A 72,089-nucleotide genomic window follows, 5' to 3' on the forward strand; every position below is an offset into this window, starting at 1 on the left:
AAAATGAGCATATCTTGAAGAGAGAATACACTAGCTGCTTCCAAATGAAATATGTATGATGGTGAGTGGTTCCATATCATATATTCAAAAGGTAGCCATCTGCTCCTTTAGGAGCTTTAGATATAGGCTTTATAAAACCTTTAACTTTTCCCGCATTCAGAAACAAAGTTTTTCAAACTGTGCTTTTCTTGAAAGTCAACACTCAAATTTCATCCAAAAGGAAAAGGTTTGATGGTGGGCCGAAAATTTATCAAGTATATGCCCATTTGCCAGAAACCGCATTCAGAGCTTGTGAAATACATATATGACGATTTCAAGCTTTTGCACTCTAAGATTCTTAGAAGTTAAAAATGAGCATATCTTGAAGAGAGAATACACTAGCTGCTTCCAAATGAAATATGTATGATGGTGAGTGGTTCCATATCATATATTCAAAAGGTAGCCATCTGCTCCTTTAGGAGCTTTAGATATAGGCTTTATAAAACCTTTAACTTTTCCCGCATTCAGAAACAAAGTTTTTCAAACTGTGCATTTCTTGAAAGTCAACACTCAAATTTCATCCAAAAGGAAAAGGTTGGATGGTGGGCCGAAAATTTATCAAGTATATGCCCATTTGCCAGAAACCGCATTCAGAGCTTTTGAAATACATATATGACGATTTCAAGATTTTGCACTCTAAGATTCTTAGAAGTTGAAAATGAGCATATCTTGAAGAGAGAATACACTAGCTGCTTCCAAATGAAATATGTATGATGGTGAGTGGTTCCATATCATATATTCAAAAGGTAGCCATCTGCTCCTTTAGGAGCTTTAGATATAGGCTTTATAAAACCTTTAACTTTTCCCGCATTCAGAAACAAAGTTTTTCAAACTGTGCATTTCTTGAAAGTCAACACTCAAATTTCATCCAAAAGAAAAAGGTTTGATGGTGGGCCAAAAATTTATCAAGTATATGCCCATTTGCCAGAAACCGCATTCAGAGCCTGTGAAATACATATATGACGATTTCAAGCTTTTGCACTCTAAGATTCTTAGAAGTTAAAAATGAGCATATCTTGAAGAGAGAATACACTAGCTGCTTCCAAATGAAATATGTATGATGGTGAGTGGTTCCATATCATATATTCAAAAGGTAGCCATCTGCTCCTTTAGGAGCTTTAGATATAGGCTTTATAAAACCTTTAACTTTTCCCGCATTCAGAAACAAAGTTTTTCAAACTGTGCATTTCTTGAAAGTCAACACTCAAATTTCATCCAAAAGGAAAAGGTTGGATGGTGGGCCGAAAATTTATCAAGTATATGCCCATTTGCCAGAAACCGCATTCAGAGCTTTTGAAATACATATATGACGATTTCAAGCTTTTGCACTCTAAGATTCTTAGAAGTTGAAAATGAGCATATCTTGAAGAGAGAATACACTAGCTGCTTCCAAATGAAATATGTATGATGGTGAGTGGTTCCATATCATATTTTCAAAAGGTAGCCATCTGCTCCTTTAGGAGCTTTAGATATAGGCTTTATAAAACCTTTAACTTTTCCCGCATTCAGAAACAAAGTTTTTCAAACTGTGCATTTCTTGAAAGTCAACACTCAAATTTCATCCAAAAGAAAAAGGTTTGATGGTGGGCCAAAAATGTATCAAGTATATGCCCATTTGCCAGAAACCGCATTCAGAGCCTGTGAAATACATATATGACGATTTCAAGCTTTTGCACTCTAAGATTCTTAGTAGTTGAAAATGAGCATATCTTGAAGAGAGAATTCACTAGCTGCTTCCAAATGAAATATGTATGATGGTGAGTGGTTCCATATCATATATTCAAAAGGTAGCCATCTGCTCCTTTAGGAGCTTTAGATATAGGCTTTATAAAACCTTTAACTTTTCCCGCATTCAGAAACAAAGTTTTTCAAACTGTGCATTTCTTGAAAGTCAACACTCAAATTTCATCCAAAAGGAAAAGGTTTGATGGTGGGCCGAAAATTTATCAAGTATATGCCCATTTGCCAGAAACCGCATTCAGAGCCTGTGAAATACATATATGACGATTTCAAGCTTTTGCACTCTAAGATTCTTAGAAGTTGAAAATGAGCATATCTTGAAGAGAGAATACACTAGCTGCTTCCAAATGAAATATGTATGATGGTGAGTGGTTCCATATCATATATTCAAAAGGTAGCCATCTGCTCCTTTAGGAGCTTTAGATATAGGCTTTATAAAACCTTTAACTTTTCCCGCATTCAGAAACAAAGTTTTTCAAACTGTGCATTTCTTGAAAGTCAACACTCAAATTTCATCCAAAAAGGAAAAGGTTTGATTATGGGCCGAAAATTTATCAAGTATATGCCCATTTGCCTGAAACCGCATTCAGAGCCTGTGAAATACATATATGACGATTTCAAGATTTTGCACTCTAAGATTCTTAGAAGTTGAAAATGAGCATATCTTGAAGAGAGAATACACTAGCTGCTTCCAAATGAAATATGTATGATGGTGAGTGGTTCCATATCATATATTCAAAAGGTAGCCATCTGCTCCTTTAGGAGCTTTAGATGTAGGCTTTTTAAAACCTTTAACTTTTCCCGCATTCAGAAACAAAGTTTTTCAAACTGTGCATTTCTTGAAAGTCAACACTCAAATTTCATCCAAAAGGAAAATGTTTGATAGTGGGCCGATAATCTATCAGGGGTATGCCCATTTGCCAGAAACCGCATTCAGAGCTTGTGAAATACATATATGACGATTTCAAGCTTTTGCACTCTAAGATTCTTAGAAGTTGAAAATGAGCATATCTTGAAGAGAGAATACACTAGCTGCTTCCAAATGAAATATGTATAATGGTGAGTGGTTCCATATCATATATTCAAAAGGTAGCCATCTGCTCCTTTAGGAGCTTTAGATATAGGCTTTATAAAACCTTTAACTTTTCCCGCATTCAGAAACAAAGTTTTTCAAACTGTGCATTTCTTGAAAGTCAACACTCAAATTTCATCCAAAAGGAAAATGTTTGATGGTGGGCCGATAATCTATCAGGGGTATGCCCATTTGCCAGAAACCGCATTCAGAGCTTGTGAAATACATATATGACGATTTCAAGCTTTTGCACTCTAAGTTTGTTAGTAGTTGAAAATGAGCATATCTTGAAGATAGAATACACTAGCTGCTTCCAAATGAAATATGTATGATGGTGAGTGGTTCCATATCATATATTCAAAAGGTAGCCATCTGCTCCTTTAGGAGCTTTAGATATAGGCTTTATAAAACCTTTAACTTTTCCCGCATTCAGAAACAAAGTTTTTCAAACAGTGCATTTCTTGAAAGTCAACACTCAAATTTCATCCAAAAGGAAAATGTTTGATGGTGGGCCGATAATCTATCAGGGGTATGCCCATTTGCCAGAAACCGCATTCAGAGCTTGTGAAATACATATATGACGATTTCAAGCTTTGGCACACTAAGTTTGTTAGTAGTTGAAAATGAGCATATCTTGAAGATAGAATACACTAGCTGCTTCCAAATGAAATATGTATGATGGTGAGTGGTTCCATATCATATATTCAAAAGGTAGCCATCTGCTCCTTTAGGAGCTTTAGATATTGGCTTCATAAAACCTTTAACTTTTCCCGCATTCAGAAACAAAGTTTTTCAAACTGTGCATTTCTTGAAAGTCAACACTCAAATTTCATCCAAAAGGAAAAGGTTTGATGGTGGGCCGAAAATTTATCAAGTATATGCCCATTTGCCAGAAACCGCATTCAGAGCCTGTGAAATACATATATGACGATTTCAAGCTTTTGCACTCTAAGATTCTTAGAAGTTGAAAATGAGCATATCTTGAAGAGAGAATACACTAGCTGCTTCCAAATGAAATATGTATGATGGTGAGTGGTTCCATATCATATATTCAAAAGGTAGCCATCTGCTCCTTTAGGAGCTTTAGATATTGGCTTTATAAAACCTTTAACTTTTCCCGCATTCAGAAACAAAGTTTTTCAAACTGTGCATTTCTTGAAAGTCAACACTCAAATTTCATCCAAAAGGAAAAGGTTTGATGGTGGGCCAAAAATTTATCAAGTATATGCCCATTTGCCAGAAACCGCATTCAGAGCCTGTGAAATACATATATGACGATTTCAAGCTTTTGCACTCTAAGATTCTTAGAAGTTGAAAATGAGCATATCTTGAAGAGAGAATACACTAGCTGCTTCCAAATGAAATATGTATGATGGTGAGTGGTTCCATATCATATATTCAAAAGGTAGCCATCTGCTCCTTTAGGAGCTTTAGATATAGGCTTTATAAAACCTTTAACTTTTCCCGCATTCAGAAACAAAGTTTTTCAAACTGTGCATTTCTTGAAAGTCAACACTCAAATTTCATCCAAAAGAAAAAGGTTTGATGGTGGGCCGAAAATTTATCAAGTATATGCCCATTTGCCAGAAACCGCATTCAGAGCCTGTGAAATACATATATGACGATTTCAAGCTTTTGCACTCTAAGATTCTTAGTAGTTGAAAATGAGCATATCTTGAAGAGAGAATACACTAGCTGCTTCCAAATGAAATATGTATGATGGTGAGTGGTTCCATATCATATATTCAAAAGGTAGCCATCTGCTCCTTTAGGAGCTTTAGATATTGGCTTTATAAAACCTTTAACTTTTCCCGCATTCAGAAACAAAGTTTTTCAAACTGTGCATTTCTTGAAAGTCAACACTCAAATTTCATCCAAAAGGAAAAGGTTTGATGGTGGGCCAAAAATTTATCAAGTATATGCCCATTTGCCAGAAACCGCATTCAGAGCCTGTGAAATACATATATGACGATTTCAAGCTTTTGCACTCTAAGATTCTTAGAAGTTGAAAATGAGCATATCTTGAAGAGAGAATACACTAGCTGCTTCCAAATGAAATATGTATGATGGTGAGTGGTTCCATATCATATATTCAAAAGGTAGCCATCTGCTCCTTTAGGAGCTTTAGATATAGGCTTTATAAAACCTTTAACTTTTCCCGCATTCAGAAACAAAGTTTTTCAAACTGTGCATTTCTTGAAAGTCAACACTCAAATTTCATCCAAAAGAAAAAGGTTTGATGGTGGGCCGAAAATTTATCAAGTATATGCCCATTTGCCAGAAACCGCATTCAGAGCCTGTGAAATACATATATGACGATTTCAAGCTTTTGCACTCTAAGATTCTTAGTAGTTGAAAATGAGCATATCTTGAAGAGAGAATACACTAGCTGCTTCCAAATGAAATATGTATGATGGTGAGTGGTTCCATATCATATATTCAAAAGGTAGCCATCTGCTCCTTTAGGAGCTTTAGATATAGGCTTTATAAATCCTTTAACTTTTCCCGCATTCAGAAACAAAGTTTTTCAAACTGTGCATTTCTTGAAAGTCAACACTCAAATTTCATCCAAAAGGAAAAGGTTTGATGGTGGGCCAAAAATTTATCAAGTATATGCCCATTTGCCAGAAACCGCATTCAGAGCCTGTGAAATACATATATGACGATTTCAAGCTTTTGCACTCTAAGATTCTTAGAAGTTGAAAATGAGCATATCTTGAAGAGAGAATACACTAGCTGCTTCCAAATGAAATATGTATGATGGTGAGTGGTTCCATATCATATATTCAAAAGGTAGCCATCTGCTCCTTTAGGAGCTTTAGATATAGGCTTTATAAAACCTTTAACTTTTCCCGCATTCAGAAACAAAGTTTTTCAAACTGTGCATTTCTTGAAAGTCAACACTCAAATTTCATCCAAAAGAAAAAGGTTTGATGGTGGGCCGAAAATTTATCAAGTATATGCCCATTTGCCAGAAACCGCATTCAGAGCCTGTGAAATACATATATGACGATTTCAAGCTTTTGCACTCTAAGATTCTTAGTAGTTGAAAATGAGCATATCTTGAAGAGAGAATACACTAGCTGCTTCCAAATGAAATATGTATGATGGTGAGTGGTTCCATATCATATATTCAAAAGGTAGCCATCTGCTCCTTTAGGAGCTTTAGATATTGGCTTTATAAAACCTTTAACTTTTCCCGCATTCAGAAACAAAGTTTTTCAAACTGTGCATTTCTTGAAAGTCAACACTCAAATTTCATCCAAAAGAAAAAGGTTTGATGGTGGGCCGAAAATTTATCAAGTATATGCCCATTTGCCAGAAACCGCATTCAGAGCCTGTGAAATACATATATGACGATTTCAAGCTTTTGCACTCTAAGATTCTTAGTAGTTGAAAATGAGCATATCTTGAAGAGAGAATACACTAGCTGCTTCCAAATGAAATATGTATGATGGTGAGTGGTTCCATATCATATATTCAAAAGGTAGCCATCTGCTCCTTTAGGAGCTTTAGATATAGGCTTTATAAAACCTTTAACTTTTCCCGCATTCAGAAACAAAGTTTTTCAAACTGTGCATTTCTTGAAAGTCAACACTCAAATTTCATCCAAAAGAAAAAGGTTTGATGGTGGGCCAAAAATTATCAAGTATATGCCCATTTGCCAGAAACCGCATTCAGAGCCTGTGAAATACATATATGACGATTTCAAGCTTTTGCACTCTAAGATTCTTAGAAGTTGAAAATGAGCATATCTTGAAGAGAGAATACACTAGCTGCTTCCAAATGAAATATGTATGATGGTGAGTGGTTCCATATCATATATTCAAAAGGTAGCCATCTGCTCCTTTAGGAGCTTTAGATATAGGCTTTATAAAACCTTTAACTTTTCCCGCATTCAGAAACAAAGTTTTTCAAACTGTGCATTTCTTGAAAGTCAACACTCAAATTTCATCCAAAAGGAAAAGGTTTGATGGTGGGCCAAAAATTTATCAAGTATATGCCCATTTGCCAGAAACCGCATTCAGAGCCTGTGAAATACATATATGACGATTTCAAGCTTTTGCACTCTAAGATTCTTAGAAGTTGAAAATGAGCATATCTTGAAGAGAGAATACACTAGCTGCTTCCAAATGAAATATGTATGATGGTGAGTGGTTCCATATCATATATTCAAAAGGTAGCCATCTGCTCCTTTAGGAGCTTTAGATATAGGCTTTATAAAACCTTTAACTTTTCCCGCATTCAGAAACAAAGTTTTTCAAACTGTGCATTTCTTGAAAGTCAACACTCAAATTTCATCCAAAAGAAAAAGGTTTGATGGTGGGCCGAAAATTTATCAAGTATATGCCCATTTGCCAGAAACCGCATTCAGAGCCTGTGAAATACATATATGACGATTTCAAGCTTTTGCACTCTAAGATTCTTAGTAGTTGAAAATGAGCATATCTTGAAGAGAGAATACACTAGCTGCTTCCAAATGAAATATGTATGATGGTGAGTGGTTCCATATCATATATTCAAAAGGTAGCCATCTGCTCCTTTAGGAGCTTTAGATATAGGCTTTATAAAACCTTTAACTTTTCCCGCATTCAGAAACAAAGTTTTTCAAACTGTGCATTTCTTGAAAGTCAACACTCAAATTTCATCCAAAAGAAAAAGGTTTGATGGTGGGCCAAAAATTTATCAAGTATATGCCCATTTGCCAGAAACCGCATTCAGAGCCTGTGAAATACATATATGACGATTTCAAGCTTTTGCACTCTAAGATTCTTAGAAGTTGAAAATGAGCATATCTTGAAGAGAGAATACACTAGCTGCTTCCAAATGAAATATGTATGATGGTGAGTGGTTCCATATCATATATTCAAAAGGTAGCCATCTGCTCCTTTAGGAGCTTTAGATATAGGCTTTATAAAACCTTTAACTTTTCCCGCATTCAGAAACAAAGTTTTTCAAACTGTGCATTTCTTGAAAGTCAACACTCAAATTTCATCCAAAAGGAAAATGTTTGATGGTGGGCCGATAATCTATCAGGGGTATGCCCATTTGCCAGAAACCGCATTCAGAGCTTGTGAAATACATATATGACGATTTCAAGCTTTTGCACTCTAAGATTCTTAGAAGTTGAAAATGAGCATATCTTGAAGAGAGAATACACTAGCTGCTTCCAAATGAAATATGTATGATGGTGAGTGGTTCCATATCATATATTCAAAAGGTAGCCATCTGCTCCTTTAGGAGCTTTAGATATAGGCTTTATAAAACCTTTAACTTTTCCCGCATTCAGAAACAAAGTTTTTCAAACTGTGCATTTCTTGAAAGTCAACACTCAAATTTCATCCAAAAGAAAAAGGTTTGATGGTGGGCCAAAAATTTATCAAGTATATGCCCATTTGCCAGAAACCGCATTCAGAGCCTGTGAAATACATATATGACGATTTCAAGCTTTTGCACTCTAAGATTCTTAGAAGTTGAAAATGAGCATATCTTGAAGAGAGAATACACTAGCTGCTTCCAAATGAAATATGTATGATGGTGAGTGGTTCCATATCATATATTCAAAAGGTAGCCATCTGCTCCTTTAGGAGCTTTAGATATAGGCTTTATAAAACCTTTAACTTTTCCCGCATTCAGAAACAAAGTTTTTCAAACTGTGCATTTCTTGAAAGTCAACACTCAAATTTCATCCAAAAGGAAAATGTTTGATGGTGGGCCGATAATCTATCAGGGGTATGCCCATTTGCCAGAAACCGCATTCAGAGCTTGTGAAATACATATATGACGATTTCAAGCTTTTGCACTCTAAGATTCTTAGAAGTTGAAAATGAGCATATCTTGAAGAGAGAATAGACTAGCTGCTTCCAAATGAAATATGTATAATGGTGAGTGGTTAAATGGTAAATGGCAGGCATTTATATAGCGCCTTTATCCAAAGCGCTGTACAATTGATGCTTCTCCATTGACCCATTCATACACACACTCACACACCGACGGCGATTGGCTGCCATGCAAGGCCCCGACCAGCTCGTCAGGAGCATTTGGGGGTTAGGTGTCTTGCTCAGGGACACTTCGACACAGCCCGGGCGGGGGATCGAACCGGCAACCCTCCGACTGCCAGACGACTGCTCTTACTGCCTGAGCCATGTCGCCCCCCTATCCATATCATATATTCAAAACGTAGCCATCTGCTCCTTTAGGAGCTTTAGATATAGGCTTTATAAAACCTTTAACTTTTCCCGCATTCAGAAACAAAGTTTTTCAAACTGTGCATTTCTTGAAAGTCAACACTCAAATTTCATCCAAAAGGAAAATGTTTGATGGTGGGCCGATAATCTATCAGGGGTATGCCCATTTGCCAGAAACCGCATTCAGAGCTTGTGAAATACATATATGACGATTTCAAGCTTTGGCACTCTAAGTTTGTTTGTAGTTGAAAATGAGCATATCTTGAAGATAGAATACACTAGCTGCTTCCAAATGAAATATGTATGATGGTGAGTGGTTCCATATCATATATTCAAAAGGTAGCCATCTGCTCCTTTAGGAGCTTTAGATATAGGCTTTATAAAACCTTTAACTTTTCCCGCATTCAGAAACAAAGTTTTTCAAACTGTGCATTTCTTGAAAGTCAACACTCAAATTTCATCCAAAAGAAAAAGGTTTGATGGTGGGCCAAAAATTTATCAAGTATATGCCCATTTGCCAGAAACCGCATTCAGAGCCTGTGAAATACATATATGACGATTTCAAGCTTTTGCACTCTAAGATTCTTAGAAGTTGAAAATGAGCATATCTTGAAGAGAGAATACACTAGCTGCTTCCAAATGAAATATGTATGATGGTGAGTGGTTCCATATCATATATTCAAAAGGTAGCCATCTGCTCCTTTAGGAGCTTTAGATATAGGCTTTATAAAACCTTTAACTTTTCCCGCATTCAGAAACAAAGTTTTTCAAACTGTGCATTTCTTGAAAGTCAACACTCAAATTTCATCCAAAAGGAAAATGTTTGATGGTGGGCCGATAATCTATCAGGGGTATGCCCATTTGCCAGAAACCGCATTCAGAGCTTGTGAAATACATATATGACGATTTCAAGCTTTTGCACTCTAAGATTCTTAGAAGTTGAAAATGAGCATATCTTGAAGAGAGAATAGACTAGCTGCTTCCAAATGAAATATGTATAATGGTGAGTGGTTAAATGGTAAATGGCAGGCATTTATATAGCGCCTTTATCCAAAGCGCTGTACAATTGATGCTTCTCCATTGACCCATTCATACACACACTCACACACCGACGGCGATTGGCTGCCATGCAAGGCCCCGACCAGCTCGTCAGGAGCATTTGGGGGTTAGGTGTCTTGCTCAGGGACACTTCGACACAGCCCGGGCGGGGGATCGAACCGGCAACCCTCCGACTGCCAGACGACTGCTCTTACTGCCTGAGCCATGTCGCCCCCCTATCCATATCATATATTCAAAACGTAGCCATCTGCTCCTTTAGGAGCTTTAGATATAGGCTTTATAAAACCTTTAACTTTTCCCGCATTCAGAAACAAAGTTTTTCAAACTGTGCATTTCTTGAAAGTCAACACTCAAATTTCATCCAAAAGGAAAATGTTTGATGGTGGGCCGATAATCTATCAGGGGTATGCCCATTTGCCAGAAACCGCATTCAGAGCTTGTGAAATACATATATGACGATTTCAAGCTTTGGCACTCTAAGTTTGTTTGTAGTTGAAAATGAGCATATCTTGAAGATAGAATACACTAGCTGCTTCCAAATGAAATATGTATGATGGTGAGTGGTTCCATATCATATATTCAAAAGGTAGCCATCTGCTCCTTTAGGAGCTTTAGATATAGGCTTTATAAAACCTTTAACTTTTCCCGCATTCAGAAACAAAGTTTTTCAAACTGTGCATTTCTTGAAAGTCAACACTCAAATTTCATCCAAAAGAAAAAGGTTTGATGGTGGGCCAAAAATTTATCAAGTATATGCCCATTTGCCAGAAACCGCATTCAGAGCCTGTGAAATACATATATGACGATTTCAAGCTTTTGCACTCTAAGATTCTTAGAAGTTGAAAATGAGCATATCTTGAAGAGAGAATACACTAGCTGCTTCCAAATGAAATATGTATGATGGTGAGTGGTTCCATATCATATATTCAAAAGGTAGCCATCTGCTCCTTTAGGAGCTTTAGATATAGGCTTTATAAAACCTTTAACTTTTCCCGCATTCAGAAACAAAGTTTTTCAAACTGTGCATTTCTTGAAAGTCAACACTCAAATTTCATCCAAAAGGAAAATGTTTGATGGTGGGCCGATAATCTATCAGGGGTATGCCCATTTGCCAGAAACCGCATTCAGAGCTTGTGAAATACATATATGACGATTTCAAGCTTTTGCACTCTAAGATTCTTAGAAGTTGAAAATGAGCATATCTTGAAGAGAGAATAGACTAGCTGCTTCCAAATGAAATATGTATAATGGTGAGTGGTTAAATGGTAAATGGCAGGCATTTATATAGCGCCTTTATCCAAAGCGCTGTACAATTGATGCTTCTCCATTGACCCATTCATACACACACTCACACACCGACGGCGATTGGCTGCCATGCAAGGCCCCGACCAGCTCGTCAGGAGCATTTGGGGGTTAGGTGTCTTGCTCAGGGACACTTCGACACAGCCCGGGCGGGGGATCGAACCGGCAACCCTCCGACTGCCAGACGACTGCTCTTACTGCCTGAGCCATGTCGCCCCCCTATCCATATCATATATTCAAAACGTAGCCATCTGCTCCTTTAGGAGCTTTAGATATAGGCTTTATAAAACCTTTAACTTTTCCCGCATTCAGAAACAAAGTTTTTCAAACTGTGCATTTCTTGAAAGTCAACACTCAAATTTCATCCAAAAGGAAAATGTTTGATGGTGGGCCGATAATCTATCAGGGGTATGCCCATTTGCCAGAAACCGCATTCAGAGCTTGTGAAATACATATATGACGATTTCAAGCTTTGGCACTCTAAGTTTGTTTGTAGTTGAAAATGAGCATATCTTGAAGATAGAATACACTAGCTGCTTCCAAATGAAATATGTATGATGGTGAGTGGTTCCATATCATATATTCAAAAGGTAGCCATCTGCTCCTTTAGGAGCTTTAGATATAGGCTTTATAAAACCTTTAACTTTTCCCGCATTCAGAAACAAAGTTTTTCAAACTGTGCATTTCTTGAAAGTCAACACTCAAATTTCATCCAAAAGAAAAAGGTTTGATGGTGGGCCAAAAATTTATCAAGTATATGCCCATTTGCCAGAAACCGCATTCAGAGCCTGTGAAATACATATATGACGATTTCAAGCTTTTGCACTCTAAGATTCTTAGAAGTTGAAAATGAGCATATCTTGAAGAGAGAATACACTAGCTGCTTCCAAATGAAATATGTATGATGGTGAGTGGTTCCATATCATATATTCAAAAGGTAGCCATCTGCTCCTTTAGGAGCTTTAGATATAGGCTTTATAAAACCTTTAACTTTTCCCGCATTCAGAAACAAAGTTTTTCAAACTGTGCATTTCTTGAAAGTCAACACTCAAATTTCATCCAAAAGGAAAATGTTTGATGGTGGGCCGATAATCTATCAGGGGTATGCCCATTTGCCAGAAACCGCATTCAGAGCTTGTGAAATACATATATGACGATTTCAAGCTTTTGCACTCTAAGATTCTTAGAAGTTGAAAATGAGCATATCTTGAAGAGAGAATAGACTAGCTGCTTCCAAATGAAATATGTATAATGGTGAGTGGTTCCATATCATATATTCAAAACGTAGCCATCTGCTCCTTTAGGAGCTTTAGATATAGGCTTTATAAAACCTTTAACTTTTCCCGCATTCAGAAACAAAGTTTTTCAAACTGTGCATTTCTTGAAAGTCAACACTCAAATTTCATCCAAAAGGAAAATGTTTGATGGTGGGCCGATAATCTATCAGGGGTATGCCCATTTGCCAGAAACCGCATTCAGAGCTTGTGAAATACATATATGACGATTTCAAGCTTTGGCACTCTAAGTTTGTTAGTAGTTGAAAATGAGCATATCTTGAAGATAGAATACACTAGCTGCTTCCAAATGAAATATGTATGATGGTGAGTGGTTCCATATCATATATTCAAAAGGTAGCCATCTGCTCCTTTAGGAGCTTTAGATATAGGCTTTATAAAACCTTTAACTTTTCCCGCATTCAGAAACAAAGTTTTTCAAACAGTGCATTTCTTGAAAGTCAACACTCAAATTTCATCCAAAAGGAAAATGTTTGATGGTGGGCCGATAATCTATCAGGGGTATGCCCATTTGCCAGAAACCGCATTCAGAGCTTGTGAAATACATATATGACGATTTCAAGCTTTGGCACACTAAGTTTGTTAGTAGTTGAAAATGAGCATATCTTGAAGATAGAATACACTAGCTGCTTCCAAATGAAATATGTATGATGGTGAGTGGTTCCATATCATATATTCAAAAGGTAGCCATCTGCTCCTTTAGGAGCTTTAGATATTGGCTTCATAAAACCTTTAACTTTTCCCGCATTCAGAAACAAAGTTTTTCAAACTGTGCTTTTCTTGAAAGTCAACACTCAAATTTCATCCAAAAGGAAAAGGTTTGATGGTGGGCCGAAAATTTATCAAGTATATGCCCATTTGCCAGAAACCGCATTCAGAGCTTGTGAAATACATATATGACGATTTCAAGCTTTTGCACTCTAAGATTCTTAGAAGTTAAAAATGAGCATATCTTGAAGAGAGAATACACTAGCTGCTTCCAAATGAAATATGTATGATGGTGAGTGGTTCCATATCATATATTCAAAAGGTAGCCATCTGCTCCTTTAGGAGCTTTAGATATAGGCTTTATAAAACCTTTAACTTTTCCCGCATTCAGAAACAAAGTTTTTCAAACTGTGCATTTCTTGAAAGTCAACACTCAAATTTCATCCAAAAGAAAAAGGTTTGATGGTGGGCCGAAAATTTATCAAGTATATGCCCATTTGCCAGAAACCGCATTCAGAGCCTGTGAAATACATATATGACGATTTCAAGCTTTTGCACTCTAAGATTCTTAGAAGTTGAAAATGAGCATATCTTAAAGAGAGAATACACTAGCTGCTTCCAAATGAAATATGTATGATGGTGAGTGGTTCCATATCATATATTCAAAAGGTAGCCATCTGCTCCTTTAGGAGCTTTAGATATTGGCTTTATAAAACCTTTAACTTTTCCCGCATTCAGAAACAAAGTTTTTCAAACTGTGCATTTCTTGAAAGTCAACACTCAAATTTCATCCAAAAGGAAAAGGTTTGATGGTGGGCCGAAAATTTATCAAGTATATGCCCATTTGCCAGAAACCGCATTCAGAGCTTGTGAAATACATATATGACGATTTCAAGCTTTTGCACTCTAAGATTCTTAGAAGTTAAAAATGAGCATATCTTGAAGAGAGAATACACTAGCTGCTTCCAAATGAAATATGTATGATGGTGAGTGGTTCCATATCATATATTCAAAAGGTAGCCATCTGCTCCTTTAGGAGCTTTAGATATAGGCTTTATAAAACCTTTAACTTTTCCCGCATTCAGAAACAAAGTTTTTCAAACTGTGCATTTCTTGAAAGTCAACACTCAAATTTCATCCAAAAGGAAAAGGTTTGATGGTGGGCCGAAAATTTATCAAGTATATGCCCATTTGTCAGAAACCACATTCAGAGCTTGTGAAATACATATATGACGATTTCAAGCTTTTGCACTCTAAGATTCTTAGAAGTTGAAAATGAGCATATCTTGAAGAGAGAATACACTAGCTGCTTCCAAATGAAATATGTATGATGGTGAGTGGTTCCATATCATATATTCAAAAGGTAGCCATCTGCTCCTTTAGGAGCTTTAGATATAGGCTTTATAAAACCTTTAACTTTTCCCGCATTCAGAAACAAAGTTTTTCAAACTGTGCATTTCTTGAAAGTCAACACTCAAATTTCATCCAAAAGGAAAAGGTTTGATGGTGGGCCGAAAATTTATCAAGTATATGCCCATTTGTCAGAAACCACATTCAGAGCTTGTGAAATACATATATGACGATTTCAAGCTTTTGCACTCTAAGATTCTTAGAAGTTGAAAATGAGCATATCTTGAAGAGAGAATACACTAGCTGCTTCCAAATGAAATATGTATGATGGTGAGTGGTTCCATATCATATATTCAAAAGGTAGCCATCTGCTCCTTTAGGAGCTTTAGATATAGGCTTTATAAAACCTTTAACTTTTCCCGCATTCAGAAACAAAGTTTTTCAAACTGTGCATTTCTTGAAAGTCAACACTCAAATTTCATCCAAAAGAAAAAGCTTTGATGGTGGGCCGAAAATTTATCAAGTATATGCCCATTTGCCAGAAACCGCATTCAGAGCCTGTGAAATACATATATGACGATTTCAAGCTTTTGCACTCTAAGATTCTTAGTAGTTGAAAATGAGCATATCTTGAAGAGAGAATACACTAGCTGCTTCCAAATGAAATATGTATGATGGTGAGTGGTTCCATATCATATATTCAAAAGGTAGCCATCTGCTCCTTTAGGAGCTTTAGATATAGGCTTTATAAAACCTTTAACTTTTCCCGCATTCAGAAACAAAGTTTTTCAAACTGTGCATTTCTTGAAAGTCAACACTCAAATTTCATCCAAAAGGAAAAGGTTTGATGGTGGGCCAAAAATTTATCAAGTATATGCCCATTTGCCAGAAACCGCATTCAGAGCCTGTGAAATACATATATGACGATTTCAAGCTTTTGCACTCTAAGATTCTTAGAAGTTGAAAATGAGCATATCTTGAAGAGAGAATACACTAGCTGCTTCCAAATGAAATATGTATGATGGTGAGTGGTTCCATATCATATATTCAAAAGGTAGCCATCTGCTCCTTTAGGAGCTTTAGATATAGGCTTTATAAAACCTTTAACTTTTCCCGCATTCAGAAACAAAGTTTTTCAAACTGTGCTTTTCTTGAAAGTCAACACTCAAATTTCATCCAAAAGAAAAAGCTTTGATGGTGGGCCGAAAATTTATCAAGTATATGCCCATTTGCCAGAAACCGCATTCAGAGCCTGTGAAATACATATATGACGATTTCAAGCTTTTGCACTCTAAGATTCTTAGTAGTTGAAAATGAGCATATCTTGAAGAGAGAATACACTAGCTGCTTCCAAATGAAATATGTATGATGGTGAGTGGTTCCATATCATATATTCAAAAGGTAGCCATCTGCTCCTTTAGGAGCTTTAGATATAGGCTTTATAAAACCTTTAACTTTTCCCGCATTCAGAAACAAAGTTTTTCAAACAGTGCATTTCTTGAAAGTCAACACTCAAATTTCATCCAAAAGGAAATTGTTTGATGGTGGGCCGATAATCTATCAGGGGTATGCCCATTTGCCAGAAACCGCATTCAGAGCTTGTGAAAGACATATATGACGATTTCAAGCTTTGGCACACTAAGTTTGTTAGTAGTTGAAAATGAGCATATCTTGAAGATAGAATACACTAGCTGCTTCCAAATGAAATATGTATGATGGTGAGTGGTTCCATATCATATATTCAAAAGGTAGCCATCTGCTCCTTTAGGAGCTTTAGATATTGGCTTCATAAAACCTTTAACTTTTCCCGCATTCAGAAACAAAGTTTTTCAAACTGTGCATTTCTTGAAAGTCAACACTCAAATTTCATCCAAAAGGAAAAGGTTTGATGGTGGGCCGAAAATTTATCAAGTATATGCCCATTTGCCAGAAACCGCATTCAGAGCCTGTGAAATACATATATGACGATTTCAAGCTTTTGCACTCTAAGATTCTTAGAAGTTGAAAATGAGCATATCTTGAAGAGAGAATACACTAGCTGCTTCCAAATGAAATATGTATGATGGTGAGTGGTTCCATATCATATATTCAAAAGGTAGCCATCTGCTCCTTTAGGAGCTTTAGATATAGGCTTTATAAAACCTTTAACTTTTCCCGCATTCAGAAACAAAGTTTTTCAAACTGTGCTTTTCTTGAAAGTCAACACTCAAATTTCATCCAAAAGGAAAAGGTTTGATGGTGGGCCGAAAATTTATCAAGTATATGCCCATTTGCCAGAAACCGCATTCAGAGCTTGTGAAATACATATATGACGATTTCAAGCTTTTGCACTCTAAGATTCTTAGAAGTTGAAAATGAGCATATCTTGAAGAGAGAATACACTAGCTGCTTCCAAATGAAATATGTATGATGGTGAGTGGTTCCATATCATATATTCAAAAGGTAGCCATCTGCTCCTTTAGGAGCTTTAGATATAGGCTTTATAAAACCTTTAACTTTTCCCGCATTCAGAAACAAAGTTTTTCAAACTGTGCTTTTCTTGAAAGTCAACACTCAAATTTCATCCAAAAGGAAAAGGTTTGATGGTGGGCCGAAAATTTATCAAGTATATGCCCATTTGCCAGAAACCGCATTCAGAGCTTGTGAAATACATATATGACGATTTCAAGCTTTTGCACTCTAAGATTCTTAGAAGTTGAAAATGAGCATATCTTGAAGAGAGAATACACTAGCTGCTTCCAAATGAAATATGTATGATGGTGAGTGGTTCCATATCATATATTCAAAAGGTAGCCATCTGCTCCTTTAGGAGCTTTAGATATAGGCTTTATAAAACCTTTAACTTTTCCCGCATTCAGAAACAAAGTTTTTCAAACTGTGCATTTCTTGAAAGTCAACACTCAAATTTCATCCAAAAGGAAAAGGTTTGATGGTGGGCCGATAATCTATCAGGGGTATGCCCATTTGCCAGAAACCGCATTCAGAGCTTGTGAAATACATATATGACGATTTCAAGCTTTTGCACTCTAAGATTCTTAGAAGTTGAAAATGAGCATATCTTGAAGTGAGAATACACTAGCTGCTTCCAAATGAAATATGTATGATGGTGAGTGGTTCCATATCATATATTCAAAAGGTAGCCATCTGTTCCTTTAGGAGCTTTAGATATAGGCTTTATAAAACCTTTAACTTTTCCCGCATTCAGAAACAAAGTTTTTCAAACTGTGCTTTTCTTGAAAGTCAACACTCAAATTTCATCCAAAAGGAAAATGTTTGATGGTAGGCTGATAATCTATCAGGGGTATGCCCATTTGCCAGAAACCGCATTCAGAGCTTGTGAAATACATATATGACGATTTCAAGCTTTTGCACTCTAAGATTCTTAGAAGTTGAAAATGAGCATATCTTGAAGAGAGAATACACTAGCTGCTTCCAAATGAAATATGTATGATGGTGAGTGGTTCCATATCATATATTCAAAAGGTAGCCATCTGCTCCTTTAGGAGCTTTAGATATAGGCTTTATAAAACCTTTAACTTTTCCCGCATTCAGAAACAAAGTTTTTCAAACTGTGCATTTCTTGAAAGTCAACACTCAAATTTCATCCAAAAGAAAAATGTTTGATGGTGGGCCGATAATCTATCAGGGGTATGCCCATTTGCCAGAAACCGCATTCAGAGCTTGTGAAATACATATATGACGATTTCAAGCTTTGGCACACTAAGTTTGTTAGTAGTTGAAAATGAGCATATCTTGAAGATAGAATACACTAGCTGCTTCCAAATGAAATATGTATGATGGTGAGTGGTTCCATATCATATATTCAAAAGGTAGCCATCTGCTCCTTTAGGAGCTTTAGATATTGGCTTTATAAAAACTTTAACTTTTCCCGCATTCAGAAACAAAGTTTTTCAAACTGTGCATTTCTTGAAAGTCAACACTCAAATTTCATCCAAAAGGAAAAGGTTTGATGGTGGGCCGAAAATTTATCAAGTATATGCCCATTTGCCAGAAACCGCATTCAGAGCCTGTGAAATACATATATGACGATTTCAAGCTTTTGCACTCTAAGATTCTTAGAAGTTGAAAATGAGCATATCTTGAAGAGAGAATACACTAGCTGCTTCCAAATGAAATATGTATGATGGTGAGTGGTTCCATATCATATATTCAAAAGGTAGCCATCTGCTCCTTTAGGAGCTTTAGATATTGGCTTTATAAAACCTTTAACTTTTCCCGCATTCAGAAACAAAGTTTTTCAAACTGTGCATTTCTTGAAAGTCAACACTCAAATTTCATCCAAAAGGAAAAGGTTTGATGGTGGGCCAAAAATTTATCAAGTATATGCCCATTTGCCAGAAACCGCATTCAGAGCCTGTGAAATACATATATGACGATTTCAAGCTTTTGCACTCTAAGATTCTTAGAAGTTGAAAATGAGCATATCTTGAAGAGAGAATACACTAGCTGCTTCCAAATGAAATATGTATGATGGTGAGTGGTTCCATATCATATATTCAAAAGGTAGCCATCTGCTCCTTTAGGAGCTTTAGATATAGGCTTTATAAAACCTTTAACTTTTCCCGCATTCAGAAACAAAGTTTTTCAAACTGTGCATTTCTTGAAAGTCAACACTCAAATTTCATCCAAAAGGAAAATGTTTGATGGAGGGCCGATAATCTATCAGGGGTATGCCCATTTGCCAGAAACCGCATTCAGAGCTTGTGAAATACATATATGACGATTTCAAGCTTTTGCACTCTAAGATTCTTAGAAGTTGAAAATGAGCATATCTTGAAGAAAGAATACACTAGCTGCTTCCAAATGAAATATGTATGATGGTGAGTGGTTCCATATCATATATTCAAAAGGTAGCCATCTGCTCCTTTAGGAGCTTTAGATATAGGCTTTATAAAACCTTTAACTTTTCCCGCATTCAGAAACAAAGTTTTTCAAACTGTGCTTTTCTTGAAAGTCAACACTCAAATTTCATCCAAAAGGAAAAGGTTTGATGGTGGGCCGAAAATTTATCAAGTATATGCCCATTTGCCAGAAACCGCATTCAGAGCTTGTGAAATACATGTATGACGATTTCAAGCTTTTGCACTCTAAGATTCTTAGAAGTTGAAAATGAGCATATCTTGAAGAGAGAATACACTAGCTGCTTCCAAATGAAATATGTATGATGGTGAGTGGTTCCATATCATATATTCAAAAGGTAGCCATCTGCTCCTTTAGGAGCTTTAGATATAGGCTTTATAAAACCTTTAACTTTTCCCGCATTCAGAAACAAAGTTTTTCAAACTGTGCATTTCTTGAAAGTCAACACTCAAATTTCATCCAAAAGGAAAATGTTTGATGGTGGGCCGATAATCTATCAGGGGTATGCCCATTTGCCAGAAACCGCATTCAGAGCTTGTGAAATACATATATGACGATTTCAAGCTTTTGCACTCTAAGATTCTTAGAAGTTGAAAATGAGCATATCTTGAAGAGAGAATACACTAGCTGCTTCCAAATGAAATATGTATGATGGTGAGTGGTTCCATATCATATATTCAAAAGGTAGCCATCTGCTCCTTTAGGAGCTTTAGATATAGGCTTTATAAAACCTTTAACTTTTCCCGCATTCAGAAACAAAGTTTTTCAAACTGTGCATTTCTTGAAAGTCAACACTCAAATTTCATCCAAAAGGAAAAGGTTTGATGGTGGGCCGAAAATTTATCAAGTATATGCCCATTTGCCAGAAACCGCATTCAGAGCCTGTGAAATACATATATGACGATTTCAAGCTTTTGCACTCTAAGATTCTTAGAAGTTGAAAATGAGCATATCTTGAAGAGAGAATACACTAGCTGCCTCCAAATGAAATAGGTATGATGGTGAGTGGTTCCATATCATATATTCAAAAGGTAGCCATCTGCTCCTTTAGGAGCTTTAGATATAGGCTTTATAAAACCTTTAACTTTTCCCGCATTCAGAAACAAAGTTTTTCAAACTGTGCTTTTCTTGAAAGTCAACACTCAAATTTCATCCAAAAGGAAAAGGTTTGATGGTGGGCCGAAAATTTATCAAGTATATGCCCATTTGCCAGAAACCGCATTCAGAGCTTGTGAAATACATATATGACGATTTCAAGCTTTTGCACTCTAAGATTCTTAGAAGTTAAAAATGAGCATATCTTGAAGAGAGAATACACTAGCTGCTTCCAAATGAAATATGTATGATGGTGAGTGGTTCCATATCATATATTCAAAAGGTAGCCATCTGCTCCTTTAGGAGCTTTAGATATAGGCTTTATAAAACCTTTAACTTTTCCCGCATTCAGAAACAAAGTTTTTCAAACTGTGCATTTCTTGAAAGTCAACACTCAAATTTCATCCAAAAGGAAAAGGTTTGATGGTGGGCCGAAAATTTATCAAGTATGTGCCCATTTGCCAGAAACCGCATTCAGAGCCTGTGAAATACATATATGACGATTTCAAGCTTTTGCACTCTAAGATTCTTAGAAGTTGAAAATTAGCATATCTTGAAGAGAGAATACACTAGCTGCTTCCAAATGAAATATGTATGATGGTGAGTGGTTCCATATCATATATTCAAAAGGTAGCCATCTGCTCCTTTAGGAGCTTTAGATATAGGCTTTATAAAACCTTTAACTTTTCCCGCATTCAGAAACAAAGTTTTTCAAACTGTGCATTTCTTGAAAGTCAACACTCAAATTTCATCCAAAAAGGAAAAGGTTTGATGGTGGGCCGAAAATTTATCAAGTATATGCCCATTTGCCTGAAACCGCATTCAGAGCCTGTGAAATACATATATGACGATTTCAAGCTTTTGCACTCTAAGATTCTTAGAAGTTGAAAATGAGCATATCTTGAAGAGAGAATACACTAGCTGCTTCCAAATGAAATATGTATGATGGTGAGTGGTTCCATATCATATATTCAAAAGGTAGCCATCTGCTCCTTTAGGAGCTTTAGATATAGGCTTTATAAAACCTTTAACTTTTCCCGCATTCAGAAACAAAGTTTTTCAAACTGTGCATTTCTTGAAAGTCAACACTCAAATTTCATCCAAAAGGAAAATGTTTGATGGTGGGCCGATAATCTATCAGGGGTATGCCCATTTGCCAGAAACCGCATTCAGAGCTTGTGAAATACATATATGACGATTTCAAGCTTTGGCACACTAAGTTTGTTAGTAGTTGAAAATGAGCATATCTTGAAGATAGAATACACTAGCTGCTTCCAAATGAAATATGTATGATGGTGAGTGGTTCCATATCATATATTCAAAAGGTAGCCATCTGCTCCTTTAGGAGCTTTAGATATTGGCTTTATAAAAACTTTAACTTTTCCCGCATTCAGAAACAAAGTTTTTCAAACTGTGCATTTCTTGAAAGTCAACACTCAAATTTCATCCAAAAGGAAAAGGTTTGATGGTGGGCCGAAAATTTATCAAGTATATGCCCATTTGCCAGAAACCGCATTCAGAGCCTGTGAAATACATATATGACGATTTCAAGCTTTTGCACTCTAAGATTCTTAGAAGTTGAAAATGAGCATATCTTGAAGAGAGAATACACTAGCTGCTTCCAAATGAAATATGTATGATGGTGAGTGGTTCCATATCATATATTCAAAAGGTAGCCATCTGCTCCTTTAGGAGCTTTAGATATTGGCTTTATAAAACCTTTAACTTTTCCCGCATTCAGAAACAAAGTTTTTCAAACTGTGCATTTCTTGAAAGTCAACACTCAAATTTCATCCAAAAGGAAAAGGTTTGATGGTGGGCCAAAAATTTATCAAGTATATGCCCATTTGCCAGAAACCGCATTCAGAGCCTGTGAAATACATATATGACGATTTCAAGCTTTTGCACTCTAAGATTCTTAGAAGTTGAAAATGAGCATATCTTGAAGAGAGAATACACTAGCTGCTTCCAAATGAAATATGTATGATGGTGAGTGGTTCCATATCATATATTCAAAAGGTAGCCATCTGCTCCTTTAGGAGCTTTAGATATAGGCTTTATAAAACCTTTAACTTTTCCCGCATTCAGAAACAAAGTTTTTCAAACTGTGCATTTCTTGAAAGTCAACACTCAAATTTCATCCAAAAGGAAAATGTTTGATGGAGGGCCGATAATCTATCAGGGGTATGCCCATTTGCCAGAAACCGCATTCAGAGCTTGTGAAATACATATATGACGATTTCAAGCTTTTGCACTCTAAGATTCTTAGAAGTTGAAAATGAGCATATCTTGAAGAAAGAATACACTAGCTGCTTCCAAATGAAATATGTATGATGGTGAGTGGTTCCATATCATATATTCAAAAGGTAGCCATCTGCTCCTTTAGGAGCTTTAGATATAGGCTTTATAAAACCTTTAACTTTTCCCGCATTCAGAAACAAAGTTTTTCAAACTGTGCTTTTCTTGAAAGTCAACACTCAAATTTCATCCAAAAGGAAAAGGTTTGATGGTGGGCCGAAAATTTATCAAGTATATGCCCATTTGCCAGAAACCGCATTCAGAGCTTGTGAAATACATGTATGACGATTTCAAGCTTTTGCACTCTAAGATTCTTAGAAGTTGAAAATGAGCATATCTTGAAGAGAGAATACACTAGCTGCTTCCAAATGAAATATGTATGATGGTGAGTGGTTCCATATCATATATTCAAAAGGTAGCCATCTGCTCCTTTAGGAGCTTTAGATATAGGCTTTATAAAACCTTTAACTTTTCCCGCATTCAGAAACAAAGTTTTTCAAACTGTGCATTTCTTGAAAGTCAACACTCAAATTTCATCCAAAAGGAAAATGTTTGATGGTGGGCCGATAATCTATCAGGGGTATGCCCATTTGCCAGAAACCGCATTCAGAGCTTGTGAAATACATATATGACGATTTCAAGCTTTTGCACTCTAAGATTCTTAGAAGTTGAAAATGAGCATATCTTGAAGAGAGAATACACTAGCTGCTTCCAAATGAAATATGTATGATGGTGAGTGGTTCCATATCATATATTCAAAAGGTAGCCATCTGCTCCTTTAGGAGCTTTAGATATAGGCTTTATAAAACCTTTAACTTTTCCCGCATTCAGAAACAAAGTTTTTCAAACTGTGCATTTCTTGAAAGTCAACACTCAAATTTCATCCAAAAGGAAAAGGTTTGATGGTGGGCCGAAAATTTATCAAGTATATGCCCATTTGCCAGAAACCGCATTCAGAGCCTGTGAAATACATATATGACGATTTCAAGCTTTTGCACTCTAAGATTCTTAGAAGTTGAAAATGAGCATATCTTGAAGAGAGAATACACTAGCTGCCTCCAAATGAAATATGTATGATGGTGAGTGGTTCCATATCATATATTCAAAAGGTAGCCATCTGCTCCTTTAGGAGCTTTAGATATAGGCTTTATAAAACCTTTAACTTTTCCCGCATTCAGAAACAAAGTTTTTCAAACTGTGCTTTTCTTGAAAGTCAACACTCAAATTTCATCCAAAAGGAAAAGGTTTGATGGTGGGCCGAAAATTTATCAAGTATATGCCCATTTGCCAGAAACCGCATTCAGAGCTTGTGAAATACATATATGACGATTTCAAGCTTTTGCACTCTAAGATTCTTAGAAGTTAAAAATGAGCATATCTTGAAGAGAGAATACACTAGCTGCTTCCAAATGAAATATGTATGATGGTGAGTGGTTCCATATCATATATTCAAAAGGTAGCCATCTGCTCCTTTAGGAGCTTTAGATATAGGCTTTATAAAACCTTTAACTTTTCCCGCATTCAGAAACAAAGTTTTTCAAACTGTGCATTTCTTGAAAGTCAACACTCAAATTTCATCCAAAAGGAAAAGGTTTGATGGTGGGCCGAAAATTTATCAAGTATATGCCCATTTGCCAGAAACCGCATTCAGAGCCTGTGAAATACATATATGACGATTTCAAGCTTTTGCACTCTAAGATTCTTAGAAGTTGAAAATTAGCATATCTTGAAGAGAGAATACACTAGCTGCTTCCAAATGAAATATGTATGATGGTGAGTGGTTCCATATCATATATTCAAAAGGTAGCCATCTGCTCCTTTAGGAGCTTTAGATATAGGCTTTATAAAACCTTTAACTTTTCCCGCATTCAGAAACAAAGTTTTTCAAACTGTGCATTTCTTGAAAGTCAACACTCAAATTTCATCCAAAAGGAAAAGGTTTGATGGTGGGCCGAAAATTTATCAAGTATATGCCCATTTGCCAGAAACCGCATTCAGAGCCTGTGAAATACATATATGACGATTTCAAGCTTTTGCACTCTAAGATTCTTAGAAGTTGAAAATGAGCATATCTTGAAGAGAGAATACACTAGCTGCCTCCAAATGAAATATGTATGATGGTGAGTGGTTCCATATCATATATTCAAAAGGTAGCCATCTGCTCCTTTAGGAGCTTTAGATATAGGCTTTATAAAACCTTTAACTTTTCCCGCATTCAGAAACAAAGTTTTTCAAACTGTGCTTTTCTTGAAAGTCAACACTCAAATTTCATCCAAAAGGAAAAGGTTTGATGGTGGGCCGAAAATTTATCAAGTATATGCCCATTTGCCAGAAACCGCATTCAGAGCTTGTGAAATACATATATGACGATTTCAAGCTTTTGCACTCTAAGATTCTTAGAAGTTAAAAATGAGCATATCTTGAAGAGAGAATACACTAGCTGCTTCCAAATGAAATATGTATGATGGTGAGTGGTTCCATATCATATATTCAAAAGGTAGCCATCTGCTCCTTTAGGAGCTTTAGATATAGGCTTTATAAAACCTTTAACTTTTCCCGCATTCAGAAACAAAGTTTTTCAAACTGTGCATTTCTTGAAAGTCAACACTCAAATTTCATCCAAAAGGAAAAGGTTTGATGGTGGGCCGAAAATTTATCAAGTATATGCCCATTTGCCAGAAACCGCATTCAGAGCCTGTGAAATACATATATGACGATTTCAAGCTTTTGCACTCTAAGATTCTTAGAAGTTGAAAATTAGCATATCTTGAAGAGAGAATACACTAGCTGCTTCCAAATGAAATATGTATGATGGTGAGTGGTTCCATATCATATATTCAAAAGGTAGCCATCTGCTCCTTTAGGAGCTTTAGATATAGGCTTTATAAAACCTTTAACTTTTCCCGCATTCAGAAACAAAGTTTTTCAAACTGTGCATTTCTTGAAAGTCAACACTCAAATTTCATCCAAAAAGGAAAAGGTTTGATGGTGGGCCAAAAATTTATCAAGTATATGCCCATTTGCCAGAAACCGCATTCAGAGCCTGTGAAATACATATATGACGATTTCAAGCTTTTGCACTCTAAGATTCTTAGAAGTTGAAAATGAGCATATCTTGAAGAGAGAATACACTAGCTGCTTCCAAATGAAATATGTATGATGGTGAGTGGTTCCATATCATATATTCAAAAGGTAGCCATCTGCTCCTTTAGGAGCTTTAGATATAGGCTTTATAAAACCTTTAACTTTTCCCGCATTCAGAAACAAAGTTTTTCAAACTGTGCATTTCTTGAAAGTCAACACTCAAATTTCATCCAAAAGGAAAATGTTTGATGGAGGGCCGATAATCTATCAGGGGTATGCCCATTTGCCAGAAACCGCATTCAGAGCTTGTGAAATACATATATGACGATTTCAAGCTTTTGCACTCTAAGATTCTTAGAAGTTGAAAATGAGCATATCTTGAAGAAAGAATACACTAGCTGCTTCCAAATGAAATATGTATGATGGTGAGTGGTTCCATATCATATATTCAAAAGGTAGCCATCTGCTCCTTTAGGAGCTTTAGATATAGGCTTTATAAAACCTTTAACTTTTCCCGCATTCAGAAACAAAGTTTTTCAAACTGTGCATTTCTTGAAAGTCAACACTCAAATTTCATCCAAAAGGAAAAGGTTTGATGGTGGGCCGAAAATTTATCAAGTATATGCCCATTTGCCAGAAACCGCATTCAGAGCCTGTGAAATACATATATGACGATTTCAAGCTTTTGCACTCTAAGATTCTTAGAAGTTGAAAATTAGCATATCTTGAAGAGAGAATACACTAGCTGCTTCCAAATGAAATATGTATGATGGTGAGTGGTTCCATATCATATATTCAAAAGGTAGCCATCTGCTCCTTTAGGAGCTTTAGATATAGGCTTTATAAAACCTTTAACTTTTCCCGCATTCAGAAACAAAGTTTTTCAAACTGTGCATTTCTTGAAAGTCAACACTCAAATTTCATCCAAAAAGGAAAAGGTTTGATGGTGGGCCGAAAATTTATCAAGTATATGCCCATTTGCCAGAAACCGCATTCAGAGCCTGTGAAATACATATATGACGATTTCAAGCTTTTGCACTCTAAGATTCTTAGAAGTTGAAAATGAGCATATCTTGAAGAGAGAATACACTAGCTGCTTCCAAATGAAATATGTATGATGGTGAGTGGTTCCATATCATATATTCAAAAGGTAGCCATCTGCTCCTTTAGGAGCTTTAGATATAGGCTTTATAAAACCTTTAACTTTTCCCGCATTCAGAAACAAAGTTTTTCAAACTGTGCATTTCTTGAAAGTCAACACTCAAATTTCATCCAAAAGGAAAATGTTTGATGGTGGGCCGATAATCTATCAGGGGTATGCCCATTTGCCAGAAACCGCATTCAGAGCTTGTGAAATACATATATGACGATTTCAAGCTTTTGCACTCTAAGATTCTTAGAAGTTGAAAATGAGCATATCTTGAAGAGAGAATACACTAGCTGCTTCCAAATGAAATATGTATGATGGTGAGTGGTTCCATATCATATATTCAAAAGGTAGCCATCTGCTCCTTTAGGAGCTTTAGATATAGGCTTTATAAAACCTTTAACTTTTCCCGCATTCAGAAACAAAGTTTTTCAAACTGTGCATTTCTTGAAAGTCAACACTCAAATTTCATCCAAAAGGAAAAGGTTTGATGGTGGGCCGAAAATTTATCAAGTATATGCCCATTTGCCAGAAACCGCATTCAGAGCCTGTGAAATACATATATGACGATTTCAAGCTTTTGCACTCTAAGATTCTTAGAAGTTGAAAATGAGCATATCTTGAAGAGAGAATACACTAGCTGCCTCCAAATGAAATATGTATGATGGTGAGTGGTTCCATATCATATATTCAAAAGGTAGCCATCTGCTCCTTTAGGAGCTTTAGATATAGGCTTTATAAAACCTTTAACTTTTCCCGCATTCAGAAACAAAGTTTTTCAAACTGTGCTTTTCTTGAAAGTCAACACTCAAATTTCATCCAAAAGGAAAAGGTTTGATGGTGGGCCGAAAATTTATCAAGTATATGCCAATTTGCCAGAAACCGCATTCAGAGCTTGTGAAATACATATATGACGATTTCAAGCTTTTGCACTCTAAGATTCTTAGAAGTTAAAAATGAGCATATCTTGGAGAGAGAATACACTAGCTGCTTCCAAATGAAATATGTATGATGGTGAGTGGTTCCATATCATATATTCAAAAGGTAGCCATCTGCTCCTTTAGGAGCTTTAGATATAGGCTTTATAAAACCTTTAACTTTTCCCGCATTCAGAAACAAAGTTTTTCAAACTGTGCATTTCTTGAAAGTCAACACTCAAATTTCATCCAAAAGGAAAAGGTTTGATGGTGGGCCGAAAATTTATCAAGTATATGCCCATTTGCCAGAAACCGCATTCAGAGCCTGTGAAATACATATATGACGATTTCAAGCTTTTGCACTCTAAGATTCTTAGAAGTTGAAAATTAGCATATCTTGAAGAGAGAATACACTAGCTGCTTCCAAATGAAATATGTATGATGGTGAGTGGTTCCATATCATATATTCAAAAGGTAGCCATCTGCTCCTTTAGGAGCTTTAGATATAGGCTTTATAAAACCTTTAACTTTTCCCGCATTCAGAAACAAAGTTTTTCAAACTGTGCATTTCTTGAAAGTCAACACTCAAATTTCATCCAAAAAGGAAAAGGTTTGATGGTGGGCCGAAAATTTATCAAGTATATGCCCATTTGCCTGAAACCGCATTCAGAGCCTGTGAAATACATATATGACGATTTCAAGCTTTTGCACTCTAAGATTCTTAGAAGTTGAAAATGAGCATATCTTGAAGAGAGAATACACTAGCTGCTTCCAAATGAAATATGTATGATGGTGAGTGGTTCCATATCATATATTCAAAAGGTAGCCATCTGCTCCTTTAGGAGCTTTAGATATAGGCTTTATAAAACCTTTAACTTTTCCCGCATTCAGAAACAAAGTTTTTCAAACTGTGCATTTCTTGAAAGTCAACACTCAAATTTCATCCAAAAGGAAAATGTTTGATGGTGGGCCGATAATCTATCAGGGGTATGCCCATTTGCCAGAAACCGCATTCAGAGCTTGTGAAATACATATATGACGATTTCAAGCTTTTGCACTCTAAGATTCTTAGAAGTTGAAAATGAGCATATCTTGAAGAGAGAATACACTAGCTGCTTCCAAATGAAATATGTATGATGGTGAGTGGTTCCATATCATATATTCAAAAGGTAGCCATCTGCTCCTTTAGGAGCTTTAGATATAGGCTTTATAAAACCTTTAACTTTTCCCGCATTCAGAAACAAAGTTTTTCAAACTGTGCATTTCTTGAAAGTCAACACTCAAATTTCATCCAAAAAGGAAAAGGTTTGATGGTGGGCCGAAAATTTATCAAGTATATGCCCATTTGCCTGAAACCGCATTCAGAGCCTGTGAAATACATATATGACGATTTCAAGCTTTTGCACTCTAAGATTCTTAGAAGTTGAAAATGAGCATATCTTGAAGAGAGAATACACTAGCTGCTTCCAAATGAAATATGTATGATGGTGAGTGGTTCCATATCATATATTCAAAAGGTAGCCATCTGCTCCTTTAGGAGCTTTAGATATAGGCTTTATAAAACCTTTAACTTTTCCCGCATTCAGAAACAAAGTTTTTCAAACTGTGCATTTCTTGAAAGTCAACACTCAAATTTCATCCAAAAAGGAAAAGGTTTGATGGTGGGCCGAAAATTTATCAAGTATATGCCCATTTGCCTGAAACCGCATTCAGAGCCTGTGAAATACATATATGACGATTTCAAGCTTTTGCACTCTAAGATTCTTAGAAGTTGAAAATGAGCATATCTTGAAGAGAGAATACACTAGCTGCTTCCAAATGAAATATGTATGATGGTGAGTGGTTCCATATCATATATTCAAAAGGTAGCCATCTGCTCCTTTAGGAGCTTTAGATATAGGCTTTATAAAACCTTTAACTTTTCCCGCATTCAGAAACAAAGTTTTTCAAACTGTGCATTTCTTGAAAGTCAACACTCAAATTTCATCCAAAAGGAAAATGTTTGATGGTGGGCCGATAATCTATCAGGGGTATGCCCATTTGCCAGAAACCGCATTCAGAGCTTGTGAAATACATATATGACGATTTCAAGCTTTTGCACTCTAAGATTCTTAGAAGTTGAAAATGAGCATATCTTGAAGAGAGAATACACTAGCTGCTTCCAAATGAAATATGTATGATGGTGAGTGGTTCCATATCATATATTCAAAAGGTAGCCATCTGCTCCTTTAGGAGCTTTAGATATAGGCTTTATAAAACCTTTAACTTTTCCCGCATTCAGAAACAAAGTTTTTCAAACTGTGCATTTCTTGAAAGTCAACACTCAAATTTCATCCAAAAAGGAAAAGGTTTGATGGTGGGCCGAAAATTTATCAAGTATATGCCCATTTGCCTGAAACCGCATTCAGAGCCTGTGAAATACATATATGACGATTTCAAGCTTTTGCACTCTAAGATTCTTAGAAGTTGAAAATGAGCATATCTTGAAGAGAGAATACACTAGCTGCTTCCAAATGAAATATGTATGATGGTGAGTGGTTCCATATCATATATTCAAAAGGTAGCCATCTGCTCCTTTAGGAGCTTTAGATATAGGCTTTATAAAACCTTTAACTTTTCCCGCATTCAGAAACAAAGTTTTTCAAACTGTGCATTTCTTGAAAGTCAACACTCAAATTTCATCCAAAAGGAAAATGTTTGATGGTGGGCCGATAATCTATCAGGGGTATGCCCATTTGCCAGAAACCGCATTCAGAGCTTGTGAAATACATATATGACGATTTCAAGCTTTTGCACTCTAAGATTCTTAGAAGTTGAAAATGAGCATATCTTGAAGAGAGAATACACTAGCTGCTTCCAAATGAAATATGTATAATGGTGAGTGGTTCCATATCATATATTCAAAAGGTAGCCATCTGCTCCTTTAGGAGCTTTAGATATAGGCTTTATAAAACCTTTAACTTTTCCCGCATTCAGAAACAAAGTTTTTCAAACTGTGCATTTCTTGAAAGTCAACACTCAAATTTCATCCAAAAGGAAAATGTTTGATGGTGGGCCGATAATCTATCAGGGGTATGCCCATTTGCCAGAAACCGCATTCAGAGCTTGTGAAATACATATATGACGATTTCAAGCTTTGGCACTCTAAGTTTGTTAGTAGTTGAAAATGAGCATATCTTGAAGATAGAATACACTAGCTGCTTCTAAATGAAATATGTATGATGGTGAGTGGTTCCATATCATATATTCAAAAGGTAGCCATCTGCTCCTTTAGGAGCTTTAGATATAGGCTTTATAAAACCTTTAACTTTTCCCGCATTCAGAAACAAAGTTTTTCAAACAGTGCATTTCTTGAAAGTCAACACTCAAATTTCATCCAAAAGGAAAATGTTTGATGGTGGGCCGATAATCTATCAGGGGTATGCCCATTTGCCAGAAACCGCATTCAGAGCTTGTGAAATACATATATGACGATTTCAAGCTTTGGCACACTAAGTTTGTTAGTAGTTGAAAATGAGCATATCTTGAAGATAGAATACACTAGCTGCTTCCAAATGAAATATGTATGATGGTGAGTGGTTCCATATCATATATTCAAAAGGTAGCCATCTGCTCCTTTAGGAGCTTTAGATATTGGCTTCATAAAACCTTTAACTTTTCCCGCATTCAGAAACAAAGTTTTTCAAACTGTGCATTTCTTGAAAGTCAACACTCAAATTTCATCCAAAAGGAAAAGGTTTGATGGTGGGCCGAAAATTTATCAAGTATATGCCCATTTGCCAGAAACCGCATTCAGAGCCTGTGAAATACATATATGACGATTTCAAGCTTTTGCACTCTAAGATTCTTAGAAGTTGAAAATGAGCATATCTTGAAGAGAGAATACACTAGCTGCTTCCAAATGAAATATGTATGATGGTGAGTGGTTCCATATCATATATTCAAAAGGTAGCCATCTGCTCCTTTAGGAGCTTTAGATATTGGCTTTATAAAACCTTTAACTTTTCCCGCATTCAGAAACAAAGTTTTTCAAACTGTGCATTTCTTGAAAGTCAACACTCAAATTTCATCCAAAAGGAAAAGGTTTGATGGTGGGCCAAAAATTTATCAAGTATATGCCCATTTGCCAGAAACCGCATTCAGAGCCTGTGAAATACATATATGACGATTTCAAGCTTTTGCACTCTAAGATTCTTAGAAGTTGAAAATGAGCATATCTTGAAGAGAGAATACACTAGCTGCTTCCAAATGAAATATGTATGATGGTGAGTGGTTCCATATCATATATTCAAAAGGTAGCCATCTGCTCCTTTAGGAGCTTTAGATATAGGCTTTATAAAACCTTTAACTTTTCCCGCATTCAGAAACAAAGTTTTTCAAACTGTGCATTTCTTGAAAGTCAACACTCAAATTTCATCCAAAAGAAAAAGGTTTGATGGTGGGCCGAAAATTGATCAAGTATATGCCCATTTGCCAGAAACCGCATTCAGAGCCTGTGAAATACATATATGACGATTTCAAGCTGTTGCACTCTAAGATTCTTAGAAGTTGAAAATGAGCATATCTTGAAGAGAGAATACACTAGCTGCTTCCAAATGAAATATGTATGATGGTGAGTGGTTCCATATCATATATTCAAAAGGTAGCCATCTGCTCCTTTAGGAGCTTTAGATATAGGCTTTATAAAACCTTTAACTTTTCCCGCATTCAGAAACAAAGTTTTTCAAACTGTGCATTTCTTGAAAGTCAACACTCAAATTTCATCCAAAAGGAAAAGGTTTGATGGTGGGCCGAAAATTTATCAAGTATATGCCCATTTGCCAGAAACCGCATTCAGAGCTTTTGAAATACATATATGACGATTTCAAGCTTTTGCACTCTAAGATTCTTAGAAGTTGAAAATGAGCATATCTTGAAGAGAGAATACACTAGCTGCTTCCAAATGAAATATGTATGATGGTGAGTGGTTCCATATCATATATTCAAAAGGTAGCCATCTGCTCCTTTAGGAGCTTTAGATATAGGCTTTATAAAACCTTTAACTTTTCCCGCATTCAGAAACAAAGTTTTTCAAACTGTGCATTTCTTGAAAGTCAACACTCAAATTTCATCCAAAAGAAAAAGGTTTGATGGTGGGCCAAAAATTTATCAAGTATATGCCCATTTGCCAGAAACCGCATTCAGAGCCTGTGAAATACATATATGACGATTTCAAGCTTTTGCACTCTAAGATTCTTAGTAGTTGAAAATGAGCATATCTTGAAGAGAGAATACACTAGCTGCTTCCAAATGAAATATGTATGATGGTGAGTGGTTCCATATCATATATTCAAAAGGTAGCCATCTGCTCCTTTAGGAGCTTTAGATATAGGCTTTATAAAACCTTTAACTTTTCCCGCATTCAGAAACAAAGTTTTTCAAACTGTGCATTTCTTGAAAGTCAACACTCAAATTTCATCCAAAAGAAAAAGGTTTGATGGTGGGCCAAAAATTTATCAAGTATATGCCCATTTGCCAGAAACCGCATTCAGAGCCTGTGAAATACATATATGACGATTTCAAGCTTTTGCACTCTAAGATTCTTAGAAGTTGAAAATGAGCATATCTTGAAGAGAGAATACACTAGCTGCTTCCAAATGAAATATGTATGATGGTGAGTGGTTCCATATCATATATTCAAAAGGTAGCCATCTGCTCCTTTAGGAGCTTTAGATATAGGCTTTATAAAACCTTTAACTTTTCCCGCATTCAGAAACAAAGTTTTTCAAACTGTGCATTTCTTGAAAGTCAACACTCAAATTTCATCCAAAAGGAAAATGTTTGATGGTGGGCCGATTATCTATCAGGGGTATGCCCATTTGCCAGAAACCGCATTCAGAGCTTGTGAAATACATATATGACGATTTCAAGCTTTTGCACTCTAAGATTCTTAGAAGTTGAAAATGAGCATATCTTGAAGAGAGAATACACTAGCTGCTTCCAAATGAAATATGTATAATGGTGAGTGGTTCCATATCATATATTCAAAAGGTAGCCATCTGCTCCTTTAGGAGCTTTAGATATAGGCTTTATAAAACCTTTAACTTTTCCCGCATTCAGAAACAAAGTTTTTCAAACTGTGCATTTCTTGAAAGTCAACACTCAAATTTCATCCAAAAGGAAAATGTTTGATGGTGGGCCGATAATCTATCAGGGGTATGCCCATTTGCCAGAAACCGCATTCAGAGCTTGTGAAATACATATATGACGATTTCAAGCTTTGGCACTCTAAGTTTGTTAGTAGTTGAAAATGAGCATATCTTGAAGATAGAATACACTAGCTGCTTCCAAATGAAATATGTATGATGGTGAGTGGTTCCATATCATATATTCAAAAGGTAGCCATCTGCTCCTTTAGGAGCTTTAGATATAGGCTTTATAAAACCTTTAACTTTTCCCGCATTCAGAAACAAAGTTTTTCAAACAGTGCATTTCTTGAAAGTCAACACTCAAATTTCATCCAAAAGGAAAATGTTTGATGGTGGGCCGATAATCTATCAGGGGTATGCCCATTTGCCAGAAACCGCATTCAGAGCTTGTGAAATACATATATGACGATTTCAAGCTTTGGCACACTAAGTTTGTTAGTAGTTGAAAATGAGCATATCTTGAAGATAGAATACACTAGCTGCTTCCAAATGAAATATGTATGATGGTGAGTGGTTCCATATCATATATTCAAAAGGTAGCCATCTGCTCCTTTAGGAGCTTTAGATATTGGCTTCATAAAACCTTTAACTTTTCCCGCATTCAGAAACAAAGTTTTTCAAACTGTGCATTTCTTGAAAGTCAACACTCAAATTTCATCCAAAAGGAAAATGTTTGATGGTGGGCCGATAATCTATCAGGGGTATGCCCATTTGCCAGAAACCGCATTCAGAGCTTGTGAAATACATATATGACGATTTCAAGCTTTTGCACTCTAAGATTCTTAGAAGTTGAAAATGAGCATATCTTGAAGATAGAATACACTAGCTGCTTCCAAATGAAATATGTATGATGGTGAGTGGTTCCATATCATATATTCAAAAGGTAGCCATCTGCTCCTTTAGGAGCTTTAGATATAGGCTTTATAAAACCTTTAACTTTTCCCGCATTCAGAAACAAAGTTTTTCAAACAGTGCATTTCTTGAAAGTCAACACTCAAATTTCATCCAAAAGGAAAAGGTTTGATGGTGGGCCGAAAATTTATCAAGTATATGCCCATTTGCCAGAAACCGCATTCAGAGCCTGTGAAATACATATATGACGATTTCAAGCTTTTGCACTCTAAGATTCTTAGAAGTTGAAAATGAGCATATCTTGAAGAGAGAATACACTAGCTGCTTCCAAATGAAATATGTATGATGGTGAGTGGTTCCATATCATATATTCAAAAGGTAGCCATCTGCTCCTTTAGGAGCTTTAGATATAGGCTTTATAAAACCTTTAACTTTTCCCGCATTCAGAAACAAAGTTTTTCAAACTGTGCATTTCTTGAAAGTCAACACTCAAATTTCATCCAAAAGGAAAATGTTTGATGGTGGGCCGATAATCTATCAGGGGTTTGCCCATTTGCCAGAAACCGCATTCAGAGCTTGTGAAATACATATATGACGATTTCAAGCTTTTGCACTCTAAGATTCTTAGAAGTTGAAAATGAGCATATCTTGAAGAGAGAATACACTAGCTGCTTCCAAATGAAATATGTATAATGGTGAGTGGTTCCATATCATATATTCAAAAGGTAGCCATCTGCTCCTTTAGGAGCTTTAGATATAGGCTTTATAAAACCTTTAACTTTTCCCGCATTCAGAAACAAAGTTTTTCAAACTGTGCATTTCTTGAAAGTCAACACTCAAATTTCATCCAAAAGGAAAATGTTTGATGGTGGGCCGATAATCTATCAGGGGTATGCCCATTTGCCAGAAACCGCATTCAGAGCTTGTGAAATACATATATGACGATTTCAAGCTTTGGCACTCTAAGTTTGTTAGTAGTTGAAAATGAGCATATCTTGAAGATAGAATACACTAGCTGCTTCCAAATGAAATATGTATGATGGTGAGTGGTTCCATATCATATATTCAAAAGGTAGCCATCTGCTCCTTTAGGAGCTTTAGATATAGGCTTTATAAAACCTTTAACTTTTCCCGCATTCAGAAACAAAGTTTTTCAAACAGTGCATTTCTTGAAAGTCAACACTCAAATTTCATCCAAAAGGAAAATGTTTGATGGTGGGCCGATAATCTATCAGGGGTATGCCCATTTGCCAGAAACCGCATTCAGAGCTTGTGAAATACATATATGACGATTTCAAGCTTTGGCACACTAAGTTTGTTAGTAGTTGAAAATGAGCATATCTTGAAGATAGAATACACTAGCTGCTTCCAAATGAAATATGTATGATGGTGAGTGGTTCCATATCATATATTCAAAAGGTAGCCATCTGCTCCTTTAGGAGCTTTAGATATTGGCTTCATAAAACCTTTAACTTTTCCCGCATTCAGAAACAAAGTTTTTCAAACTGTGCATTTCTTGAAAGTCAACACTCAAATTTCATCCAAAAGGAAAATGTTTGATGGTGGGCCGATAATCTATCAGGGGTATGCCCATTTGCCAGAAACCGCATTCAGAGCTTGTGAAATACATATATGACGATTTCAAGCTTTTGCACTCTAAGATTCTTAGAAGTTGAAAATGAGCATATCTTGAAGAGAGAATACACTAGCTGCTTCCAAATGAAATATGTATAATGGTGAGTGGTTCCATATCATATATTCAAAAGGTTGCCATCTGCTCCTTTAGGAGCTTTAGATATAGGCTTTATAAAACCTTTAACTTTTCCCGCATTCAGAAACAAAGTTTTTCAAACTGTGCATTTCTTGAAAGTCAACACTCAAATTTCATCCAAAAGGAAAATGTTTGATGGTGGGCCGATAATCTATCAGGGGTATGCCCATTTGCCAGAAACCGCATTCAGAGCTTGTGAAATACATATATGACGATTTCAAGCTTTGGCACTCTAAGTTTGTTAGTAGTTGAAAATGAGCATATCTTGAAGATAGAATACACTAGCTGCTTCCAAATGAAATATGTATGATGGTGAGTGGTTCCATATCATATATTCAAAAGGTAGCCATCTGCTCCTTTAGGAGCTTTAGATATAGGCTTTATAAAACCTTTAACTTTTCCCGCATTCAGAAACAAAGTTTTTCAAACTGTGCATTTCTTGAAAGTCAACACTCAAATTTCATCCAAAAGGAAAAGGTTTGATGGTGGGCCGAAAATTTATCAAGTATATGCCCATTTGCCAGAAACCGCATTCAGAGCCTGTGAAATACATATATGACGATTTCAAGCTTTTGCACTCTAAGATTCTTAGAAGTTGAAAATGAGCATATCTTGAAGAGAGAATACACTAGCTGCTTCCAAATGAAATATGTATAATGGTGAGTGGTTCCATATCATATATTCAAAAGGTAGCCATCTGCTCCTTTAGGAGCTTTAGATATAGGCTTTATAAAACCTTTAACTTTTCCCGCATTCAGAAACAAAGTTTTTCAAACTGTGCATTTCTTGAAAGTCAACACTCAAATTTCATCCAAAAGGAAAATGTTTGATGGTGGGCCGATAATCTATCAGGGGTATACCCATTTGCCAGAAACCGCATTCAGAGCTTGTGAAATACATATATGACGATTTCAAGCTTTGGCACTCTAAGATTCTTAGAAGTTGAAAATGAGCATATCTTGAAGAGAGAATACACTAGCTGCTTCCAAATGAAATATGTATGATGGTGAGTGGTTCCATATCATATATTCAAAAGGTAGCCATCTGCTCCTTTAGGAGCTTTAGATATAGGCTTTATAAAACCTTTAACTTTTCCCGCATTCAGAAACAAAGTTTTTCAAACTGTGCATTTCTTGAAAGTCAACACTCAAATTTCATCCAAAAGAAAAAGGTTTGATGGTGGGCCGAAAATTTATCAAGTATATGCCCATTTGCCAGAAACCGCATTCAGAGCTTGTGAAATACATATATGACGATTTCAAGCTTTTGCACTCTAAGATTCTTAGAAGTTGAAAATGAGCATATCTTGAAGAGAGAATACACTAGCTGCTTCCAAATGAAATATGTATGATGGTGAGTGGTTCCATATCATATATTCAAAAGGTAGCCATCTGCTCCTTTAGGAGCTTTAGATATAGGCTTTATAAAACCTTTAACTTTTCCCGCATTCAGAAACAAAGTTTTTCAAACTGTGCTTTTCTTGAAAGTCAACACTCAAATTTCATCCAAAAGGAAAAGGTTTGATGGTGGGCCGAAAATTTATCAAGTATATGCCCATTTGCCAGAAACCGCATTCAGAGCTTGTGAAATACATATATGACGATTTCAAGCTTTTGCACTCTAAGATTCTTAGAAGTTAAAAATGAGCATATCTTGAAGAGAGAATACACTAGCTGCTTCCAAATGAAATATGTATGATGGTGAGTGGTTCCATATCATATATTCAAAAGGTAGCCATCTGCTCCTTTAGGAGCTTTAGATATAGGCTTTATAAAACCTTTAACTTTTCCCGCATTCAGAAACAAAGTTTTTCAAACTGTGCATTTCTTGAAAGTCAACACTCAAATTTCATCCAAAAGGAAAAGGTTTGATGGTGGGCCGAAAATTTATCAAGTATATGCCCATTTGCCAGAAACCGCATTCAGAGCTTTTGAAATACATATATGACGATTTCAAGCTTTTGCACTCTAAGATTCTTAGAAGTTGAAAATGAGCATATCTTGAAGAGAGAATACACTAGCTGCTTCCAAATGAAATATGTATGATGGTGAGTGGTTCCATATCATATATTCAAAAGGTAGCCATCTGCTCCTTTAGGAGCTTTAGATATAGGCTTTATAAAACCTTTAACTTTTCCCGCATTCAGAAACAAAGTTTTTCAAACTGTGCATTTCTTGAAAGTCAACACTCAAATTTCATCCAAAAGAAAAAGGTTTGATGGTGGGCCAAAAATTTATCAAGTATATGCCCATTTGCCAGAAACCGCATTCAGAGCCTGTGAAATACATATATGACGATTTCAAGCTTTTGCACTCTAAGATTCTTAGTAGTTGAAAATGAGCATATCTTGAAGAGAGAATACACTAGCTGCTTCCAAATGAAATATGTATGATGGTGAGTGGTTCCATATCATATATTCAAAAGGTAGCCATCTGCTCCTTTAGGAGCTTTAGATATAGGCTTTATAAAACCTTTAACTTTTCCCGCATTCAGAAACAAAGTTTTTCAAACTGTGCATTTCTTGAAAGTCAACACTCAAATTTCATCCAAAAGAAAAAGGTTTGATGGTGGGCCAAAAATTTATCAAGTATATGCCCATTTGCCAGAAACCGCATTCAGAGCCTGTGAAATACATATATGACGATTTCAAGCTTTTGCACTCTAAGATTCTTAGAAGTTGAAAATGAGCATATCTTGAAGAGAGAATACACTAGCTGCTTCCAAATGAAATATGTATGATGGTGAGTGGTTCCATATCATATATTCAAAAGGTAGCCATCTGCTCCTTTAGGAGCTTTAGATATAGGCTTTATAAAACCTTTAACTTTTCCCGCATTCAGAAACAAAGTTTTTCAAACTGTGCATTTCTTGAAAGTCAACACTCAAATTTCATCCAAAAGGAAAATGTTTGATGGTGGGCCGATAATCTATCAGGGGTATGCCCATTTGCCAGAAACCGCATTCAGAGCTTGTGAAATACATATATGACGATTTCAAGCTTTGGCACTCTAAGATTCTTAGAAGTTGAAAATGAGCATATCTTGAAGAGAGAATACACTAGCTGCTTCCAAATGAAATATGTATAATGGTGAGTGGTTCCATATCATATATTCAAAAGGTAGCCATCTGCTCCTTTAGGAGCTTTAGATATAGGCTTTATAAAACCTTTAACTTTTCCCGCATTCAGAAACAAAGTTTTTCAAACTGTGCATTTCTTGAAAGTCAACACTCAAATTTCATCCAAAAGGAAAATGTTTGATGGTGGGCCGATAATCTATCAGGGGTATGCCCATTTGCCAGAAACCGCATTCAGAGCTTGTGAAATACATATATGACGATTTCAAGCTTTGGCACTCTAAGTTTGTTAGTAGTTGAAAATGAGCATATCTTGAAGAGAGAATACACTAGCTGCTTCCAAATGAAATATGTATGATGGTGAGTGGTTCCATATCATATATTCAAAAGGTAGCCATCTGCTCCTTTAGGAGCTTTAGATATTGGCTTCATAAAACCTTTAACTTTTCCCGCATTCAGAAACAAAGTTTTTCAATCTGTGCATTTCTTGAAAGTCAACACTCAAATTTCATCCAAAAGGAAAAGGTTTGATGGTGGGCCGATAATCTATCAGGGGTATGCCCATTTGCCAAAAACCGCATTCAGAGCTTGTGAAATACATATATGACGATTTCAAGCTTTGGCACACTAAGTTTGTTAGTAGTTGAAAATGAGCATATCTTGAAGATAGAATACACTAGCTGCTTCCAAATGAAATATGTATGATGGTGAGTGGTTCCATATCATATATTCAAAAGGTAGCCATCTGCTCCTTTAGGAGCTTTAGATATTGGCTTCATAAAACCTTTAACTTTTCCCGCATTCAGAAACAAAGTTTTTCAATCTGTGCATTTCTTGAAAGTCAACACTCAAATTTCATCCAAAAGGAAAAGGTTTGATGGTGGGCCGAAAATTTATCAAGTATATGCCCATTTGCCAGAAACCGCATTCAGAGCCTGTGAAATACATATATGACGATTTCAAGCTTTTGCACTCTAAGATTCTTAGAAGTTGAAAATGAGCATATCTTGAAGAGAGAATACACTAGCTGCTTCCAAATGAAATATGTATGATGGTGAGTGGTTCCATATCATATATTCAAAAGGTAGCCATCTGCTCCTTTAGGAGCTTTAGATATTGGCTTTATAAAACCTTTAACTTTTCCCGCATTCAGAAACAAAGTTTTTCAAACTGTGCATTTCTTGAAAGTCAACACTCAAATTTCATCCAAAAGGAAAAGGTTTGATGGTGGGCCAAAAATTTATCAAGTATATGCCCATTTGCCAGAAACCGCATTCAGAGCCTGTGAAATACATATATGACGATTTCAAGCTTTTGCACTCTAAGATTCTTAGAAGTTGAAAATGAGCATATCTTGAAGAGAGAATACACTAGCTGCTTCCAAATGAAATATGTATGATGGTGAGTGGTTCCATATCATATATTCAAAAGGTAGCCATCTGCTCCTTTAGGAGCTTTAGATATAGGCTTTATAAAACCTTTAACTTTTCCCGCATTCAGAAACAAAGTTTTTCAAACTGTGCATTTCTTGAAAGTCAACACTCAAATTTCATCCAAAAGAAAAAGGTTTGATGGTGGGCCGAAAATTTATCAAGTATATGCCCATTTGCCAGAAACCGCATTCAGAGCTTGTGAAATACATATATGACGATTTCAAGCTTTTGCACTCTAAGATTCTTAGAAGTTGAAAATGAGCATATCTTGAAGAGAGAATACACTAGCTGCTTCCAAATGAAATATGTATGATGGTGAGTGGTTCCATATCATATATTCAAAAGGTAGCCATCTGCTCCTTTAGGAGCTTTAGATATAGGCTTTATAAAACCTTTAACTTTTCCCGCATTCAGAAACAAAGTTTTTCAAACTGTGCATTTCTTGAAAGTCAACACTCAAATTTCATCCAAAAGGAAAATGTTTGATGGAGGGCCGATAATCTATCAGGGGTATGCCCATTTGCCAGAAACCGCATTCAGAGCTTGTGAAATACATATATGACGATTTCAAGCTTTTGCACTCTAAGATTCTTAGAAGTTGAAAATGAGCATATCTTGAAGAGAGAATACACTAGCTGCTTCCAAATGAAATATGTATGATGGTGAGTGGTTCCATATCATATATTCAAAAGGTAGCCATCTGCTCCTTTAGGAGCTTTAGATATAGGCTTTATAAAACCTTTAACTTTTCCCGCATTCAGAAACAAAGTTTTTCAAACTGTGCATTTCTTGAAAGTCAACACTCAAATTTCATCCAAAAGGAAAATGTTTGATGGTGGGCCGATAATCTATCAGGGGTATGCCCATTTGCCAGAAACCGCATTCAGAGCTTGTGAAATACATATATGACGATTTCAAGCTTTTGCACTCTAAGATTCTTAGAAGTTGAAAATGAGCATATCTTGAAGAGAGAATACACTAGCTGCTTCCAAATGAAATATGTATGATGGTGAGTGGTTCCATATCATATATTCAAAAGGTAGCCATCTGCTCCTTTAGGAGCTTTAGATATAGGCTTTATAAAACCTTTAACTTTTCCCGCATTCAGAAACAAAGTTTTTCAAACTGTGCATTTCTTGAAAGTCAACACTCAAATTTCATCCAAAAGGAAAATGTTTGATGGTGGGCCGATAATCTATCAGGGGTATGCCCATTTGCCAGAAACCGCATTCAGAGCTTGTGAAATACATATATGACGATTTCAAGCTTTTGCACTCTAAGATTCTTAGAAGTTGAAAATGAGCATATCTTGAAGAGAGAATACACTAGCTGCCTCCAAATGAAATATGTATGATGGTGAGTGGTTCCATATCATATATTCAAAAGGTAGCCATCTGCTCCTTTAGGAGCTTTAGATATAGGCTTTATAAAACCTTTAACTTTTCCCGCATTCAGAAACAAAGTTTTTCAAACTGTGCTTTTCTTGAAAGTCAACACTCAAATTTCATCCAAAAGGAAAAGGTTTGATGGTGGGCCGAAAATTTATCAAGTATATGCCCATTTGCCAGAAACCGCATTCAGAGCTTGTGAAATACATATATGACGATTTCAAGCTTTTGCACTCTAAGATTCTTAGAAGTTAAAAATGAGCATATCTTGAAGAGAGAATACACTAGCTGCTTCCAAATGAAATATGTATGATGGTGAGTGGTTCCATATCATATATACAAAAGGTAGCCATCTGCTCCTTTAGGAGCTTTAGATATAGGCTTTATAAAACCTTTAACTTTTCCCGCATTCAGAAACAAAGTTTTTCAAACTGTGCATTTCTTGAAAGTCAACACTCAAATTTCATCCAAAAGAAAAAGGTTTGATGGTGGGCCGAAAATTTATCAAGTATATGCCCATTTGCCAGAAACCGCATTCAGAGCTTGTGAAATACATATATGACGATTTCAAGCTTTTGCACTCTAAGATTCTTAGAAGTTGAAAATGAGCATATCTTGAAGAGAGAATACACTAGCTGCTTCCAAATGAAATATGTATGATGGTGAGTGGTTCCATATCATATATTCAAAAGGTAGCCATCTGCTCCTTTAGGAGCTTTAGATATAGGCTTTATAAAACCTTTAACTTTTCCCGCATTCAGAAACAAAGTTTTTCAAACTGTGCATTTCTTGAAAGTCAACACTCAAATTTCATCCAAAAGGAAAATGTTTGATGGAGGGCCGATAATCTATCAGGGGTATGCCCATTTGCCAGAAACCGCATTCAGAGCTTGTGAAATACATATATGACGATTTCAAGCTTTTGCACTCTAAGATTCTTAGAAGTTGAAAATGAGCATATCTTGAAGAGAGAATACACTAGCTGCTTCCAAATGAAATATGTATGATGGTGAGTGGTTCCATATCATATATTCAAAAGGTAGCCATCTGCTCCTTTAGGAGCTTTAGATATAGGCTTTATAAAACCTTTAACTTTTCCCGCATTCAGAAACAAAGTTTTTCAAACTGTGCATTTCTTGAAAGTCAACACTCAAATTTCATCCAAAAGGAAAATGTTTGATGGTGGGCCGATAATCTATCAGGGGTATGCCCATTTGCCAGAAACCGCATTCAGAGCTTGTGAAATACATATATGACGATTTCAAGCTTTTGCACTCTAAGATTCTTAGAAGTTGAAAATGAGCATATCTTGAAGAGAGAATACACTAGCTGCCTCCAAATGAAATATGTATGATGGTGAGTGGTTCCATATCATATATTCAAAAGGTAGCCATCTGCTCCTTTAGGAGCTTTAGATATAGGCTTTATAAAACCTTTAACTTTTCCCGCATTCAGAAACAAAGTTTTTCAAACTGTGCTTTTCTTGAAAGTCAACACTCAAATTTCATCCAAAAGGAAAAGGTTTGATGGTGGGCCGAAAATTTATCAAGTATATGCCCATTTGCCAGAAACCGCATTCAGAGCTTGTGAAATACATATATGACGATTTCAAGCTTTTGCACTCTAAGATTCTTAGAAGTTAAAAATGAGCATATCTTGAAGAGAGAATACACTAGCTGCTTCCAAATGAAATATGTATGATGGTGAGTGGTTCCATATCATATATTCAAAAGGTAGCCATCTGCTCCTTTAGGAGCTTTAGATATAGGCTTTATAAAACCTTTAACTTTTCCCGCATTCAGAAACAAAGTTTTTCAAACTGTGCATTTCTTGAAAGTCAACACTCAAATTTCATCCAAAAGGAAAATGTTTGATGGTGGGCCGATAATCTATCAGGGGTATGCCCATTTGCCAGAAACCGCATTCAGAGCTTGTGAAATACATATATGACGATTTCAAGCTTTTGCACTCTAAGATTCTTAGAAGTTGAAAATGAGCATATCTTGAAGAGAGAATACACTAGCTGCCTCCAAATGAAATATGTATGATGGTGAGTGGTTCCATATCATATATTCAAAAGGTAGCCATCTGCTCCTTTAGGAGCTTTAGATATAGGCTTTATAAAACCTTTAACTTTTCCCGCATTCAGAAACAAAGTTTTTCAAACTGTGCTTTTCTTGAAAGTCAACACTCAAATTTCATCCAAAAGGAAAAGGTTTGATGGTGGGCCGAAAATTTATCAAGTATATGCCCATTTGCCAGAAACCGCATTCAGAGCTTGTGAAATACATATATGACGATTTCAAGCTTTTGCACTCTAAGATTCTTAGAAGTTAAAAATGAGCATATCTTGAAGAGAGAATACACTAGCTGCTTCCAAATGAAATATGTATGATGGTGAGTGGTTCCATATCATATATACAAAAGGTAGCCATCTGCTCCTTTAGGAGCTTTAGATATAGGCTTTATAAAACCTTTAACTTTTCCCGCATTCAGAAACAAAGTTTTTCAAACTGTGCATTTCTTGAAAGTCAACACTCAAATTTCATCCAAAAGGAAAAGGTTGGATGGTGGGCCGAAAATTTATCAAGTATATGCCCATTTGCCAGAAACCGCATTCAGAGCTTTTGAAATACATATATGACGATTTCAAGCTTTTGCACTCTAAGATTCTTAGAAGTTGAAAATGAGCATATCTTGAAGAGAGAATACACTAGCTGCTTCCAAATGAAATATGTATGATGGTGAGTGGTTCCATATCATATATTCAAAAGGTAGCCATCTGCTCCTTTAGGAGCTTTAGATATAGGCTTTATAAAACCTTTAACTTTTCCCGCATTCAGAAACAAAGTTTTTCAAACTGTGCATTTCTTGAAAGTCAACACTCAAATTTCATCCAAAAGGAAAATGTTTGATGGTGGGCCGATAATCTATCAGGGGTATGCCCATTTGCCAGAAACCGCATTCAGAGCTTGTGAAATACATATATGACGATTTCAAGCTTTTGCACTCTAAGATTCTTAGAAGTTGAAAATGAGCATATCTTGAAGAGAGAATACACTAGCTGCTTCCAAATGAAATATGTATGATGGTGAGTGGTTCCATATCATATATTCAAAAGGTAGCCATCTGCTCCTTTAGGAGCTTTAGATATAGGCTTTATAAAACCTTTAACTTTTCCCGCATTCAGAAACAAAGTTTTTCAAACTGTGCTTTTCTTGAAAGTCAACACTCAAATTTCATCCAAAAGGAAAAGGTTTGATGGTGGGCCGAAAATTTATCAAGTATATGCCCATTTGCCAGAAACCGCATTCAGAGCTTGTGAAATACATGTATGACGATTTCAAGCTTTTGCACTCTAAGATTCTTAGAAGTTGAAAATGAGCATATCTTGAAGAGAGAATACACTAGCTGCTTCCAAATGAAATATGTATGATGGTGAGTGGTTCCATATCATATATTCAAAAGGTAGCCATCTGCTCCCTTAGGAGCTTTAGATATAGGCTTTATAAAACCTTTAACTTTTCCCGCATTCAGAAACAAAGTTTTTCAAACTGTGCATTTCTTGAAAGTCAACACTCAAATTTCATCCAAAAGGAAAATGTTTGATGGTGGGCCGATAATCTATCAGGGGTATGCCCATTTGCCAGAAACCGCATTCAGAGCTTGTGAAATACATATATGACGATTTCAAGCTTTTGCACTCTAAGATTCTTAGAAGTTGAAAATGAGCATATCTTGAAGAGAGAATACACTAGCTGCTTCCAAATGAAATATGTATGATGGTGAGTGGTTCCATATCATATATTCAAAAGGTAGCCATCTGCTCCTTTAGGAGCTTTAGATATAGGCTTTATAAAACCTTTAACTTTTCCCGCATTCAGAAACAAAGTTTTTCAAACTGTGCTTTTCTTGAAAGTCAACACTCAAATTTCATCCAAAAGGAAAAGGTTTGATGGTGGGCCGAAAATTTATCAAGTATATGCCCATTTGCCAGAAACCGCATTCAGAGCTTGTGAAATACATGTATGACGATTTCAAGCTTTTGCACTCTAAGATTCTTAGAAGTTGAAAATGAGCATATCTTGAAGAGAGAATACACTAGCTGCTTCCAAATGAAATATGTATGATGGTGAGTGGTTCCATATCATATATTCAAAAGGTAGCCATCTGCTCCTTTAGGAGCTTTAGATATAGGCTTTATAAAACCTTTAACTTTTCCCGCATTCAGAAACAAAGTTTTTCAAACTGTGCATTTCTTGAAAGTCAACACTCAAATTTCATCCAAAAGGAAAAGGTTTGATGGTGGGCCGAAAATTTATCAAGTATATGCCCATTTGCCAGAAACCGCATTCAGAGCCTGTGAAATACATATATGACGAATTCAAGCTTTTGCACTCTAAGATTCTTAGAAGTTGAAAATGAGCATATCTTGAAGAGAGAATACACTAGCTGCCTCCAAATGAAATATGTATGATGGTGAGTGGTTCCATATCATATATTCAAAAGGTAGCCATCTGCTCCTTTAGGAGCTTTAGATATAGGCTTTATAAAACCTTTAACTTTTCCCGCATTCAGAAACAAAGTTTTTCAAACTGTGCTTTTCTTGAAAGTCAACACTCAAATTTCATCCAAAAGGAAAAGGTTTGATGGTGGGCCGAAAATTTATCAAGTATATGCCCATTTGCCAGAAACCGCATTCAGAGCTTGTGAAATACATATATGACGATTTCAAGCTTTTGCACTCTAAGATTCTTAGAAGTTAAAAATGAGCATATCTTGAAGAGAGAATACACTAGCTGCTTCCAAATGAAATATGTATGATGGTGAGTGGTTCCATATCATATATTCAAAAGGTAGCCATCTGCTCCTTTAGGAGCTTTAGATATAGGCTTTATAAAACCTTTAACTTTTCCCGCATTCAGAAACAAAGTTTTTCAAACTGTGCATTTCTTGAAAGTCAACACTCAAATTTCATCCAAAAGGAAAAGGTTTGATGGTGGGCCGAAAATTCATCAAGTATATGCCCATTTGCCAGAAACCGCATTCAGAGCCTGTGAAATACATATATGACGATTTCAAGCTTTTGCACTCTAAGATTCTTAGAAGTTGAAAATGAGCATATCTTGAAGAGAGAATACACTAGCTGCCTCCAAATGAAATATGTATGATGGTGAGTGGTTCCATATCATATATTCAAAAGGTAGCCATCTGCTCCTTTAGGAGCTTTAGATATAGGCTTTATAAAACCTTTAACTTTTCCCGCATTCAGAAACAAAGTTTTTCAAACTGTGCTTTTCTTGAAAGTGAACACTCAAATTTCATCCAAAAGGAAAAGGTTTGATGGTGGGCCGAAAATTTATCAAGTATATGCCCATTTGCCAGAAACCGCATTCAGAGCTTGTGAAATACATATATGACGATTTCAAGCTTTTGCACTCTAAGATTCTTAGAAGTTAAAAATGAGCATATCTTGAAGAGAGAATACACTAGCTGCTTCCAAATGAAATATGTATGATGGTGAGTGGTTCCATATCATATATACAAAAGGTAGCCATCTGCTCCTTTAGGAGCTTTAGATATAGGCTTTATAAAACCTTTAACTTTTCCCGCATTCAGAAACAAAGTTTTTCAAACAGTGCATTTCTTGAAAGTCAACACTCAAATTTCATCCAAAAGGAAAAGGTTGGATGGTGGGCCGAAAATTTATCAAGTATATGCCCATTTGCCAGAAACCGCATTCAGAGCTTTTGAAATACATATATGACGATTTCAAGCTTTTGCACTCTAAGATTCTTAGAAGTTGAAAATGAGCATATCTTGAAGAGAGAATACACTAGCTGCTTCCAAATGAAATATGTATGATGGTGAGTGGTTCCATATCATATATTCAAAAGGTAGCCATCTGCTCCTTTAGGAGCTTTAGATATAGGCTTTATAAAACCTTTAACTTTTCCCGCATTCAGAAACAAAGTTTTTCAAACTGTGCATTTCTTGAAAGTCAACACTCAAATTTCATCCAAAAGGAAAATGTTTGATGGAGGGCCGATAATCTATCAGGGGTATGCCCATTTGCCAGAAACCGCATTCAGAGCTTGTGAAATACATATATGACGATTTCAAGCTTTTGCACTCTAAGATTCTTAGAAGTTGAAAATGAGCATATCTTGAAGAGAGAATACACTAGCTGCTTCCAAATGAAATATGTATGATGGTGAGTGGTTCCATATCATATATTCAAAAGGTAGCCATCTGCTCCTTTAGGAGCTTTAGATATAGGCTTTATAAAACCTTTAACTTTTCCCGCATTCAGAAACAAAGTTTTTCAAACTGTGCTTTTCTTGAAAGTCAACACTCAAATTTCATCCAAAAGGAAAAGGTTTGATGGTGGGCCGAAAATTTATCAAGTATATGCCCATTTGCCAGAAACCGCATTCAGAGCTTGTGAAATACATGTATGACGATTTCAAGCTTTTGCACTCTAAGATTCTTAGAAGTTGAAAATGAGCATATCTTGAAGAGAGAATACACTAGCTGCTTCCAAATGAAATATGTATGATGGTGAGTGGTTCCATATCATATATTCAAAAGGTAGCCATCTGCTCCTTTAGGAGCTTTAGATATAGGCTTTATAAAACCTTTAACTTTTCCCGCATTCAGAAACAAAGTTTTTCAAACTGTGCATTTCTTGAAAGTCAACACTCAAATTTCATCCAAAAGGAAAATGTTTGATGGTGGGCCGATAATCTATCAGGGGTATGCCCATTTGCCAGAAACCGCATTCAGAGCTTGTGAAATACATATATGACGATTTCAAGCTTTTGCACTCTAAGATTCTTAGAAGTTGAAAATGAGCATATCTTGAAGAGAGAATACACTAGCTGCTTCCAAATGAAATATGTATGATGGTGAGTGGTTCCATATCATATATCCAAAAGGTAGCCATCTGCTCCTTTAGGAGCTTTAGATATAGGCTTTATAAAACCTTTAACTTTTCCCGCATTCAGAAACAAAGTTTTTCAAACTGTGCATTTCTTGAAAGTCAACACTCAAATTTCATCCAAAAGGAAAAGGTTTGATGGTGGGCCGAAAATTTATCAAGTATATGCCCATTTGCCAGAAACCGCATTCAGAGCCTGTGAAATACATATATGACGATTTCAAGCTTTTGCACTCTAAGATTCTTAGAAGTTGAAAATGAGCATATCTTGAAGAGAGAATACACTAGCTGCCTCCAAATGAAATATGTATGATGGTGAGTGGTTCCATATCATATATTCAAAAGGTAGCCATCTGCTCCTTTAGGAGCTTTAGATATAGGCTTTATAAAACCTTTAACTTTTCCCGCATTCAGAAACAAAGTTTTTCAAACTGTGCTTTTCTTGAAAGTCAACACTCAAATTTCATCCAAAAGGAAATGGTTTGATGGTGGGCCGAAAATTTATCAAGTATATGCCCATTTGCCAGAAACCGCATTCAGAGCTTGTGAAATACATATATGACGATTTCAAGCTTTTGCACTCTAAGATTCTTAGAAGTTAAAAATGAGCATATCTTGAAGAGAGAATACACTAGCTGCTTCCAAATGAAATATGTATGATGGTGAGTGGTTCCATATCATATATTCAAAAGGTAGCCATCTGCTCCTTTAGGAGCTTTAGATATAGGCTTTATAAAACCTTTAACTTTTCCCGCATTCAGAAACAAAGTTTTTCAAACTGTGCATTTCTTGAAAGTCAACACTCAAATTTCATCCAAAAGGAAAAGGTTGGATGGTGGGCCGAAAATTTATCAAGTATATGCCCATTTGCCAGAAACCGCATTCAGAGCTTTTGAAATACATATATGACGATTTCAAGCTTTTGCACTCTAAGATTCTTAGAAGTTGAAAATGAGCATATCTTGAAGAGAGAATACACTAGCTGCTTCCAAATGAAATATGTATGATGGTGAGTGGTTCCATATCATATATTCAAAAGGTAGCCATCTGCTCCTTTAGGAGCTTTAGATATAGGCTTTATAAAACCTTTAACTTTTCCCGCATTCAGAAACAAAGTTTTTCAAACTGTGCTTTTCTTGAAAGTCAACACTCAAATTTCATCCAAAAGGAAATGGTTTGATGGTGGGCCGAAAATTTATCAAGTATATGCCCATTTGCCAGAAACCGCATTCAGAGCTTGTGAAATACATATATGACGATTTCAAGCTTTTGCACTCTAAGATTCTTAGAAGTTAAAAATGAGCATATCTTGAAGAGAGAATACACTAGCTGCTTCCAAATGAAATATGTATGATGGTGAGTGGTTCCATATCATATATTCAAAAGGTAGCCATCTGCTCCTTTAGGAGCTTTAGATATAGGCTTTATAAAACCTTTAACTTTTCCCGCATTCAGAAACAAAGTTTTTCAAACTGTGCATTTCTTGAAAGTCAACACTCAAATTTCATCCAAAAGGAAAAGGTTGGATGGTGGGCCGAAAATTTATCAAGTATATGCCCATTTGCCAGAAACCGCATTCAGAGCTTTTGAAATACATATATGACGATTTCAAGCTTTTGCACTCTAAGATTCTTAGAAGTTGAAAATGAGCATATCTTGAAGAGAGAATACACTAGCTGCTTCCAAATGAAATATGTATGATGGTGAGTGGTTCCATATCATATATTCAAAAGGTAGCCATCTGCTCCTTTAGGAGCTTTAGATATAGGCTTTATAAAACCTTTAACTTTTCCCGCATTCAGAAACAAAGTTTTTCAAACTGTGCATTTCTTGAAAGTCAACACTCAAATTTCATCCAAAAGGAAAAGGTTTGATGGTGGGCCGAAAATTTATCAAGTATATGCCCATTTGCCAGAAACCGCATTCAGAGCCTGTGAAATACATATATGACGATTTCAAGCTTTTGCACTCTAAGATTCTTAGAAGTTGAAAATGAGCATATCTTGAAGAGAGAATACACTAGCTGCTTCCAAATGAAATATGTATGATGGTGAGTGGTTCCATATCATATATTCAAAAGGTAGCCATCTGCTCCTTTAGGAGCTTTAGATATAGGCTTTATAAAACCTTTAACTTTTCCCGCATTCAGAAACAAAGTTTTTCAAACTGTGCATTTCTTGAAAGTCAACACTCAAATTTCATCCAAAAAGGAAAAGGTTTGATGGTGGGCCGAAAATTTATCAAGTATATGCCCATTTGCCTGAAACCGCATTCAGAGCCTGTGAAATACATATATGACGATTTCAAGCTTTTGCACTCTAAGATTCTTAGAAGTTGAAAATGAGCATATCTTGAAGAGAGAATACACTAGCTGCTTCCAAATGAAATATGTATGATGGTGAGTGGTTCCATATCATATATTCAAAAGGTAGCCATCTGCTCCTTTAGGAGCTTTAGATATAGGCTTTATAAAACCTTTAACTTTTCCCGCATTCAGAAACAAAGTTTTTCAAACTGTGCATTTCTTGAAAGTCAACACTCAAATTTCATCCAAAAGGAAAATGTTTGATGGTGGGCCGATAATCTATCAGGGGTATGCCCATTTGCCAGAAACCGCATTCAGAGCTTGTGAAATACATATATGACGATTTCAAGCTTTTGCACTCTAAGATTCTTAGAAGTTGAAAATGAGCATATCTTGAAGAGAGAATACACTAGCTGCTTCCAAATGAAATATGTATAATGGTGAGTGGTTCCATATCATATATTCAAAAGGTAGCCATCTGCTCCTTTAGGAGCTTTAGATATAGGCTTTATAAAACCTTTAACTTTTCCCGCATTCAGAAACAAAGTTTTTCAAACTGTGCATTTCTTGAAAGTCAACACTCAAATTTCATCCAAAAGGAAAATGTTTGATGGTGGGCCGATAATCTATCAGGGGTATGCCCATTTGCCAGAAACCGCATTCAGAGCTTGTGAAATACATATATGACGATTTCAAGCTTTGGCACTCTAAGTTTGTTAGTAGTTGAAAATGAGCATATCTTGAAGATAGAATACACTAGCTGCTTCCAAATGAAATATGTATGATGGTGAGTGGTTCCATATCATATATTCAAAAGGTAGCCATCTGCTCCTTTAGGAGCTTTAGATATAGGCTTTATAAAACCTTTAACTTTTCCCGCATTCAGAAACAAAGTTTTTCAAACTGTGCATTTCTTGAAAGTCAACACTCAAATTTCATCCAAAAGGAAAATGTTTGATGGTGGGCCGATAATCTATCAGGGGTATGCCCATTTGCCAGAAACCGCATTCAGAGCTTGTGAAATACATATATGACGATTTCAAGCTTTGGCACTCTAAGTTTGTTAGTAGTTGAAAATGAGCATATCTTGAAGATAGAATACACTAACTGCTTCCAAATGAAATATGTATGATGGTGAGTGGTTCCATATCATATATTCAAAAGGTAGCCATCTGCTCCTTTAGGAGCTTTAGATATAGGCTTTATAAAACCTTTAACTTTTCCCGCATTCAGAAACAAAGTTTTTCAAACTGTGCATTTCTTGAAAGTCAACACTCAAATTTCATCCAAAAGGAAAATGTTTGATGGTGGGCCGATAATCTATCAGGGGTATGCCCATTTGCCAGAAACCGCATTCAGAGCTTGTGAAATACATATATGACGATTTCAAGCTTTGGCACTCTAAGTTTGTTAGTAGTTGAAAATGAGCATATCTTGAAGATAGAATACACTAGCTGCTTCCAAATGAAATATGTATGATGGTGAGTGGTTCCATATCATATATTCAAAAGGTAGCCATCTGCTCCTTTAGGAGCTTTAGATATAGGCTTTATAAAACCTTTAACTTTTCCCGCATTCAGAAACAAAGTTTTTCAAACTGTGCATTTCTTGAAAGTCAACACTCAAATTTCATCCAAAAGGAAAATGTTTGATGGTGGGCCGATAATCTATCAGGGGTATGCCCATTTGCCAGAAACCGCATTCAGAGCTTGTGAAATACATATATGACGATTTCAAGCTTTGGCACTCTAAGTTTGTTAGTAGTTGAAAATGAGCATATCTTGAAGATAGAATACACTAGCTGCTTCCAAATGAAATATGTATGATGGTGAGTGGTTCCATATCATATATTCAAAAGGTAGCCATCTGCTCCTTTAGGAGCTTTAGATATAGGCTTTATAAAACCTTTAACTTTTCCCGCATTCAGAAACAAAGTTTTTCAAACAGTGCATTTCTTGAAAGTCAACACTCAAATTTCATCCAAAAGGAAAAGGTTTGATGGTGGGCCGAAAATTTATCAAGTATATGCCCATTTGCCAGAAACCGCATTCAGAGCCTGTGAAATACATATATGACGATTTCAAGCTTTTGCACTCTAAGATTCTTAGAAGTTGAAAATGAGCATATCTTGAAGAGAGAATACACTAGCTGCTTCCAAATGAAATATGTATGATGGTGAGTGGTTCCATATCATATATTCAAAAGGTAGCCATCTGCTCCTTTAGGAGCTTTAGATATAGGCTTTATAAAACCTTTAACTTTTCCCGCATTCAGAAACAAAGTTTTTCAAACTGTGCATTTCTTGAAAGTCAACACTCAAATTTCATCCAAGAGAAAAAGGTTTGATGGTGGGCCGAAAATTTATCAAGTATATGCCCATTTGCCAGAAACCGCATTCAGAGCTTGTGAAATACATATATGACGATTTCAAGCTTTTGCACTCTAAGATTCTTAGAAGTTGAAAATGAGCATATCTTGAAGAGAGAATACACTAGCTGCTTCCAAATGAAATATGTATGATGGTGAGTGGTTCCATATCATATATTCAAAAGGTAGCCTTCTGCTCCTTTAGGAGCTTTAGATATAGGCTTTATAAAACCTTTAACTTTTCCCGCATTCAGAAACAAAGTTTTTCAAACTGTGCATTTCTTGAAAGTCAACACTCAAATTTCATCCAAAAGGAAAATGTTTGATGGTGGGCCGATAATCTATCAGGGGTATGCCCATTTGCCAGAAACCGCATTCAGAGCTTGTGAAATACATATATGACGATTTCAAGCTTTTGCACTCTAAGATTCTTAGAAGTTGAAAATGAGCATATCTTGAAGAGAGAATACACTAGCTGCTTCCAAATGAAATATGTATGATGGTGAGTGGTTCCATATCATATATTCAAAAGGTAGCCATCTGCTCCTTTAGGAGCTTTAGATATAGGCTTTATAAAACCTTTAACTTTTCCCGCATTCAGAAACAAAGTTTTTCAAACTGTGCTTTTCTTGAAAGTCAACACTCAAATTTCATCCAAAAGGAAAAGGTTTGATGGTGGGCCGAAAATTTATCAAGTATATGCCCATTTGCCAGAAACCGCATTCAGAGCTTGTGAAATACATATATGACGATTTCAAGCTTTTGCACTCTAAGATTCTTAGAAGTTAAAAATGAGCATATCTTGAAGAGAGAATACACTAGCTGCTTCCAAATGAAATATGTATGATGGTGAGTGGTTCCATATCATATATTCAAAAGGTAGCCATCTGCTCCTTTAGGAGCTTTAGATATAGGCTTTATAAAACCTTTAACTTTTCCCGCATTCAGAAACAAAGTTTTTCAAACTGTGCATTTCTTGAAAGTCAACACTCAAATTTCATCCAAAAGGAAAATGTTTGATGGTGGGCCGATAATCTATCAGGGGTATGCCCATTTGCCAGAAACCGCATTCAGAGCTTGTGAAATACATATATGACGATTTCAAGCTTTGGCACTCTAAGTTTGTTAGTAGTTGAAAATGAGCATATCTTGAAGATAGAATACACTAGCTGCTTCCAAATGAAATATGTAGGATGGTGAGTGGTTCCATATCATATATTCAAAAGGTAGCCATCTGCTCCTTTAGGAGCTTTAGATATAGGCTTTATAAAACCTTTAACTTTTCCCGCATTCAGAAACAAAGTTTTTCAAACAGTGCATTTCTTGAAAGTCAACACTCAAATTTCATCCAAAAGGAAAAGGTTTGATGGTCGGCCGAAAATTTATCAAGTATATGCCCATTTGCCAGAAACCGCATTCAGAGCCTGTGAAATACATATATGACGATTTCAAGCTTTTGCACTCTAAGATTCTTAGAAGTTGAAAATGAGCATATCTTGAAGAGAGAATACACTAGCTGCTTCCAAATGAAATATGTATGATGGTGAGTGGTTCCATATCATATATTCAAAAGGTAGCCATCTGCTCCTTTAGGAGCTTTAGATATAGGCTTTATAAAACCTTTAACTTTTCCCACATTCAGAAACAAAGTTTTTCAAACTGTGCATTTCTTGAAAGTCAACACTCAAATTTCATCCAAGAGAAAAAGGTTTGATGGTGGGCCGAAAATTTATCAAGTATATGCCCATTTGCCAGAAACCGCATTCAGAGCTTGTGAAATACATATATGACGATTTCAAGCTTTTGCACTCTAAGATTCTTAGAAGTTGAAAATGAGCATATCTTGAAGAGAGAATACACTAGCTGCTTCCAAATGAAATATGTATGATGGTGAGTGGTTCCATATCATATATTCAAAAGGTAGCCTTCTGCTCCTTTAGGAGCTTTAGATATAGGCTTTATAAAACCTTTAACTTTTCCCGCATTCAGAAACAAAGTTTTTCAAACTGTGCATTTCTTGAAAGTCAACACTCAAATTTCATCCAAAAGGAAAATGTTTGATGGTGGGCCGATAATCTATCAGGGGTATGCCCATTTGCCAGAAACCGCATTCAGAGCTTGTGAAATACATATATTACGATTTCAAGCTTTTGCACTCTAAGATTCTTAGAAGTTGAAAATGAGCATATCTTGAAGAGAGAATACACTAGCTGCTTCCAAATGAAATATGTATGATGGTGAGTGGTTCCATATCATATATTCAAAAGGTAGCCATCTGCTCCTTTAGGAGCTTTAGATATAGGCTTTATAAAACCTTTAACTTTTCCCGCATTCAGAAACAAAGTTTTTCAAACTGTGCTTTTCTTGAAAGTCAACACTCAAATTTCATCCAAAAGGAAAAGGTTTGATGGTGGGCCGAAAATTTATCAAGTATATGCCCATTTGCCAGAAACCGCATTCAGAGCTTGTGAAATACATATATGACGATTTCAAGCTTTTGCACTCTAAGATTCTTAGAAGTTGAAAATGAGCATATCTTGAAGAGAGAATACACTAGCTGCTTCCAAATGAAATATGTATGATGGTGAGTGGTTCCATATCATATATTCAAAAGGTAGCCATCTGCTCCTTTAGGAGCTTTAGATATAGGCTTTATAAAACCTTTAACTTTTCCCGCATTCAGAAACAAAGTTTTTCAAACTGTGCATTTCTTGAAAGTCAACACTCAAATTTCATCCAAAAGGAAAAGGTTTGATGGTGGGCCGAAAATTTATCAAGTATATGCCCATTTGCCAGAAACCGCATTCAGAGCTTTTGAAATACATATATGACGATTTCAAGCTTTTGCACTCTAAGATTCTTATAAGTTGAAAATGAGCATATCTTGAAGAGAGAATACACTAGCTGCTTCCAAATGAAATATGTATGATGGTGAGTGGTTCCATATCATATATTCAAAAGGTAGCCATCTGCTCCTTTAGGAGCTTTAGATATAGGCTTTATAAAACCTTTAACTTTTCCCGCATTCAGAAACAAAGTTTTTCAAACTGTGCATTTCTTGAAAGTCAACACTCAAATTTCATCCAAAAGGAAAAGGTTTGATGGTGGGCCAAAAATTTATCAAGTATATGCCCATTTGCCAGAAACCGCATTCAGAGCCTGTGAAATACATATATGACGATTTCAAGCTTTTGCACTCTAAGATTCTTAGAAGTTGAAAATGAGCATATCTTGAAGAGAGAATACACTAGCTGCTTCCAAATGAAATATGTATGATGGTGAGTGGTTCCATATCATATATTCAAAAGGTAGCCATCTGCTCCTTTAGGAGCTTTAGATATAGGCTTTATAAAACCTTTAACTTTTCCCGCATTCAGAAACAAAGTTTTTCAAACTGTGCATTTCTTGAAAGTCAACACTCAAATTTCATCCAAAAGAAAAAGGTTTGATGGTGGGCCAAAAATTCATCAAGTATATGCCCATTTGCCAGAAACCGCATTCAGAGCCTGTGAAATACATATATGACGATTTCAAGCTTTTGCACTCTAAGATTCTTAGAAGTTGAAAATGAGCATATCTTGAAGAGAGAATACACTAGCTGCTTCCAAATGAAATATGTATGATGGTGAGTGGTTCCATATCATATATTCAAACGGTAGCCATCTGCTCCTTTAGGAGCTTTAGATATAGGCTTTATAAAACCTTTAACTTTTCCCGCATTCAGAAACAAAGTTTTTCAAACTGTGCATTTCTTGAAAGTCAACACTCAAATTTCATCCAAAAAGGAAAAGGTTTGATGGTGGGCCGAAAATTTATCAAGTATATGCCCATTTGCCTGAAACCGCATTCAGAGCCTGTGAAATACATATATGACGATTTCAAGCTTTTGCACTCTAAGATTCTTAGAAGTTGAAAATGAGCATATCTTGAAGAGAGAATACACTAGCTGCTTCCAAATGAAATATGTATGATGGTGAGTGGTTCCATATCATATATTCAAAAGGTAGCCATCTGCTCCTTTAGGAGCTTTAGATATAGGCTTTATAAAACCTTTAACTTTTCCCGCATTCAGAAACAAAGTTTTTCAAACTGTGCATTTCTTGAAAGTCAACACTCAAATTTCATCCAAAAGGAAAATGTTTGATGGTGGGCCGATAATCTATCAGGGGTATGCCCATTTGCCAGAAACCGCATTCAGAGCTTGTGAAATACATATATGACGATTTCAAGCTTTTGCACTCTAAGATTCTTAGAAGTTGAAAATGAGCATATCTTGAAGAGAGAATACACTAGCTGCTTCCAAATGAAATATGTATAATGGTGAGTGGTTCCATATCATATATTCAAAAGGTAGCCATCTGCTCCTTTAGGAGCTTTAGATATAGGCTTTATAAAACCTTTAACTTTTCCCGCATTCAGAAACAAAGTTTTTCAAACTGTGCATTTCTTGAAAGTCAACACTCAAATTTCATCCAAAAGGAAAATGTTTGATGGTGGGCCGATAATCTATCAGGGGTATGCCCATTTGCCAGAAACCGCATTCAGAGCTTGTGAAATACATATATGACGATTTCAAGCTTTGGCACTCTAAGTTTGTTAGTAGTTGAAAATGAGCATATCTTGAAGATAGAATACACTAGCTGCTTCCAAATGAAATATGTATGATGGTGAGTGGTTCCATATCATATATTCAAAAGGTAGCCATCTGCTCCTTTAGGAGCTTTAGATATAGGCTTTATAAAACCTTTAACTTTTCCCGCATTCAGAAACAAAGTTTTTCAAACTGTGCATTTCTTGAAAGTCAACACTCAAATTTCATCCAAAAGGAAAATGTTTGATGGTGGGCCGATAATCTATCAGGGGTATGCCCATTTGCCAGAAACCGCATTCAGAGCTTGTGAAATACATATATGACGATTTCAAGCTTTGGCACTCTAAGTTTGTTAGTAGTTGAAAATGAGCATATCTTGAAGATAGAATACACTAGCTGCTTCCAAATGAAATATGTATGATGGTGAGTGGTTCCATATCATATATTCAAAAGGTAGCCATCTGCTCCTTTAGGAGCTTTAGATATAGGCTTTATAAAACCTTTAACTTTTCCCGCATTCAGAAACAAAGTTTTTCAAACTGTGCATTTCTTGAAAGTCAACACTCAAATTTCATCCAAAAGGAAAATGTTTGATGGTGGGCCGATAATCTATCAGGGGTATGCCCATTTGCCAGAAACCGCATTCAGAGCTTGTGAAATACATATATGACGATTTCAAGCTTTGGCACTCTAAGTTTGTTAGTAGTTGAAAATGAGCATATCTTGAAGATAGAATACACTAGCTGCTTCCAAATGAAATATGTATGATGGTGAGTGGTTCCATATCATATATTCAAAAGGTAGCCATCTGCTCCTTTAGGAGCTTTAGATATAGGCTTTATAAAACCTTTAACTTTTCCCGCATTCAGAAACAAAGTTTTTGAAACAGTGCATTTCTTGAAAGTCAACACTCAAATTTCATCCAAAAGGAAAAGGTTTGATGGTGGGCCGAAAATTTATCAAGTATATGCCCATTTGCCAGAAACCGCATTCAGAGCCTGTGAAATACATATATGACGATTTCAAGCTTTTGCACTCTAAGATTCTTAGAAGTTGAAAATGAGCATATCTTGAAGAGAGAATACACTAGCTGCTTCCAAATGAAATATGTATGATGGTGAGTGGTTCCATATCATATATTCAAAAGGTTGCCATCTGCTCCTTTAGGAGCTTTAGATATAGGCTTTATAAAACCTTTAACTTTTCCCGCATTCAGAAACAAAGTTTTTCAAACTGTGCATTTCTTGAAAGTCAACACTCAAATTTCATCCAAAAGAAAAAGGTTTGATGGTGGGCCGAAAATTTATCAAGTATATGCCCATTTGCCAGAAACCGCATTCAGAGCTTGTGAAATACATATATGACGATTTCAAGCTTTTGCACTCTAAGATTCTTAGAAGTTGAAAATGAGCATATCTTGAAGAGAGAATACACTAGCTGCTTCCAAATGAAATATGTATGATGGTGAGTGGTTCCATATCATATATTCAAAAGGTAGCCATCTGCTCCTTTAGGAGCTTTAGATATAGGCTTTATAAAACCTTTAACTTTTCCCGCATTCAGAAACAAAGTTTTTCAAACTGTGCATTTCTTGAAAGTCAACACTCAAATTTCATCCAAAAGGAAAATGTTTGATGGTGGGCCGATAATCTATCAGGGGTATGCCCATTTGCCAGAAACCGCATTCAGAGCTTGTGAAATACATATATGACGATTTCAAGCTTTTGCACTCTAAGATTCTTAGAAGTTGAAAATGAGCATATCTTGAAGAGAGAATACACTAGCTGCTTCCAAATGAAATATGTATGATGGTGAGTGGTTCCATATCATATATTCAAAAGGTAGCCATCTGCTCCTTTAGGAGCTTTAGATATAGGCTTTATAAAACCTTTAACTTTTCCCGCATTCAGAAACAAAGTTTTTCAAACTGTGCTTTTCTTGAAAGTCAACACTCAAATTTCATCCAAAAGGAAAAGGTTTGATGGTGGGCCGAAAATTTATCAAGTATATGCCCATTTGCCAGAAACCGCATTCAGAGCTTGTGAAATACATATATGACGATTTCAAGCTTTTGCACTCTAAGATTCTTAGAAGTTAAAAATGAGCATATCTTGAAGAGAGAATACACTAGCTGCTTCCAAATGAAATATGTATGATGGTGAGTGGTTCCATATCATATATTCAAAAGGTAGCCATCTGCTCCTTTAGGAGCTTTAGATATAGGCTTTATAAAACCTTTAACTTTTCCCGCATTCAGAAACAAAGTTTTTCAAACTGTGCATTTCTTGAAAGTCAACACTCAAATTTCATCCAAAAGGAAAAGGTTTGATGGTGGGCCGAAAATTTATCAAGTATATGCCCATTTGCCAGAAACCGCATTCAGAGCTTTTGAAATACATATATGACGATTTCAAGCTTTTGCACTCTAAGATTCTTAGAAGTTGAAAATGAGCATATCTTGAAGAGAGAATACACTAGCTGCTTCCAAATGAAATATGTATGATGGTGAGTGGTTCCATATCATATATTCAAAAGGTAGCCATCTGCTCCTTTAGGAGCTTTAGATATAGGCTTTATAAAACCTTTAACTTTTCCCGCATTCAGAAACAAAGTTTTTCAAACTGTGCATTTCTTGAAAGTCAACACTCAAATTTCATCCAAAAGAAAAAGGTTTGATGGTGGGCCAAAAATTTATCAAGTATATGCCCATTTGCCAGAAACCGCATTCAGAGCCTGTGAAATACATATATGACGATTTCAAGCTTTTGCACTCTAAGATTCTTAGTAGTTGAAAATGAGCATATCTTGAAGAGAGAATACACTAGCTGCTTCCAAATGAAATATGTATGATGGTGAGTGGTTCCATATCATATATTCAAACGGTAGCCATCTGCTCCTTTAGGAGCTTTAGATATAGGCTTTATAAAACCTTTAACTTTTCCCGCATTCAGAAACAAAGTTTTTCAAACTGTGCATTTCTTGAAAGTCAACACTCAAATTTCATCCAAAAGGAAAATGTTTGATGGTGGGCCGATAATCTATCAGGGGTATGCCCATTTGCCAGAAACCGCATTCAGAGCTTGTGAAATACATATATGACGATTTCAAGCTTTTGCACTCTAAGATTCTTAGAAGTTGAAAATGAGCATATCTTGAAGAGAGAATACACTAGCTGCTTCCAAATGAAATATGTATAATGGTGAGTGGTTCCATATCATATATTCAAAAGGTAGCCATCTGCTCCTTTAGGAGCTTTAGATATAGGCTTTATAAAACCTTTAACTTTTCCCGCATTCAGAAACAAAGTTTTTCAAACTGTGCATTTCTTGAAAGTCAACACTCAAATTTCATCCAAAAGGAAAATGTTTGATGGTGGGCCGATAATCTATCAGGGGTATGCCCATTTGCCAGAAACCGCATTCAGAGCTTGTGAAATACATATATGACGATTTCAAGCTTTGGCACTCTAAGTTTGTTAGTAGTTGAAAATGAGCATATCTTGAAGAGAGAATACACTAGCTGCTTCCAAATGAAATATGTATGATGGTGAGTGGTTCCATATCATATATTCAAAAGGTAGCCATCTGCTCCTTTAGGAGCTTTAGATATAGGCTTTATAAAACCTTTAACTTTTCCCGCATTCAGAAACAAAGTTTTTCAAACTGTGCATTTCTTGAAAGTCAACACTCAAATTTCATCCAAAAGAAAAAGGTTTGATGGTGGGCCGAAAATTTATCAAGTATATGCCCATTTGCCAGAAACCGCATTCAGAGCTTGTGAAATACATATATGACGATTTCAAGCTTTTGCACTCTAAGATTCTTAGAAGTTGAAAATGAGCATATCTTGAAGAGAGAATACACTAGCTGCTTCCAAATGAAATATGTATGATGGTGAGTGGTTCCATATCATATATTCAAAAGGTAGCCATCTGCTCCTTTAGGAGCTTTAGATATAGGCTTTATAAAACCTTTAACTTTTCCCGCATTCAGAAACAAAGTTTTTCAAACTGTGCATTTCTTGAAAGTCAACACTCAAATTTCATCCAAAAGGAAAATGTTTGATGGTGGGCCGATAATCTATCAGGGGTATGCCCATTTGCCAGAAACCGCATTCAGAGCTTGTGAAAAACATATATGACGATTTCAAGCTTTTGCACTCTAAGATTCTTAGAAGTTGAAAATGAGCATATCTTGAAGAGAGAATACACTAGCTGCTTCCAAATGAAATATGTATGATGGTGAGTGGTTCCATATCATATATTCAAAAGGTAGCCATCTGCTCCTTTAGGAGCTTTAGATATAGGCTTTATAAAACCTTTAACTTTTCCCGCATTCAGAAACAAAGTTTTTCAAACTGTGCTTTTCTTGAAAGTCAACACTCAAATTTCATCCAAAAGGAAAATGTTTGATGGTGGGCCGATAATCTATCAGGGGTATGCCCATTTGCCAGAAACCGCATTCAGAGCTTGTGAAATACATATATGACGATTTCAAGCTTTGGCACTCTAAGTTTGTTAGTAGTTGAAAATGAGCATATCTTGAAGAGAGAATACACTAGCTGCTTCCAAATGAAATATGTATGATGGTGAGTGGTTCCATATCATATATTCAAAAGGTAGCCATCTGCTCCTTTAGGAGCTTTAGATATAGGCTTTATAAAACCTTTAACTTTTCCCGCATTCAGAAACAAAGTTTTTCAAACAGTGCATTTCTTGAAAGTCAACACTCAAATTTCATCCAAAAGGAAAATGTTTGATGGTGGGCCGATAATCTATCAGGGGTATGCCCATTTGCCAGAAACCGCATTCAGAGCTTGTGAAATACATATATGACGATTTCAAGCTTTGGCACACTAAGTTTGTTAGTAGTTGAAAATGAGCATATCTTGAAGATAGAATACACTAGCTGCTTCCAAATGAAATATGTATGATGGTGAGTGGTTCCATATCATATATTCAAAAGGTAGCCATCTGCTCCTTTAGGAGCTTTAGATATAGGCTTTATAAAACCTTTAACTTTTCCCGCATTCAGAAACAAAGTTTTTCAAACTGTGCATTTCTTGAAAGTCAACACTCAAATTTCATCCAAAAGGAAAATGTTTGATGGTGGGCCGATAATCTATCAGGGGTATGCCCATTTGCCAGAAACCGCATTCAGAGCTTGTGAAATACATATATGACGATTTCAAGCTTTGGCACACTAAGTTTGTTAGTAGTTGAAAATGAGCATATCTTGAAGAGAGAATACACTAGCTGCTTCCAAATGAAATATGTATGATGGTGAGTGGTTCCATATCATATATTCAAAAGGTAGCCATCTGCTCCTTTAGGAGCTTTAGATATTGGCTTCATAAAACCTTTAACTTTTCCCGCATTCAGAAACAAAGTTTTTCAATCTGTGCATTTCTTGAAAGTCAACACTCAAATTTCATCCAAAAGGAAAAGGTTTGATGGTGGGCCGAAAATTTATCAAGTATATGCCCATTTGCCAGAAACCGCATTCAGAGCCTGTGAAATACATATATGACGATTTCAAGCTTTTGCACTCTAAGATTCTTAGAAGTTGAAAATGAGCATATCTTGAAGAGAGAATACACTAGCTGCTTCCAAATGAAATATGTATGATGGTGAGTGGTTCCATATCATATATTCAAAAGGTAGCCATCTGCTCCTTTAGGAGCTTTAGATATTGGCTTTATAAAACCTTTAACTTTTCCCGCATTCAGAAACAAAGTTTTTCAAACTGTGCATTTCTTGAAAGTCAACACTCAAATTTCATCCAAAAGGAAAAGGTTTGATGGTGGGCCAAAAATTTATCAAGTATATGCCCATTTGCCAGAAACCGCATTCAGAGCCTGTGAAATACATATATGACGATTTCAAGCTTTTGCACTCTAAGATTCTTAGAAGTTGAAAATGAGCATATCTTGAAGAGAGAATACACTAGCTGCTTCCAAATGAAATATGTATGATGGTGAGTGGTTCCATATCATATATTCAAAAGGTAGCCATCTGCTCCTTTAGGAGCTTTAGATATAGGCTTTATAAAACCTTTAACTTTTCCCGCATTCAGAAACAAAGTTTTTCAAACTGTGCATTTCTTGAAAGTCAACACTCAAATTTCATCCAAAAGAAAAAGGTTTGATGGTGGGCCGAAAATTCATCAAGTATATGCCCATTTGCCAGAAACCGCATTCAGAGCTTGTGAAATACATATATGACGATTTCAAGCTTTTGCACTCTAAGATTCTTAGAAGTTGAAAATGAGCATATCTTGAAGAGAGAATACACTAGCTGCTTCCAAATGAAATATGTATGATGGTGAGTGGTTCCATATCATATATTCAAAAGGTAGCCATCTGCTCCTTTAGGAGCTTTAGATATAGGCTTTATAAAACCTTTAACTTTTCCCGCATTCAGAAACAAAGTTTTTCAAACTGTGCATTTCTTGAAAGTCAACACTCAAATTTCATCCAAAAGGAAAAGGTTTGATGGTGGGCCAAAAATTTATCAAGTATATGCCCATTTGCCAGAAACCGCATTCAGAGCTTTTGAAATACATATATGACGATTTCAAGCTTTTGCACTCTAAGATTCTTAGAAGTTGAAAATGAGCATATCTTGAAGAGAGAATACACTAGCTGCTTCCAAATGAAATATGTATGATGGTGAGTGGTTCCATATCATATATTCAAAAGGTAGCCATCTGCTCCTTTAGGAGCTTTAGATATAGGCTTTATAAAACCTTTAACTTTTCCCGCATTCAGAAACAAAGTATTTCAAACTGTGCATTTCTTGAAAGTCAACACTCAAATTTCATCCAAAAGAAAAAGGTTTGATGGTGGGCCAAAAATTTATCAAGTATATGCCCATTTGCCAGAAAGCGCATTCAGAGCCTGTGAAATACATATATGACGATTTCAAGCTTTTGCACTCTAAGATTCTTAGTAGTTGAAAATGAGCATATCTTGAAGAGAGAATACACTAGCTGCTTCCAAATGAAATATGTATGATGGTGAGTGGTTCCATATCATATATTCAAAAGGTAGCCATCTGCTCCTTTAGGAGCTTTAGATATAGGCTTTATAAAACCTTTAACTTTTCCCGCATTCAGAAACAAAGTTTTTCAAACTGTGCATTTCTTGAAAGTCAACACTCAAATTTCATCCAAAAGGAAAATGTTTGATGGTGGGCCGATAATCTATCAGGGGTATGCCCATTTGCCAGAAACCGCATTCAGAGCTTGTGAAATACATATATGACGATTTCAAGCTTTGGCACTCTAAGTTTGTTAGTAGTTGAAAATGAGCATATCTTGAAGATAGAATACACTAGCTGCTTCCAAATGAAATATGTATGATGGTGAGTGGTTCCATATCATATATTCAAAAGGTAGCCATCTGCTCCTTTAGGAGCTTTAGATATAGGCTTTATAAAACCTTTAACTTTTCCCGCATTCAGAAACAAAGTTTTTCAAACAGTGCATTTCTTGAAAGTCAACACTCAAATTTCATCCAAAAGGAAAATGTTTGATGGTGGGCCGATAATCTATCAGGGGTATGCCCATTTGCCAGAAACCGCATTCAGAGCTTGTGAAATACATATATGACGATTTCAAGCTTTGGCACACTAAGTTTGTTAGTAGTTGAAAATGAGCATATCTTGAAGATAGAATACACTAGCTGCTTCCAAATGAAATATGTATGATGGTGAGTGGTTCCATATCATATATTCAAAAGGTAGCCATCTGCTCCTTTAGGAGCTTTAGATATTGGCATCATAAAACCTTTAACTTTTCCCGCATTCAGAAACAAAGTTTTTCAAACTGTGCATTTCTTGAAAGTCAACACTCAAATTTCATCCAAAAGGAAAAGGTTTGATGGTGGGCCGAAAATTTATCAAGTATATGCCCATTTGGCAGAAACCGCATTCAGAGCCTGTGAAATACATATATGACGATTTCAAGCTTTGGCACACTAAGTTTGTTAGTAGTTGAAAATGAGCATATCTTGAAGAGAGAATACACTAGCTGCTTCCAAATGAAATATGTATGATGGTGAGTGGTTCCATATCATATATTCAAAAGGTAGCCATCTGCTCCTTTAGGAGCTTTAGATATTGGCTTCATAAAACCTTTAACTTTTCCCGCATTCAGAAACAAAGTTTTTCAATCTGTGCATTTCTTGAAAGTCAACACTCAAATTTCATCCAAAAGGAAAAGGTTTGATGGTGGGCCGAAAATTTATCAAGTATATGCCCATTTGCCAGAAACCGCATTCAGAGCCTGTGAAATACATATATGACGATTTCAAGCTTTTGCACTCTAAGATTCTTAGAAGTTGAAAATGAGCATATCTTGAAGAGAGAATACACTAGCTGCTTCCAAATGAAATATGTATGATGGTGAGTGGTTCCATATCATATATTCAAAAGGTAGCCATCTGCTCCTTTAGGAGCTTTAGATATAGGCTTTATAAAACCTTTAACTTTTCCCGCATTCAGAAACAAAGTTTTTCAAACTGTGCATTTCTTGAAAGTCAACACTCAAATTTCATCCAAAAGGAAAATGTTTGATGGTGGGCCGATAATCTATCAGGGGTATGCCCATTTGCCAGAAACCGCATTCAGAGCTTGTGAAATACATATATGACGATTTCAAGCTTTGGCACACTAAGTTTGTTAGTAGTTGAAAATGAGCATATCTTGAAGAGAGAATACACTAGCTGCTTCCAAATGAAATATGTATGATGGTGAGTGGTTCCATATCATATATTCAAAAGGTAGCCATCTGCTCCTTTAGGAGCTTTAGATATTGGCTTCATAAAACCTTTAACTTTTCCCGCATTCAGAAACAAAGTTTTTCAATCTGTGCATTTCTTGAAAGTCAACACTCAAATTTCATCCAAAAGGAAAAGGTTTGATGGTGGGCCGAAAATTTATCAAGTATATGCCCATTTGCCAGAAACCGCATTCAGAGCCTGTGAAATACATATATGACGATTTCAAGCTTTTGCACTCTAAGATTCTTAGAAGTTGAAAATGAGCATATCTTGAAGAGAGAATACACTAGCTGCTTCCAAATGAAATATGTATGATGGTGAGTGGTTCCATATCATATATTCAAAAGGTAGCCATCTGCTCCTTTAGGAGCTTTAGATATTGGCTTTATAAAACCTTTAACTTTTCCCGCATTCAGAAACAAAGTTTTTCAAACTGTGCATTTCTTGAAAGTCAACACTCAAATTTCATCCAAAAGGAAAAGGTTTGATGGTGGGCCAAAAATTTATCAAGTATATGCCCATTTGCCAGAAACCGCATTCAGAGCCTGTGAAATACATATATGACGATTTCAAGCTTTTGCACTCTAAGATTCTTAGAAGTTGAAAATGAGCATATCTTGAAGAGAGAATACACTAGCTGCTTCCAAATGAAATATGTATGATGGTGAGTGGTTCCATATCATATATTCAAAAGGTAGCCATCTGCTCCTTTAGGAGCTTTAGATATAGGCTTTATAAAACCTTTAACTTTTCCCGCATTCAGAAACAAAGTTTTTCAAACTGTGCATTTCTTGAAAGTCAACACTCAAATTTCATCCAAAAGAAAAAGGTTTGATGGTGGGCCGAAAATTTATCAAGTATATGCCCATTTGCCAGAAACCGCATTCAGAGCTTGTGAAATACATATATGACGATTTCAAGCTTTTGCACTCTAAGATTCTTAGAAGTTGAAAATGAGCATATCTTGAAGAGAGAATACACTAGCAGCTTCCAAATGAAATATGTATGATGGTGAGTGGTTCCATATCATATATTCAAAAGGTAGCCATCTGCTCCTTTAGGAGCTTTAGATATAGGCTTTATAAAACCTTTAACTTTTCCCGCATTCAGAAACAAAGTTTTTCAAACTGTGCATTTCTTGAAAGTCAACACTCAAATTTCATCCAAAAGGAAAAGGTTTGATGGTGGGCCAAAAATTTATCAAGTATATGCCCATTTGCCAGAAACCGCATTCAGAGCTTTTGAAATACATATATGACGATTTCAAGCTTTTGCACTCTAAGATTCTTAGAAGTTGAAAATGAGCATATCTTGAAGAGAGAATACACTAGCTGCTTCCAAATGAAATATGTATGATGGTGAGTGGTTCCATATCATATATTCAAAAGGTAGCCATCTGCTCCTTTAGGAGCTTTAGATATAGGCTTTATAAAACCTTTAACTTTTCCCGCATTCAGAAACAAAGTATTTCAAACTGTGCATTTCTTGAAAGTCAACACTCAAATTTCATCCAAAAGAAAAAGGTTTGATGGTGGGCCAAAAATTTATCAAGTATATGCCCATTTGCCAGAAACCGCATTCAGAGCCTGTGAAATACATATATGACGATTTCAAGCTTTTGCACTCTAAGATTCTTAGTAGTTGAAAATGAGCATATCTTGAAGAGAGAATACACTAGCTGCTTCCAAATGAAATATGTATGATGGTGAGTGGTTCCATATCATATATTCAAAAGGTAGCCATCTGCTCCTTTAGGAGCTTTAGATATAGGCTTTATAAAACCTTTAACTTTTCCCGCATTCAGAAACAAAGTTTTTCAAACTGTGCATTTCTTGAAAGTCAACACTCAAATTTCATCCAAAAGGAAAATGTTTGATGGTGGGCCGATAATCTATCAGGGGTATGCCCATTTGCCAGAAACCGCATTCAGAGCTTGTGAAATACATATATGACGATTTCAAGCTTTGGCACTCTAAGTTTGTTAGTAGTTGAAAATGAGCATATCTTGAAGATAGAATACACTAGCTGCTTCCAAATGAAATATGTATGATGGTGAGTGGTTCCATATCATATATTCAAAAGGTAGCCATCTGCTCCTTTAGGAGCTTTAGATATAGGCTTTATAAAACCTTTAACTTTTCCCGCATTCAGAAACAAAGTTTTTCAAACAGTGCATTTCTTGAAAGTCAACACTCAAATTTCATCCAAAAGGAAAATGTTTGATGGTGGGCCGATAATCTATCAGGGGTATGCCCATTTGCCAGAAACCGCATTCAGAGCTTGTGAAATACATATATGACGATTTCAAGCTTTGGCACACTAAGTTTGTTAGTAGTTGAAAATGAGCATATCTTGAAGATAGAATACACTAGCTGCTTCCAAATGAAATATGTATGATGGTGAGTGGTTCCATATCATATATTCAAAAGGTAGCCATCTGCTCCTTTAGGAGCTTTAGATATTGGCATCATAAAACCTTTAACTTTTCCCGCATTCAGAAACAAAGTTTTTCAAACTGTGCATTTCTTGAAAGTCAACACTCAAATTTCATCCAAAAGGAAAAGGTTTGATGGTGGGCCGAAAATTTATCAAGTATATGCCCATTTGCCAGAAACCGCATTCAGAGCCTGTGAAATACATATATGACGATTTCAAGCTTTTGCACTCTAAGATTCTTAGAAGTTGAAAATGAGCATATCTTGAAGAGAGAATACACTAGCTGCTTCCAAATGAAATATGTATGATGGTGAGTGGTTCCATATCATATATTCAAAAGGTAGCCATCTGCTCCTTTAGGAGCTTTAGATATTGGCTTTATAAAACCTTTAACTTTTCCCGCATTCAGAAACAAAGTTTTTCAAACTGTGCATTTCTTGAAAGTCAACACTCAAATTTCATCCAAAAGAAAAAGGTTTGATGGTGGGCCAAAAATTTATCAAGTATATGCCCATTTGCCAGAAACCGCATTCAGAGCCTGTGAAATACATATATGACGATTTCAAGCTTTTGCACTCTAAGATTCTTAGTAGTTGAAAATGAGCATATCTTGAAGAGAGAATACACTAGCTGCTTCCAAATGAAATATGTATGATGGTGAGTGGTTCCATATCATATATTCAAAAGGTAGCCATCTGCTCCTTTAGGAGCTTTAGATATAGGCTTTATAAAACCTTTAACTTTTCCCGCATTCAGAAACAAAGTTTTTCAAACTGTGCATTTCTTGAAAGTCAACACTCAAATTTCATCCAAAAGGAAAATGTTTGATGGTGGGCCGATAATCTATCAGGGGTATGCCCATTTGCCAGAAACCGCATTCAGAGCTTGTGAAATACATATATGACGATTTCAAGCTTTGGCACTCTAAGTTTGTTAGTAGTTGAAAATGAGCATATCTTGAAGATAGAATACACTAGCTGCTTCCAAATGAAATATGTATGATGGTGAGTGGTTCCATATCATATATTCAAAAGGTAGCCATCTGCTCCTTTAGGAGCTTTAGATATAGGCTTTATAAAACCTTTAACTTTTCCCGCATTCAGAAACAAAGTTTTTCAAACTGTGCATTTCTTGAAAGTCAACACTCAAATTTCATCCAAAATGAAAATGTTTGATGGTGGGCCGATAATCTATCAGGGGTATGCCCATTTGCCAGAAACCGCATTCAGAGCTTGTGAAATACATATATTACGATTTCAAGCTTTGGCACACTAAGTTTGTTTGTAGTTGAAAATGAGCATATCTTGAAGAGAGAATACACTAGCTGCTTCCAAATGAAATATGTATGATGGTGAGTGGTTCCATATCATATATTCAAAAGGTAGCCATCTGCTCCTTTAGGAGCTTTAGATATTGGCTTCATAAAACCTTTAACTTTTCCCGCATTCAGAAACAAAGTTTTTCAATCTGTGCATTTCTTGAAAGTCAACACTCAAATTTCATCCAAAAGGAAAAGGTTTGATGGTGGGCCGAAAATTTATCAAGTATATGCCCATTTGCCAGAAACCGCATTCAGAGCCTGTGAAATACATATATGACGATTTCAAGCTTTTGCACTCTAAGATTCTTAGAAGTTGAAAATGAGCATATCTTGAAGAGAGAATACACTAGCTGCTTCCAAATGAAATATGTATGATGGTGAGTGGTTCCATATCATATATTCAAAAGGTAGCCATCTGCTCCTTTAGGAGCTTTAGATATTGGCTTTATAAAACCTTTAACTTTTC

Source organism: Conger conger, chromosome 3, assembly GCF_963514075.1.
Source record: "Conger conger chromosome 3, fConCon1.1, whole genome shotgun sequence".
Taxonomy (NCBI): Eukaryota; Metazoa; Chordata; class Actinopteri; order Anguilliformes; family Congridae; genus Conger; species Conger conger.